At 43.2% G+C, this 72,089-nt stretch overlaps 1 protein-coding gene across 2 annotated transcripts; it reads left to right on the forward strand.

Annotated features, from left to right (window-relative positions):
* Nucleotides 1–14,223: 14,223 nt before the first annotated feature.
* Nucleotides 14,224–55,738, forward strand: dhcr24 (24-dehydrocholesterol reductase). 2 transcript variants are annotated; one of them, XM_069938917.1, is made up of 10 exons: nucleotides 14,224–14,620; nucleotides 20,731–20,886; nucleotides 28,128–28,233; nucleotides 35,970–36,088; nucleotides 37,608–37,871; nucleotides 41,625–41,768; nucleotides 47,307–47,504; nucleotides 48,318–48,496; nucleotides 49,654–49,769; nucleotides 55,123–55,212. In XM_069938917.1, the coding sequence occupies exons 1-9, from the start codon at nucleotides 14,390–14,392 to the stop codon at nucleotides 49,730–49,732; spliced, it is 1,476 nt and encodes a 491-aa protein (XP_069795018.1). In that variant the 5' UTR covers nucleotides 14,224–14,389; the 3' UTR covers nucleotides 49,733–49,769; nucleotides 55,123–55,212. The 2 variants fall into 2 exon arrangements, with proteins under 2 accessions (XP_069795018.1, XP_069795017.1); XM_069938916.1 differs by lacking the exon at nucleotides 49,654–49,769 and having other exon boundaries at nucleotides 14,225–14,620; nucleotides 55,123–55,738.
* The last annotated feature ends 16,351 nt before the right edge of the window (nucleotides 55,739–72,089 follow it).

The following is a 72,089-nucleotide window of genomic DNA, read 5'->3' on the forward strand; positions in this document are numbered from 1 at the left end:
ATAAAAGGGGAGAAAATGCTACTGTGTATATTTAAGAGGGAAATGTTTGTATGTATTTTGATTGATATGGTTCACAGTGTGAAAAATAAAAACTTTTTAAAAATTAAAAAAAAAAGATGGCTTGATTGAAGTCCCCAGCGATGACTGAGAACGTCTTGGGATACTTGTGTGTAGATCCTCTAGTACTAGTTTGACATCTGCTTGTGGAGAGATGTACTGTATATTTCAGTATATAAGTCATGAAACCCAAAAAAATCTCTCAAAAGATGAGGGTCGACTTATATGATAGAAATACTTTTGAGACCTTAAATTCAGCTCAAAATCTAATCGACACAGATCCATGTTGACCCATGAAAAACCAAAAAAACCCCACCTCCATCAGATTTTCATTGAGATTTTTATTGAAAACAACAACACAATTAGCCCCCTTCAAAATCACCCTCCCTATCATTGTCTGAAGCAAAGTTGGTACAAGCACATCCATGCTCTTACTGTTTAAACAGTCATCATATGGGTCCCTCTCTGTACCTGATGAGGCAGTTTCAGCTTTGTTGTCAGTATCCCACATAAATCATTCTCTCTGCCATCAATTGCACAAGAGATACTGCATTTTTTAAACGATTTTATCACAGCCTCTACTTTACCTTTGTCCATGCCTTGAGCATGACGTTAAACAGCATGTCCAGTGATGCTGCACACATTGCCCCACTCACCTTTTGTAAACAACTTTTCTGCACTCAACTTCCAATGTATTCCAGTCCTCGTGCACATGGTCTTTGAATGGCTTGTTCAAGCAGACATCAAGAGGTTACAATATAGACGTCAAACCACCCGGGATAATTGTCATATATTATGTACTTTTAGTGTTCTCAGTCAAATGGCTATGAAACATATCCCAGACCAGCAAACTCCATACTTTGCATAAACCCACCTGGCCACCTGTTCCACATTATCTATCCATAGTTTTACACCATTTTCATCCATCCATCCTTTTTCATGAAAATGTACAAAATTACCTGCATGGAATTTTATTTTCAGTTTAATTTTGTACTTAAAGACCATGTCCGATAACACCACTGTAAACCTAGTCCTTTCGTGGCCTGCTCTTCTGGTTTGTATAGTTTTCACACCTTTTCATTCCACTGTTCTATTGCACATCATGTCGAAATTCATAGGGCTTTCATCTACGTTTCTGATATTTACCAATGCAAACTGGTGTTTCTGCCAGTTACGTTTAATAAACTGGAGAAAACTTACAACTTTATGATCAAGATCTTTGGTAATTTCTATGCAATTTTTGTTTTTGGCTTAATACCAGATTTTTCCTGTTCATGAAACGATTGCACCAGTCCACTGTAGCCTCAAAATCATCACTGAGGTCTGGGCGTGACTTGGCCCATTGCAGTGTAAATGTTCTTATTTTACTTTGGGTGACTCTGTAGTGATTTTGCCTCTGTTCATGTACCCATTTACATTAATTATCTAGATGAGGGGATTGGATATAATATCTCCAAATTTGCGGATGACACTAAGCTAGGAGGGGTTGTGTGGACTGAAGAGGGGGTCAGGAAGCTCCAGTGTGATTTGGATAAATCGGGGGACTGGGCAGATACATGGCAAATGCACTACAATGTGGATAAATGTGAGGTTATCCACTTTGGTAATACAAACTGGAGGGCAGATTACTATTTGAATGGCAATAGATTGGGAGATGGGGAAGTGCAGAGAGACCTAGGGGTTCTTGTGCACCAGTCACTGAAGGCGAGCATGCAGGTACAGCAGGCGGTTAAAAAGGCAAATGGTATGTTGGCCTTCATATCAAGAGGGTTTGAGTATAGGAATAAGGATACCTTACTGCAGCTGTACAGGGCCTTGGTGAGACCACACCTGGAGTACTGTGTGCAGTTTTGGTCACCTTATCTAAGGAAGGATGTTCTTGCAATGGAGAGAGTGCAGAGGCGATTCACCAGGCTGATACCTGGAATGGCAGGAATGACTTATGAGGAAAGATTGCGCAATTTGGGATTGTACTCGCTGGAGTTTAGAAGATTGAGAGGGGATCTCATAGAGACATATAAAATTCTGGCAGGACTGGACAGAACGGATGCAGATGGGATGTTTCCAATGGTGGGGGAGTCCAGAACCCGGGGCCATGGTTCGAGGATAATAGGCAAACCACTTAGGACTGAGATGAGGACGAATTTCTTTACCCAGAGGGTGGTGAATCTGTGGAATTCATTGCCACAGAGAGCAGTAGAGGCAGGTTCATTGAATATATTTAAGAGCGAATTAGATATATTTCTTCAGTATAAGGGAATTAGGGGTTACGGAGAGAAGGCGGGGACGGGGTACTGAACTTTAAGATCACCCATGATCTCATTGAATGGCAGAGCAGGCTCGAAGGGCTGAATGACCTACTCCTGCTCCTATCTTCTATGTTTCTATGTTTCTATTCTGCAATGTGATTTTCCAATTCTGGCCAACGAGTGATTCCTTTTCTCAAAGAACATTGCCTTTTTGCTATGTTTCTTAAAGTCTCTTCTTTCTTCCTCCAATCTCTTACCAACTTCTCATGCACATCAAATTTCCTTGCAGCAGCTCAGTTGTCGGTTTTCTTGGGCATTTCTATCACTTTCAGCTTAAAGCTCATATTTTCGTCGTGTGCTGCATTATGTCGATGGACCATTCAGAATAGCAATCACCTCCAGCCAACGCTCAGCAGATCAATCCACGCAATCTATGGGGGTCAATGTCTACGCTGCTCAACGGCCCATCTCAGGAATCGCGAGCTTTGGGGATCAACTTATATGCCAGTCAACAGGGCACTGCAGGCAGCCATAAAATGGGGGTCAACTTATATGCCAGATATACCATAAAACCCATAAAATGAGGCTGAAAAAGAGGGTCAATTTATACACCAGTCGACTTGTATGCTGAAATATATAGACAGGCACCCAAGCCTAAAAAGGAACAGCACTAGCTGCATTTTCAAAGACTACGTATTAGCAGTTACTGGGGTAAAATGTACAAAGGTGTATCACGTGCCAGGTATACTTACCGTATATGCCAATGGGGTTATCCTATAGAAAGAGTCTAAAATTTTTACCTTGACAATGAAGTCCATCTTCCCGCCAGTTCTAATGCAATCTCCCACATGTCCCGTTAGTTTTTTGCGAGGACTTAGCAAACCTCCGCGGGATCCATCCACCTGGTCTGACTGCTGTTGACACTGTACAGGCTTTGAACAGCTCTTACAGGAGATGACTGATTAATTTTAAAATATTCAAATAAAATTGAAACATTTAAATGATAATGTTATTAAAATATTGTGATTTGCTTTCAACAGCATCCGCTGATCAGAGGCAAACACCAGATTTTGAGGTGTCACCTTATTCAAAGCGTATCAATCTAAACCAATATTTCAGGTGAAAATTCTGTGGTCATCCTGTTTTTGAGTCGACCTATACAATGGCATATATGGCAATTCCTGATAAGCACTTTTCCTGGATTCAATGGAAACAAATGCCAGGTGATGATCAGAAATTGTAATTGACATTGTTACATACTATTAGTATTTTCAAACAAAAAAAATACATTTTCTGCATACTGTGACAGATTATGTTGTATTTTATATTACATATAGATATGCTTTTGGAAGATAGATTGCGGGGTTTTCATTAGGTCACAAAAAGATACAAACAGATCTCATTTTAAAATGCAAGAGTTATGCATAAGGTGGTGCCTACAAGCCTGCAAAGACAATAGACTCCTGTGCTGGAGATTTTACAATGAGGTGCAAATGGAAGGGCCCATCTCAGGAAACTGATAAGATCATTCATGAATTGATTTTGGGAGTCAGCAAGCTGTTTTGGTGGAGTGTGCTGTTTTAGGAAGGTCATGTGGTTTTGCAAGCAGAGAGTTGTGATAGTACAGATTCTATCACCAATGTGTATAGGTACATATGTACAGATGGTAGTGTAGGATGACTGTGATTGGCTGAGAGTGTAGCCACACCTACTGGCAGCTCTTAAAGGAGGATGTTATCTGGATTATAGGGAGAGATTAAGGAGACTGGGACTTTATTCATTGGAACGTAGACTACTGAGAGGGGACTTGATAGAGGTATTTAAAATGATGAAAGGAATAGATAGACTAGACATAAACAGACTCTTTCCCCTGAGGGCAGGGGAGGTTGGACCAAGAGGCCATGAGTTAAGTGTAAGGGGGCAACACTTTAGGAGAAATATTAGAGGTGGCTTTTTCCACTCAGCGAGTGGTGGCAGAATGGAATGATCTTCCGAATGAGATAGTTGCAGCACGGTCCCTTCTGTCATTTCAGAGAAGTTTGGATGTGTACATGGAGGTGAGAGGGGGGGGGGGGGTTGGAGGATTATTAGCAGAGAGCGGGAGGTTTGAGCTAGTGGAATTGTTCTATTGAACAGGTGCGGTCTCAAAAGGCTGACATGGCCTGTTTCCGCTCCGTGAATGGTTATATGGTTATATATATGATTGTTCCAAGCAGACCAGGTCATTCTGGACTGGTCGACCTACCTGTGATATGTTCCAGTCTTTTAGTTAATAAAAGCCTTGATTTGGATCAAGAAGTTTTTGGTTCCTTCGATGCGCATTACAAGAGTCAAGCATGTTTTTCTCTAAGTGTGACAGAGTAAAGGGAGAGATTGTTGGTTTTCTGCAGTGGCTTTTGGAAGTTTGGATGAAAACTCCATTTTGAAAATGGGTTGTGAGTTCTGAGTTCCACCTGTTCAAAGCTCATACAAGAGGAGATGGCTGGCTGTATAATGTTTCGTCTGAGATAAGGGAAACTGAAAAGGAACTCTGTGGTGACCTGAGGTTATCATCTTGAAAACCCTGATGGGTCAAGTTTCTTCAGCAAGACACTGAAGTGGCTAATTGGAAGGAATCAGTTTGTGTGTGTCCAACGAGCAACAAATATCTCTCCAAAAACTTGCAGGAACCTTCCTGAGTGGTAACTATTTACCTTTCAACCACCAAAACCTGATGAAGATTCATAAATGTTAAATTCTGTGCATAGCATAAGAATTGCCTGATACTGGTGAAGTTGGAGGAGTGAGAAGTGAGATTGGACTGTGAATCATAGAACTTTTCTGAACTTACACACCCATTACATACACGTGTGCTTAGAATTAGGAGGGGTTGTGTTAGGTTAAGTTAATAATAATAAATTAAAGTTTGATCCTGTTGTTATGTTTAAAGAAAATTAAAAGTAACATTTATTTCAGTAACTATTTGTCTTGATGAATTTCTACTACTGCTGGATTTTGGGGTCCTCTGGGCCCGTCACAATACCTTATGGCTTTCATACTTTACAGCCTTGAATTTTAATGAAGGCACAATACAAGGGACTGACAAATGATGGAATAATTTAATTTAATATAATTTAATTTAGACATCCAGAAAGATAACGGAGCCATTCAGCCCATGAGCCCATGCTGCCCGATTACACCCAAATGAATGGTGGGAGTAAACTGGACCACACGGAGGAAACTCATGCAGATACAGGGAGAACGTTCAAACTCCTTACATACAGTGACAGATTCGAACCCTAGACACTGGCACTGTAACAATGTCGCACTAACTGGTCTTGATGACCAGTCTTGGCACAATCATGTCCTTAACAAAGGAAATTGGGTCAGTACAATGTTCTCGCCAATTGTTGCAGAGATAAGCCCAGAGGTACTTATGGTGAGGATTATAAACCTAAAGAGTCATGGTTAGGCTTAGTGTGAGCTGTGGTATTGGTGGGAGCTAGGGAGGTGAAAACAGCAATTAAGATCAAGATTTTTTATTGTCATGTATTAAATATGCAAGATTTGCTAACTTTTTCTTGCTGTAAAGGCACAGAAAGAGGTACTATAGCTTAGCCCAGGGTGTCAAACTCCAATTCACAGAGGGCCAAAATTAAAAACTAAGTTGTGGGCCAAACTAAATATTTATTGAAAATTTTCAACAACATCTGCATGTTTTCTCTTCTTTCAACATATGTAATGTTACACTTTTTCTTATTAAAATAAATGTTTAATAATAGTTTTGGTTAAACTCTTTCCAGAAGAAGCATTAACAAATGAGAAATAAAATATTCAATAAATAATATTTCTCTATAGCCTTTAAGCTCCTTTTAAATGTTTTTTTTTTCACAAGCCAAGAAGTCAAAAAAATAACAACTTGCTTCAATGACAAACAGGTTTGTCTTTTAAAATGATGAACATATAGTCTGCCTCCCACCTGTCTTGAAAGGTCCTATTTTCTGTCTTTCGTTTGGCCATTTTTCGTAAGGGGTTTATTACATGTGAGTTAGGTGACAGGTCGCAGATACTAATGAAAGTAAAGAGAGGAGGTGGGGGCGATTAGCGGGCTGACGGGCCGGTGGCAACGCATTTGCAAAGCATTCTGGGATTTGTAGTATTAGCTATACATGCGCTATACTGGTGCGGCGGCCAGCGGGCCAGCTCTGATACATATCTGATATGATCTTGCGGGCCAAATATAGTTATATCACGAGCCAAATTTGGCCCGCGGGCCTGAGTTTGACATGTGTGGCTTAGCCCAACACCCCCAACGATGAGAGAAAGAGAAGCAAAAGAAATTCCCTTTAGAGACACCTGGTGGATTAACCTCCTGTGCTCCCACAACCTCTGCAGCCACACTGCATCCTATCCACTTGCTCGAACCTCCGACATGATCATGAAGCTTTCAGCACCCAATTCTGGTCACAGGACCTGAGCAACGTTGATTACTGTTAGATCATCAACTTTATTACAATAAAACATAGAATGCAGGTGTTACAGAATTGGATGGCGTAAACAAATTATGTTATTATTAAAGCTGTGAATGAATCTGCCTGATTCATAAAAAAGAGACTGCTGCCAATTTCGTGGATCCAGTAGAGTGGGGAGTGGAGACACAACGGTGCTCCATAGGGTCTTACCACCCAGTCCTAATGTGAACAGTTCATACAGATGTTAAACTGCCTGTTAAGAGAGATGACGGTGCTTTTTAAAATCTTGCCACCACAGGATCCATGCCCAAAATGGCAGAGCTTGTGCAACAAGGGATTGCAGACTCCAGGGAGCAGTGTACTGACACAGGACACCAGAAATGGGGAGAACACCTCATTGATAAGAAACATAGGAGATGACCCTAAGGATGGTGACCATGGCAATAGACCTTCGAGGGTCTAAGCAGCAGAACGACTCTACACAGGCTGAAGGCTGCTGGCCAACTATAGTCGAAGGGCCCACACAGATTGGCTTATGGGAACTAGGTATTGGAACTGGGATTCCAAAGGGTGCTGAGAGCATGGGAGGCCTGTGGAGTGCCTTGGGTGCTTCCTGATGGTATCAGAAGTTTTGATCTTAAGCTTGGGTTGCTGGTGGTTTGAAATGTTCATGGCTGTTGTAGCACTGGAGGCGGATCCACAGACACTCAGAAGGGACTCTCTTTTGCTTCTCTTTCTCCTATTGTTGGGGATGCCGAGCAATATCATGGTGAATCTTTGTTTGCTTTATGGCAGACAAAAGTTGAAGTATGTCATGTACATTACATTTTTAATGTATTATTATGCAACAATAAAATAAACCTTTGACCCTTTGATTTTCAATCCACTGTAATGTTTCTAATACTAAAATCTGCATATTCTTTTATTGGTTGTTCTTCATTTAATAATCCATTTATGAGGAATTTTTTAAAAATGACATGAAGTCACAGTACCTTCTGCAGTCCAACTGAGTGCATGGCATTATTAGAAATGGCCCAGCCCACAAGACCACTCTTGTTCACTGATCCATGCTCCCAAGATCAATGTTCTGCTGGGAATATAGACATGAATGTCATAACCTCAATCAATTCTCCTTTCGACACGGGAGGAAACTCCTTGCACATTTATTATTCTGGCTGCGAAGCTGGAGGGGAGTGGGCTAGGATGGCGCTGGAGGAGAGGGGGTTGCCAGTGGTGAGGTTGCGGGGGAAGGGGATGCCGGGTGCGGAGGGGGTTGCAGTGGCAGTGCCAGAAGGGTGAGGATTGATAAGTGCGCTGGAATGGCGGGGGTTGCCATCGGGAGAGGCTTGCAATTCTAGAGTGTTTATAAATGGTTTTGAGTGTTTTTGAAAAGTTAGAAATGTGGGTGGGCATTATATATACCATATACTGCAAGCTCTCAACCGCCATGCTACAACTATGGAACAATACCCCCATTGCCTGGTGGGTCAGCATCAAGAGACGTGTCAGCTAAAGGATTAAACCCCTAAAGAAATGCCAGAGCAAAGCTCCAAAAGTGGTTAGATGTCACATAGTTGTCATCCATCCAGCAGTCTCTGCAATCAAGTCATCCCCAAATGTGGTGACCTGCATTCCTTTGGACTCTGACGATGAGGTCGAGAGGTGGGGTCATGTTGTCTGGGCAGTGTGAGGCCTCCTTACACTTTGTCCTGGCATGTGCCATGAAGTGGACACTCCAGTCTCACCACGTGGTGATGGGACAACATGGAAGACAAAAAATACAGGTTATAAATCCTGACTCAACTGGCATAGAGTTGGGCACCAAGGGTTGTCTTCATCAGTGGGAGGATCTATCGCATCCCACTGGTCAGCTACTGCCCACCTTAAGCTGACCAACCCCAACCAATAAGGTGTTTGATCTGACACAGAGGAAGCAGAGAAAATAGAGCCATTCATCCAAAGTCCATCATTCCAACTTCATCTGCAGCAAGTGTGGCAGAGATTGTTACACCAGAGAGAGCCTTATGAGCCATTCTAGATGCTGGTCTAAAACCAAATGACTATCTATGGCGCTAACATTGTCTTCCGAGTCAGAAAGATTCTTAAAACAATATTTCATACTTGACAGCAATCAGTCGTTACCCCTGCAATCCTAAATTATTCGGAGACTTGGACATATAAATCCCTTCCCCAATCTATCCACCTTCCCACCCAAGCTAGTGAGAAACACCTCCTGCCATACAATGGCAGAGTTTGCTGAGCCCACGTTGAACTTAACCAATCATCCCTGAATCTACTTGAGATGGAAGCTCCCAATAAGTAAGCCCAATAAGTATTTGATTTGAGAAAGTTCTGTGAACATCAAGTTGCTTTAAAGATGCAAACTTGATAAACAACACATCATAGACCACAAGACATAGGAGCAAAAGGCCAATTGGTCCATGAGTCAGCTCCACCATTCCATCATGGTCCAATAAAAAAAGGCGATAAAGTTCTTGGAAGGTCATTGCAACTTGAGTGCCGTTTTGCACTATCACAGATTCCAGTCCCTGTGAAATCAGTCTGCACAGCACGGTCTGCAATGGCATAGCTTGTGTGTATGTTATCCAAACCATTACAGCGTAGGCACAATTCTGGAAAGTCATTCCAAATTTCAGTTTTAGAAGTCCATAGTGAAAACACAGACCTTTAAACTGATGCCCAGAAGTAATCAGGAAGGAGGTGGGAGAAACTGTGAGTGGACTGCTGAAAACTCACAAATCCTTGTTGAGTTTCTTGCTGATAAATATCCTTCTGGATTAACGGTTGTCACAACTCCTTGTGTAGAGGAAATAAAATGAGTAACTTCAATGATGCTTCCAAAACCCAGCATGGGCCAGTCGAAATTACCATCACCTTGGTCACGATTTGATGCGGAAATTCTCCTGCTTCCCTTACCCAGCTACGGACTGCTTTGAATCAGTGGACTGGAACATATTCAAGAACACGTCCATAGACTTTAATGAATATGCAACAGGTGTTACCGACTTCATCGCGGCATGCGTGGATGACTGTGTGCCCATGCGAACATACTGGGTGCTCTCCAACCAGAAGCCCTATATGAATCAGAGAATTTGCAACCTGCTGAGGGTGAGAACAAGGACATTTTAAGGCCAGGGATCGGGATCTTTACAAGAAGTCCAGGTATGACCTACAAAAGGCCATCTCTTAAGCAAAGTGGAAATTCCTGAGGAGGCTGGAGACACACACCAGCTATGCCAGGGAGTGCAGGCCATTACAGCCTACAAAGCGAGGGCGAACACTGTAGATGGCTATGACACTTCATTATCTGATGAGCTAAACACCTTCTGTGCCTACTTTGAGAAGAACCAAACGGTGCCTACTAGAATCCCTGAAAATGCTGAGGACTCTGTGATATCTGTCTCTGAGTGTGATGTCAGTACCTGGCAGGGTACTGAAGATCTGTGTCAACCAACTAGCTAGAGTGTTCACAGACATTTTCAACTTCTCATTACTGCAGTCAGAGGTACTCACTTGCTTCAAAAGGCCATCAATCATCCCATTACCCAAGAAGAGTAGTGTGAGCTGCCTTAATGACTTCCGACCAGTTGCACTAACTTCTACTATGTTGAAATGCTTTGAGAGGTTGGTCATGGCCAGAATTAACTCTTACCTAAGCAAAGATCTGGACCCACTGCAATTTGCCTTTTGTCACAATCGCTCCACACCAGATGCAATATTGCTGGCTCTCCATTCAGCTCTGGATCACCTCAAGAACAGCAATTTATACATATGGATGCTCTTCATCGATTACAACTCGGCCTTCAATACTATTATTCCCTCAGTGCTGGTCAAGAAGCTACAAACTCTAGGCCTCTGTACCCACCTTTGCAGCTGGATCCTTGACTTTCTCATCGGAAGGCCACAGCCAGTATGAATTGGAAACAATGTCTCCTTATTCACTGATCATCAACACAGGCGCACACCAAGGGTGCTCTACTCATTATACGCCCATGACTGTGTGGCCAGGCACAATTCCAATGCCATCTACAAGTTTGCCGGTGACACCACAGTTGTCGGCAGAGTCACAAACGACAATGAGGAAGCGTATAGGAGAGAGAAAAATCAGCTCATTGAATGATGAAATGACAATAACCCTACACTTAATGTCAGCAAAACCAAGGAGATGATTGAGGACTTCAGGAGGAAGACAGGGGAACATGACCCAGTCGTCATTGAGGGTTCAGTCGTGGAGAAGGTCAAGAACTTTAAATTCCTGGGTGTCAATATCTCCAAGGATCTGTTCTGGAGCCTCCATGTTGATGCAATTACAACAAAGGCTCGCTAGTGGCTATGTTTTATGAGGATTCTGAGGAGATTCAGTATGTCACCGAAGACTCTTGTATACTACAGGTGTTCCATTGAGAGCATTCTAGCTGGTTGGATCACTAATATGGAGGCGTCAACTCTCAGGACAAGAATAACTCCAGAAGGTTGTTAACTTGGCCTGGAACATCACAGGCACCAGACTTCACTCCATCGATGAGATCTACATGAGTCGATATCTTAAAAAAGGACCCTCTATCCTCAAGACCCCCATCACCCAGGCCATGCCCTCTTCATTCTGCTACCATCAGGAAAAAGGTACTAGAGCACACATGTCAAACTCTGGCCCGTGGCCCAAATTTGGCCCGTGATATAATTATATTTGGCCCGCAAGATCATTTCAAAAATGTATTAGAGGTGGCCCGCCCTGCAGCGAGAGCCGATGCTGTTTTTTGGTAATGTCACCCCCACCATCCTCCCCCTTCATTGCACATCCTTCCCCATTGTAACACGAGAAATTGTAACACGAGGAGTCTGTCGATGTCATCAGCCGGCAAGCCAGTTGGAAGGCTCCCTGCACAACCAGTCACTTCTCCCACCTGTTGAGCGGTGCGGCAGAGTGGCGAGCGCCTGTGATTTCCTGTCGGCGCGACGGTCATGGCAGGCTGCGCACGGCCCCCAGGCAGCGCGAGCCCCGCGCGACTGGCACCGGACGGCCCTTCCACAGCGCGATCGCTCTTCTCCCGGTCGCCACGGCCTTCAGCGCTTGTACCCGCGCGGACCTCAGGGACGGCTGGTTCGGCCCTGCACGTGAAGAGAGAGATGGTAGCTATCCACAAAGGCTGATCGGCAGCGCGCTGGGCCAGAGTGGGTGGGTAAGCAGAGGGTGTAGGTGAGGAGTAATGGGCAGGGGAAGTTATGGTGGTGCGAGGGGCAGTTAGAGGGAGGGATGAGTAGAAGGAGGGGTGGATAGGGAAGAGGTAAAAGGGGAGGGGCAGGGTGAGTAGGGGAGGGGTGATTAGAGGGTGAGAGACGGGTAGAGGGAGGAACAGGTTGAGGGGAGAGGCAGTAGAGGGGCATGTATAGGATGGAGTGGGTAGAGGCAGAACGAGTGGAGTGAGGGGTGAGTAGAGGTTGGGTAAAGGACTGGTCAGGTAGAGGGATGGTGGGTCGAGGGTGAATAGAGGCCTAGAGCCTGAGGAGTGAGCAGGAAATGCTGAGTCCTGATGCAGGCCAAAATGGACACAGCCTGTGAATGCTGACTACATCTCCACAGGGACCAAATATGTTTCCCTCAGGTCAAGCAAAGGGTGAACTTGAGCTACCTACTCCTGACCTGTAACATTATCCTCCTAAAGTTATATCCTAAAGTTTAACATTACATATGTTGAAAGAAGAGAAAACATGCAGATGTTGTTGAAAGTGAATCACCTCATCTCTGGAATCAAGCTGGTAAACCTCTTCCTCAAGAAAGGAGACCAGAACTGGAAGCAGCAGGTGCAACCTCACCAGTACCTTGTACAGCAGTAGCATAACTTCCCTGCTCTTAAATTCCACCCCTCAAACACCACGATAATATGTAAAAACACTAACCCTGCGGTTCTCAACCTTTTTCTTTCCACTCACATACCACTTTAAGTATTCCCTATGCCCATTGGTGCTCTGTGATTAGTAAGGGATTGCTTAAGGTGGGATGTGAGTTGGAAGGGAAGGTTGAGAATCACTGCTCTAGACCCAATTCCTACTGAAATATTTTGCTTGAGATAAATGGTCATTGGCCCATTTCCTTTGGAGTTATGAAACCGTGCACACGAGGAGTCAATTAGGTATGATTAAACCATTGGTTTTCAAACTTTTCCTTTCCACCCACATCCCCTGACTAATCACAGAGCATCTAGAGCATAGGGATTATTATGTGAGTGGAAAGAAAAAGGTTGAGCACCATTGCTCTAGCACACACATGTCAAACTCAGGCCCACGGGCCAAATTTGGCCCGTGATATAATTATATTTGGCCCGCAAGATCATATCAAATATGTATTAGAGCTGGCCCGCTGGCCGCCGTGCCAGTATAGCGCATGCACAGCTAATACTAAAAATCCCAGAATGCTTTGCAAATGCGTTGGCGCCGGCCTGTCAGCCCGCTAATCACCCCCACCTCCTCTCTTTACTTTCATTAGCACCTGCAACCTGTCACCTAACTCACATGTAATAAACCCCTTATGAAAAATGGCCAAACAAAAGACAGAAAACAGGACCTTTCAAGACAGGTGGGAGGCAAACTCTGACCCCAGAGTTTGATGAACTTGCATCTAAGAAGAGATGCCTAAGTATCTGGTTTAGACCCAAGTGCATCAGAGTAAATCACAGTGTAGCAAGCTAAGCTTGGATTCATATTTTCTTTGGTTAACTTTGGACAGTTCATCGTTGAAAGATTGGATTTTCATTGAAGCAAGTTGTTATTTTTTTGACTTGTTGGCTTGTGAAAAAAAAATACATTTAAAAGGAGCTTAAAGACTATAGAGAAATATCATTTATTGAATATTTTATTTCTCATTTGTTAATGCTTCTTCTGGAGTTTAACCAAAACTATAATTAAATATTTATTTTAATAAGAAAAAGTTTAACATTACATATGTTGAAAGAAGAGAAAACATGCAGATGTTGAAAATTTTTAGTTTGGCCCACGACTTAGTCCAAGTTTTTAATTTTGGCCCTCTGTGAATTGGAGTTTGACACCCCTGATCTAGAGCATAGGGAGTACTATGTGAGTGGAAAGAACCCCTGCTCCAGCAGAATGCACAGACTTACAAATCTTAGCACAATCGGAATGCTTTTTTCGCAAACATTTTACACTTTTTTTTCCCCCCAAACATTCGTTAAAAATCTGCAAAGGTTTCTTAATCTTAAACTTTTTGGTGGTGATTGCCTTTTAAAAAATGATCCAATGGCACTTTAAATAACAATTCACGCCGCTTCTCCCGGGTGATCGTTGTCCCGGGCAGGACAGTGGTGCGAGGCGCGGGCGCCCTCACCAATCCGGACGGCGCACTCCCGGTGGTACGATGCCTTCCTCGCTCCCTATTGGAGAAGCGGCGAGGAAGGTGCGATTTGACATCCGAGGGAGCCAATGGGAGCCCGGGATGAGCAGGCTTGCGCGGAATCACCAGCGAACGAAGGCGGGTGGTGTTCGGCCGGGGCGGGGAGGCTGGCCCAGGGTCAAAGGGCAACGTCCGAGTGGTCCATTGCGGTGATTCTGGCGTCAGTCAGTGAGTGAGTGAGTGGCCATCCGTAGATTTGGGTCGGCATGGACCCGGTGATTTACCTGGCCGTGTTGACGGCCCTGCTGCTGTTCTGGGTCCGGAGGAAAGGCATGGAGTATGTCATTATCCACCACCGCTGGATCTTCGTCTGCCTCTTCTTGCTGCCCCTCTCCGTGGTTTTCGACGTCTATTATTCCCTCCGGGCTTGGTTGGTCTTCAAGATGTGCAGCGCGCCCAAGCAGCATGACCTGCGGGTCAGGGACATCCAGAGACAGGTGAGCCTCCGGGTTCCCGGCTCGCGGACATGCAGGCAGCGAATGCATTCTCCAAAAGATGGAGCAGAGGGGGAGAATGGATGGGTGTCAACGCTCGTCCACCCACAGGGCATGGCATAACTGGGAAAACAAAAACATCTAGATATTGACAATGCCCCCCCCACCTTAAATATTTCTTACTGACTTTAATAAGCATCGAGTGAAAGCACACCACATATCTCAAGACATCTCTTTCTTTCTTTGGCTTGGCTTCGCGGACGAAGATTTATGGAGGGGGTAAAAAGTCCACGTCAGCTGCAGGCTCGTTTGTGGCTGACCAGTCCGATGCGGGACAGGCAGACACGATTGCAGCGGTTGCAAGGGAAAATTGGTGGGTTGGGGTTGGGTGTTGGGTTTTTCCTCCTTTGCCTTTTGTCAGTGAGGTGGGCTCTGCGGTCTTCTTCAAAGGAGGCTGCTGCCCGCCAAACTGTGAGGCGCCAAGATGCACGGAGCCCACTGGCGGTGGTCAATGTGGCAGGCACCAAGAGATTTCTTTAGGCAGTCCTTGTACCTTTTCTTTGGTGCACCTCTGTCACGGTGGCCAGTGGAGAGCTCGCCATATAATACGATTTTGGGAAGGCGATGGTCCTCCATTCTGGAGACGTGACCCATCCAGCGCAGCTGGATCTTCAGCAGCGTGGACTCGATGCTGTCGACCTCTGCCATCTCGAGTACCTCGACGTTAGGGGTGTGAGCGCTCCAATGGATGTTGAGGATGGAGCGGAGACAACGCTGGTGGAAGCGTTCTAGGAGCCGTAGGTGGTGCCGGTAGAGGACCCATGATTCGGAGCCGAACAGGAGTGTGGGTATGACAACGGCTCTGTATACGCTTATCTTTGTGAGGTTTTTCAGTTGGTTGTTTTTCCAGACTCTTTTGTGTAGTCTTCCAAAGGCGCTATTTGCCTTGGCGAGTCTGTTGTCTATCTCATGTCGATCCTTGCATCTGATGAAATGGTGCAGCCGAGATAGGTAAACTGGTTGACCGTTTTGAGTTTTGTGTGCCCGATGGAGATGTGGGGGGGCTGGTAGTCATGGTGGGGAGCTGGCTGATGGAGGACCTCAGTTTTCTTCAGGCTGACTTCCAGGCCAAACATTTTGGCAGTTTCCGCAAAGCAGGACGTCAAGCGCTGAAGAGCTGGCTCTGAATGGGCAACTAAAGCGGCATCATCTGCAAAGAGTAGTTCACGGACAAGTTTCTCTTGTGTCTTGGTGTGAGCTTGCAGGCGCCTCAGATTGAAGAGACTGCCATCCGTGCGGTACCGGATGTAAACAGCGTCTTCATTGTTGGGGTCTTTCATGGCTTGGTTCAGCATCATGCTGAAGAAGATTGAAAAGAGGGTTGGTGCGACATCTAATTCTATATTAATTAGCATAATGTGTCTAATACTGAATAAAAATTAAATAGAACAAAATTGAAAACCCCTTCATATAGATAAATAAAATAACTTCATCTTATTTGTTCTGATCACCACACACAAACCTGTATTTATTCGACTTAAAAAGAAATAATCTCATTCCCCCCTCCCCCCCCACCTGCCCCTCCCCCCCACCTGCCCCCTCCCCCCACCTGCCCCTCCCCCCCACCTGCCCCTCCCCCCACCTGCCCCTCCCCCCACCTGCCCCCTCCCCCCACCTGCCCCTCCCCCCACCTGCCCCTCCCCCCCACCTGCCCCTCCCCCCACCTGCCCCTCCCCCCACCTGCCCCTCCCCCCACCTGCCCCTCCCCCCACCTGCCCCTCCCCCCACCTGCCCCTCCCCCCACCTGCCCCTCCCCCCACCTGCCCCTCCCCCCACCTGCCCCTCCCCCCACCTGCCCCTCCCCCCACCTGCCCCTCCCCCCACCTGCCCCTCCCCCCACCTGCCCCTCCCCCCACCTGCCCCTCCCCCCCACCTGCCCCTCCCCCCCACCTGCCCCTCCCCCCACCTGCCCCTCCCCCCACCTGCCCCTCCCCCCACCTGCCCCTCCCCCCACCTGCCCTCCCCCCCACCTGCCCCTCCCCCCACCTGCCCCTCCCCCCACCTGCCCCCTCCCCCCACCTGCCCCTCCCCCCCACCTGCCCCTCCCCCCACCTGCCCCTCCCCCCTGAATCTCTCAGAAACAAAGGAGATGTGTAAGAAACGGTCCCATTCCGTGTTTCATATCTTAACAATAAGGTTCCTGTCCCCAACACGAGCTCTCTGCCATCTGCGTGTCAAAGTGGGCAATGCTAGATTTTGAGATTTATTGACCCTGAGAGTTGAGGCAGAGTCGCCCCTTACTGGCACTCATTGACTCAACGTCTACATATAATTAAATAAGGACAGGTAAACCAACTGCAATACACGGAGAGAAAGGGGGGGGGGGAATCAATAAAGTGCAAAAATAAGAGACCTTCAATCAGTCCCTGATTGAGTTTGTTGTCATGGGGTCTTAATGATGGAAGGAGAGCACTTGTTCTTGAGTCTTGTGGCTTGGGTGGTGCAGGCATATGAATTTTCCACCTTTCCGCAGATATCCACGTTTTTAAAAATTGATTTTTTTTCGCATTTTGAAAACTATTTCAGCGCTTTCTTTCTCCTTTGGCTCGTCAGTCCTGTGGCCTCTTGAGTCCACCTGTACGCTCGCTGCTCCCTTCCTCGTCCTGACTTGGATTGATGACGTCATGGATGGTGCGCCGTGAGAGAGGTGGGCTGCGCATGTGCAGGCGCGGCTGCGCGTGCCCGGCCCACGGCGCTGGGGCAAGCGCGCGCGGTGAGTCGACGCCCGGCGGCCGTCCGATATCCGCCTCTGAGGTGGCAGGCGTAACAGCTCCATTCAGGTAACGACAGCGTTTCAAGGCTGCCTTCACTGAAATTCAAGCTGCAATGGTGTGTGTGCAGGAAATCCTGAGCCCACTGTATGGTGCTGTGGAGCTGGCCTTTGAATGCATGGGGCAGTGAGGACCCGTGGGCATGGGAGGTGATGGCTATCCTGTGGAAGGAGCCCCTTGCCTTCCAGAGGGTTGGGGAGGGAAGACGAGGGTTGCCGCTGGGTGCAGGCCTGGATGGCACTATTTAGAGATCTGATGCAGGAGAGGTAGTTACTACCTGGGGATTGGGAGCGGGCTGGGCAGGGGCTCCGCCCGGGGATTGGGAGCGGGCTGGGCAGGGGCTCCGCCCGGGGATTGGGAGCGGGCTGGGCAGGGGCTCCGCCCGGGGATTGGGAGTGGGCTGGGCAGGGGCTCCGCCCGGGGATTGGGAGCGGGCTGGGCAGGGGCTCCGCCCGGGGATTTGGAGCGGGCTGGGCAGGGGGCTCCGCCCGGGGATTGGGAGCGGGCTGGGCAGGGGCTCCGCCCGGGGATTGGGAGCGGGCTGGGCAGGGGCTCCGCCCGGGGATTGGGAGCGGGCTGGGCAGGGCTCCGCCCGGGGATTGGGAGCGGGCTGGGCAGGGGCTCCGCCCGGGGATTGGGAGCGGGCTGGGCAGGGGCTCTGCTCGGGGATTGGGAGCGGGCTGGGCAGGGGCTCCGCCCGGGGATTGGGAGCGGGGTTTGGGAGCGGGCTGGGCAGCAGTTACTACTTGGGGATTGGATGAAAGTTGGGCAAGGGCACTGTTTGGCGTGCTGGTTGTGGGCAAGTATTGCTTGGGGTCAAGCGAACCAGACACTCTGGTTTGAGCATGAGTCAAGCAGGTACTGCCTGATGATCTAGAAGGGGTTTGGAATCTGGGTACAGATGGTAGTGTCTGATATATTGTGCTCACTGAGGGTGGGGTGGGGGGGAGAGATACAATTGATTTTTGATTTAAAATGACTAGTTTTTTTTTAAATGGCTTGAAACTGGTAATTTTGTGTACATTTTCAAAAATTTTCCGTTGGGCTGCTGCCCACCTAAACATCCTGCAAGGGGGGCTGCACCCCCTTGACCCCCCCCACCCCCACTATATGCCTTGTACGAACGAGCACAGTACTTTTGCTTTTTTTTTTACCTCACTCACGTGCCTAGTGGTGTAGATCCTCCTGATCTCCGACGGCAGCGTTCCCTGTAGATACACATATTAGTGGGGAGGGTTTTGCCTATGATGTCCTGGGCTGTGTCCATTACCTTTTGCAGGGCTTTATGCTTGGGGGTATTGGTGTTTCCATACCAGACCATGATATAGCCGGTCAGCACACCTTCCATCACACCTCTGTAGAAATTTGCCAGGGTTTCTGATGTCATTACCAAACCTCCGCAAGCTCCTGAGGAAGTAGAGGTGCTGACGTGGTTTCTTAATGATGTCATGGTGTGTTGGGTCCAGGAAAGATCCAAGAACTTAAATTTTCTTACTCTCTCCACCTCTGAATCACTGGATTGTACACCTCTGGTTTTCCCTTCCTGAAGTCAACAATCAGCTGCTTTTTTTGGTGACATTGAGTGCAAGGTTGTAGGTGCATTATTCAGTCAAGTTTTAAATCTCCCTCATCTGCCCTTTATACAACCCACTACTGTCGTCATCATATTTGTAGATGGTGTTGTTGTCTTAGCTATTAACATTGAACATCAAATTGCTTTCTCTTGTGTTTTGAAGCAGAATATTGTTTAGCTGCATCAAAGTTTGGTCTGAAAACATTAATTCCCCCGAGCATAAAGTCCTCCAAAAGGTAGTGGTCACAGCCAAGGACATCACAGGCAAAACCCTCCCCACTATTGAGTACACCTACAGGGAATCCTGCCATTGGAAGGCAGCCATCAGGAAAGAGGTGTAGATGCTACAAGACTCTGATCACCAGATTCAAGAACAGCTGCTACCCCTCCACCATCAGACTCCTCAATGACAAACTCAATCAGAGACTCATTTAAGGACTCTTCTGCACTTTATTGATTTTCTTTCGGTATTGCAGTCACTTTGTTTACATTTGTTATATTTGCAGTGCTTTTAATTGTTTACATGTTTATGATGTGTACAGTTTATTTTTTGCACTTAATGGTAATTCTGCTGAGCCTGCAGGAAAAAGGAATCTCGGGGTTGCATGTGATGTCCTATATGCACTCTGTCAATAAATCTGAAACAGAAGGTTGTGATAGAAGGAGATTTTAACTTTTCACATATTGACTAGGACTCCCAAATGGTAAAAAGGCTAAATGGCTTGGAGTTTGTCAAATGTGTTCAGGAAAGTGTTCTAATTCAATATATAGAGGTACAAGCTAGAGAGAGTGCAATACTGGATCTCCTAATAAGGAACGAGTCAGGACTGGAGAAGTTTTTTTTGCATGTTCATTGTGTTGTTTTTCAGCATGTTTAGGGCAATTTTTTTGTTTTGTGAGGACAATTATCACTATTGAGAAAACGCCAATCCTACATTTTGATGGTTTCCTGATCTTGATGTTGGTGATCATGCATTTCTTTAGTCAAGGAGGATTGTGAACAGATTTGGCAATGTTGAGTTGCCTGTGAAATGTTCCATTCGTGATCTTCAGCAACTGAAGCTGGTGGGGATTATAATTCTACAAGGAACGTTTATCATGATTTTATGGGCTATGGCTATTAAATGCTAATTTCTAAATATTGTTTTCCTTGAAATTAGCTTTGCCAGAAGAACTTTCTGTCCATTTGTATTTTTCCCCTTCTGTATAGTAACCTGCTTTACAGCAGGTAATTTATTAAAGTTATCTTTTTACAAGTTATTTCTTTATTCAACAGATGTTCAGTATCAGCATGAACTTTGTAACAAAAATGCTATTGTTTACTTTGTGCTCTGGGGGTTTAAAATAATCAAAATTGTTTCAGAATTACTGTCTTCTGACTCTTGCCCTTGCTATTTATCACCAATTGAGGTGTTACAATTGTTTTAGTAATTTTGATCTTGGCTCCTGTTGGAGTTATTGAAAGTACTGCAGTTAAGCATGAAATTTGGGATAATTAAATTACCTTTAAAAAAAAATTGGTTAATGAATACAGTTTTTTTTGGGGTAAAGATTATTGAACTTGTGCTGAGCAGCAAATATTTCCTGCTCAATTATTCAAATTGGTCACTATGATCAATGCAAATTTAGGCCTGATTCAAGTTTAAAGTAAAAGCTTGCATTTTGCTCAAATGTTAACTATGCATTCAGCTAATCCTTTGTTTTGAAAGGTGCGAGAATGGAAGAATCAAGGAAGTAAAACCTACATGTGCACTGGCCGACCAGGGTGGCTGACTGTATCTCTTCGGGTTGGCAAATATAAGAAGACGCATAAAAATATCATGATCAATTTAATGGATATTTTGGAGGTGGACACCAAAAAGCAGGTGACTAATCTCTAATAATTAAATAGCCACACTTTTTATATTGTCTTTCTGATTTTAAGTATATTTTATGAATTTGTTTTTGTAGTATGATCATACCAAGTATGTGATCATACTTGGTCAATAACTAATCTCTTCTTGCTTGTTTTTTTTTTATCTTCATATAATTTGAATGCTCTATAATTGAGAAGCTTAGCTTTTTATTTGGTAAATTTTCCTGAAGTATCCCTGTCAGTAATGTATGAACAGGCAGTTCCCGGCTTGAGGACAACAGATTTATGAACAACCTGTAGTTACGAACAAGCAAGCCAACTGAAGTAGAATGGTGTCAACTTCTGGTTCGCGTGTGGTTGAGTATAACATAAAATATTATGGTCAGGAGCGGCCACCCCCACCTCGTGCGGACCCCCCTCCCCCTCCGCTCGCTGCGCCCCGGGCGGCCCCCCTCCGCTCGCTGCGCCCCGGGCGGCCCCCCCTCCGCTCGCTGCGCCCCGGGCGGCCCCCCTCCGCTCGCTGCGCCCCGGGCGGCCCCCCTCCGCTCGCTGCGCCCCGGGCGGCCCCCCCTCCGCTCGCTGCGCCCCGGGCGGCCCCCCTCCGCTCGCTGCGCCCCGGGCGGCCCCCCTCCGCTCGCTGCGCCCCGGGCGGCCCCCCTCCGCTCGCTGCGCCCCGGGCGGCCCCCCTCCGCTCGCTGCGCCCCGGGCGGCCCCCCTCCGCTCGCTGCGCCCCGGGCGGCCCCCCTCCGCTCGCTGCGCCCCGGGCGGCCCCCCTCCGCTCGCTGCGCCCCGGGCGGCCCCCCTCCGCTCGCTGCGCCCCGGGCGGCCCCCCTCCGCTCGCTGCGCCCCGGGCGGCCCCCCTCCGCTCGCTGCGCCCCGGGCGGCCCCCCTCCGCTCGCTGCGCCCCCCCTCCGCTCGCTGCGCCCCCCCCTCCGCTCGCTGCGCCCCCCCCTCCGCTCGCTGCGCCCCCCCTCCGCTCGCTGCGCCCCCCCTCCGCTCGCTGCGCCCCCCCCTCCGCTCGCTGCGCCCCCCCTCCGCTCGCTGCGCCCCCCCCTCCGCTCGCTGCGCCCCCCCTCCGCTCGCTGCGCCCCCCCTCCGCTCGCTGCGCCCCCCCCTCCGCTCGCTGCGCCCCCCCTCCGCTCGCTGCGCCCCCCCTCCGCTCGCTGCGCCCCCCCTCCGCTCGCTGCGCCCCCCCTCCGCTCGCTGCGCCCCCCCCTCCGCTCGCTGCGCCCCCCCTCCGCTCGCTGCGCCCCCCCTCCGCTCGCTGCGCCCCCCCTCCGCTCGCTGCGCCCCCCCTCCGCTCGCTGCGCCCCCCCTCCGCTCGCTGCGCCCCCCCTCCGCTCGCTGCGCCCCCCCCTCCGCTCGCTGCGCCCCCCCTCCGCTCGCTGCGCCCCCCCTCCGCTCGCTGCGCCCCCCCCTCCGCTCGCTGCGCCCCCCCTCCGCTCGCTGCGCCCCCCCTCCGCTCGCTGCGCCCCCCCTCCGCTCGCTGCGCCCCCCCCTCCGCTCGCTGCGCCCCCCCTCCGCTCGCTGCGCCCCCCCTCCGCTCGCTGCGCCCCCCCTCCGCTCGCTGCGCCCCCCCTCCGCTCGCTGCGCCCCCCCTCCGCTCGCTGCGCCCCCCCCTCCGCTCGCTGCGCCCCCCCTCCGCTCGCTGCGCCCCCCCTCCGCTCGCTGCCCCCCCCCTCCGCTCGCTGCGCCCCCCCCTCCGCTCGCTGCGCCCCCCCCTCCGCTCGCTGCGCCCCCCCTCCGCTCGCTGCGCCCCCCCCTCCGCTCGCTGCGCCCCCCCTCCGCTCGCTGCGCCCCCCCCTCCGCTCGCTGCGCCCCCCCCTCCGCTCGCTGCGCCCCCCCTCCGCTCGCTGCGCCCCCCCTCCGCTCGCTGCGCCCCCCCTCCGCTCGCTGCGCCCCCCCTCCGCTCGCTGCGCCCCCCCTCCGCTCGCTGCGCCCCCCCCTCTCCGCTCGCTGCGCCCCCCCCCTTCCGCTCGCTGCGCCCCCCCCCCTCCGCTATGATCCCCGTGGATTTTCCTAGGCTGGTGGAACACTCGCTGGTGAGTTGGAGGGCTCTTGCCTCCCCAGTCACTAGAGCTCCTCAATCCCGAGTCCCAACTTCGAATCTTCCCATAAGCCTACCACATGCGCACAGCAAGGAATCCAGTGTTCAGTAGTAGGCTGAGTGGGGGGTTCGGCGTTGTGAGCTCCGTTGTGCCGAGGAGAGGGGGAAGGAAGGGAAGGAACGCCACTGAGCCCAATGTCCCTCTCCTGCCTGTGAGCCCACTCTCCTTGATGATGCCGGGACAAGGGATTCTTCCAATTGCTTGTGGCTGGGAGACAGTAGCACTCAGTTTGAGAGGGAGAGTTGGAGAGAAGTCAATGGGGGAAGGTAAAGAAGAAATGGAAAGAGAGAGGGGAGGGAGTTACCAAAAACTAAGTTAATCTTCTAATTTCCTGTCGAGTTAATTTTTTTTCAACCTGTGAGGTCAGTTGGGCTCTTGACAAAAAACATTTGGATAAATGAGGATTTCTGATTTATTGAAATTTAAAAAAAAATTTTTTGGATAAATGAGGATTTCGGAGAATCTGAGTAGTTCTGTAATTTTGAGATGTTTTAGTGATGGGAAGCGTTTTATATGCATTGAAAGGTAAAATATATACGAAATATGCTATATATTAAGATAAACATTTGTCGAACTGATCCTTTTTAAAAAAACTACTCATTCTGACTTAAATACAAATTAGAGTTAAGGACAGTCCTTGGTAACGGAACAGGGACTGCCTGTATAGGATGCCATTGTTACTGGAAAAAAAAGTGGATAATTATTAGGTATGAAAGTTTGTGCTATGCTGAGGATTATTCGCAAATTTTCACCTTCCCCCTAGTCTCCTCCCATGCAAGGTTTACTGATCTGAGCTTAGTTGATGCAGGAAAGTGTGGGGTACAAGCCAAGTATTTCCAGAAGGGCAAATGGAGAAAAGGGCACTAATTTAGAGGGCCTGCACTTGGTCAACCATATCCACCCTGAGCTTCTGGTTACATGCCATTTAAACTCCTTCCCAATCCCATACCAACCTTTGTGTCCTTGGCCTTCATACCAGGATGGGGACCAATGCAAGCTCGAGGAACAAGATCTCGTGCCTGAATTTTATAGCCCAGTAAAATGAACGTTGATTCAGGTAACCTTTGCCTCATGTTTATTCCCCTCTTTCCTGTCTACATGCCTACCAGCCAGGTATTTCATAAGACTGGAACTGTTTCCTTTCGGCGCTTCACCTCTATCCTTATAATTCCCATCATCACCTTCCTTTTCAGATACCAGCATTTTTCCACTTATCACTCCAGTGGCTGTTTTTACCCTGCACTTGTCTCCACATATAATTATTGTTCCTTTGTCTGCTTCCAACCTATCACTCGCATGCCTCTGTTGTCCAGCTCCGCCACCCCGCTCCCACTTGACTCAATTTACCTATCATCCTTTTCCTCTTACTGACCCCTGTTTCAATCCTTCACCTTTTTTTGTTTTACTGGCTAAATTCCCTCTTCACTCTCAGTCCTGATGGCAAGGTCTCAACCGAAACCACAGCAATTTCTTCTTTTCCCATCACCCACCACCACCCCCCCCCCCCCACCCCCCCAACTTCCCAGCCCACAGAAGCTACTTAATGTGTTGAGTTCCTCCAGCAGTGTATAGTTTGCACTAGCTTTAAACCCGCTCTCTTCATTGCAACATCATTCATTTAAAGAGCAACAATCCTCTGAATTTGAACTGTGCTTGTCTGGTGGTATGAACTGGAAATTTTAAAAAAATCTGCAGATGATGGAAATCTGAAACAAAACTTGCGGAAAACACTGAGCAATTCTGATAGCATCTATGGAAGTAGAAACAGTAAATGTTTCAAGTCAAAGATCCTTTGTCAGAACAAGGGAAGAAAATGTTAGAGGGGAGGAAGAGCAGGAAAATAACTTGTTTTTATTTCTCTTGCCTGGTTCTGAGTCTTTGAACTAAAATGCAGTCTTCATCTTAGATGATGACTGTCCTATTGAAAGTTTCCTGAATATTCTGTTTCCTGGGTTTTTTTTTTAAAGAATTGTCCATAAAGCTGCTACTACTGGAAATGATTTGAATGTAGACGTGCAGCACGGTAACAGGCTCTTTCGCCCCCACAAGCCTGTACTACCCAATTAAACCCAATTAACCACTAGCCCAGTACCTTTTGAACAATGGGAGGAAACTGTAGTACCCAGAGGAAACCTACGCAGACACGGGGAGAACGTACAGTCAGTGCCGGATTTGAACCCTGGTTGCTGGCGCTGTAACAGCATTATGCTAACCAAGCTGCTCTATGAGAACTTGCAGAGTACTTGAGCTCTGGTAAGTTCAGCATTGCATTTCACAGAAGGCTCTTTCAGGTGACTAGAATACCCCGAAGTAAAGCCGCAAATTCAACCCCTATGCGGCTGTCGGGTACCCACCTAAAAGAGCCTGATGCACCTCTGAGGCGCACTCACCAACCCTCCTCCGGGAGGGATAATCTGTGGATCAGGATGCACCTGAATGCAGCCGCCTGAAAGTGGCTGCTAAAGGGCGGGCTGATGACACTATCAGCCGGCGACCTAACTCCCCACTGCCCAACAGCCTCCCTCCCTGCTGCCCCTGCCCCGACGTACCACCGACTTCCCCTCCCTAGCAGAGAAGGGGTCTGTCGGGCAGCGGGGAAGGGGTCTGTCGGGCAGCGGGGAAGGGGTCTGTCGGGCAGCGGGGAAGGGGTCTGTCGGGCAGCGGGGAAGGGGTCTGTCGGGCAGCGGGGAAGGGGTCTGTCGGGCAGCGGGGAAGGGGTCTGTCGGGCAGCGGGGAAGGGGTCTGTCGGGCAGCGGGGAAGGGGTCTGTCGGGCAGCGGGGAAGGGGTCTGTCGGGCAGCGGGGAAGGGGTCTGTCGGGCAGCGGGGAAGGGGTCTGTCGGGCAGCGGGGAAGGGGTCTGTCGGGCAGCGGGGAAGGGGTCTGTCGGGCAGCGGGGAAGGGGTCTGTCGGGCAGCGGGGAAGGGGTCTGTCGGGCAGCGGGGAAGGGGTCTGTCGGGCAGCGGGGAAGGGGTCTGTCGGGCAGCGGGGAAGGGGTCTGTCGGGCAGCGGGGAAGGGGTCTGTCGGGCAGCGGGGAAGGGGTCTGTCGGGCAGCGGGGAAGGGGTCTGTCGGGCAGCGGGGAAGGGGTCTGTCGGGCAGCGGGGAAGGGGTCTGTCGGGCAGCGGGGAAGGGGTCTGTCGGGCAGCGGGGAAGGGGTCTGTCGGGCAGCGGGGAAGGGGTCTGTCGGGCAGCGGGGAAGGGGTCTGTCGGGCAGCGGGGAAGGGGTCTGTCGGGCAGCGGGGAAGGGGTCTGTCGGGCAGCGGGGAAGGGGTCTGTCGGGCAGCGGGGAAGGGGTCTGTCGGGCAGCGGGGAAGGGGTCTGTCGGGCAGCGGGGAAGGGGTCTGTCGGGCAGCGGGGAAGGGGTCTGTCGGGCAGCGGGGAAGGGGTCTGTCGGGCAGCGGGGAAGGGGTCTGTCGGGCAGCGGGGAAGGGGTCTGTCGGGCAGCGGGGAAGGGGTCTGTCGGGCAGCGGGGAAGGGGTCTGTCGGGCAGCGGGGAAGGGGTCTGTCGGGCAGCGGGGAAGGGGTCTGTCGGGCAGCGGGGAAGGGGTCTGTCGGGCAGCGGGGAAGGGGTCTGTCGGGCAGCGGGGAAGGGGTCTGTCGGGCAGCGGGGAAGGGGTCTGTCGGGCAGCGGGGAAGGGGTCTGTCGGGCAGCGGGGAAGGGGTCTGTCGGGCAGCGGGGAAGGGGTCTGTCGGGCAGCGGGGAAGGGGTCTGTCGGGCAGCGGGGAAGGGGTCTGTCGGGCAGCGGGGAAGGGGTCTGTCGGGCAGCGGGGAAGGGGTCTGTCGGGCAGCGGGGAAGGGGTCTGTCGGGCAGCGGGGAAGGGGTCTGTCGGGCAGCGGGGAAGGGGTCTGTCGGGCAGCGGGGAAGGGGTCTGTCGGGCAGCGGGGAAGGGGTCTGTCGGGCAGCGGGGAAGGGGTCTGTCGGGCAGCGGGGAAGGGGTCTGTCGGGCAGCGGGGACGTCAGAGCAGGTGCGACTGGCGGGGGCTCTCACAGCCCGGCTGGCCGCTCCTGCACCAGGTCCGCTCTCTGCTGCTCAAAATGCGGCATAGTAATAAATGGCGGTCTTATCTACCCATAAACCCCGACGCAGCTGGAACTGTATGGGGAAACAAAGAGCGTTCCAGCTGCGAGGGGGATTATGGGTAGGGAACATGGCCATTGCTATGCCGCATATTTATGACAGGTGGTGCTGCGGCATCAATCACCCCACTTCCATTAGATATGGAGGCGCTATGAGGTGCCTCTGCTTATCAATCCCCCTTTCAGGTGGGATGTAGCAGCCTTTTAGGGCTACCACCTGAAAGGTGAATCTTCAGGCTGGGATCAGCTCCTGCAGCTGACCTCAAGATGCAGAACACACCTGAAAGCGGCTAAAGAAAGCCAACAATGCTATTCTGTGAACTTTGCTATTGAATATTCAACATTCAGGATGTTGTTCTTTGTGACTTCTTCAAGCTGGAGTGTCCGTCCATGTATTTTTAATGGCAAAAAATATACTGTGGATTAATTTCTGGGTCCCCAGAATCTGAATTGACACAGTAAATTATTTGTGAAACTGAATTATGGTTGTAAATTAAGATATCTCTCTGTGTAAAGAACATGTGTGATAGCTAGAGATGGGTAAAATAGGCTTTTCTTAGATTGGATGCAAAATCAGTTGGAGTGTTTCATTTGCCTAAGTTTGCAAAGAATGGAAGACTATAATTGAAAAAACTTAGCGTAATTGGCATTACTTGAAAGTTGGGTAGCTTGGGAAATGAAGAGAATTCACTTCATGCTAATCCTAATTTTGGATCCTAAAGATTGTTATGATTTATTTAAATTTTGTCTTGATGAGGCTAGTTGAATTCTTTTAAGACTGAATTGCTGACAACTAAATTTCTCCTACAAATTGTCAATACAAACAAGCAATGTTAGATGGCACCAGGAGATACTACTTCTAGGTTTGATATTGCACTGCCCTTTGGAGAAGGGATAAAGTGTTAGACCAGATATGCCAATCAACACTAAGGAGAGAAAAATGGCAAGATATTGGCATCAACTGTGCAAGTACCAGTATGTGATTGAATTTTTCATTTTCCTCCATCACATCAATTTGTTTTTAATGAAATTTAGACTGTTGTTTCAGCTCTGTTACTGTTACAGGTTGTCCGTGTAGAACCATTGGTAAACATGGGTCAGGTGACTGCACTTTTGAATTCAATTGGGTGGACTCTTCCAGTGGTACCAGAGTTGGATGATCTCACTGTGGGTGAGTAGTTCATATGGAAGGCTATCTTCTGATTGGTGATAAATGCAGTTGCTAAAAGTGGGAGCAAAACATGGTTCTGGCAGAACTTGTCAGAGCTTTTTTGCCTTCGTTGCATTTTCATTATAAATTCTTCACTTTGTATGGAATGCTCTTGAAGGTAACATTTCAGTTATCACTAAATATTCAGTGCACATCACAGATGTACACTGGAGTAAAACATGAAAGTCTGCAGACACCCTGGTTAAAGTAAGAACACAATGGAAAGATTCAGCAGGTAAAACGGTGTACTTTATATAGCAAAGATACATAATCAACATTTTGGGCTTGATTTACCACAGCTTACAAACAAATAAAGAATATGCTCACTTGTTTCTTTCCACATACCATGAAGTCAACTTTCTTTTATTTTAGTGCCTAGACACAACGTTGCATTCTTCAACTTCCCAAACAACACCCAGCTAAACTACTCTGACCTTTTCAATTGATCACTGCCACATGGGTAATCCTGACAATCTTACTCTCCTCTTCCACATCCGAGATTCATCACCCATAATCTGATGCGACTATGACTGCCTGCCCCCCCCGCCCCCCCCAGCCCCCACCACTCAGAGCCTCCAAGCCATGCAAGGAGGTGACTGATTGGAACTGTCCTGCTACAGGGGGCTGACAATTTGGCCTGACCTTGTATGATAGTGCAAGACAGGCGATTCATGGTCTGAATGGCAAGCATGCAACTGGTCCTCTGGTTCTGACGCAGAATGTGAATCGTCGGTATATGCTGACCTACACCTGTTGATGGAAACCGTATCATCAGTTGATTTCAGTAGTCTTTGGTTGACGTTTTAAGACCAGAAAAGGACCATCGTAAACAGGCTGAAGTGGTTTGCAAATAGGATCATGCCAGAGGAACATGAGTACAGTGTTGTAAATCATTCAGCACACACTGCAGGTGAAGTCTGCCACAGAGGAGTATGGGTAGGTTGGAGTAATCTTGTGCTTTTCCGAAGATGATCAACATAACTAGCCAGATCATAGAGCGTTGTGCTTGGACTCCGATTCACATACTCGCCTGGCAAGTTAAACATAGCGCTGTATACTAGTTCCAAGGTCTGCCTTAACAGCAGTGCACACTCCAAGGAGAACCATCGGCAAACGCTCACTCCACATAGATGCATCGCCACGTGCTGTTAATGCTGCCTGCAATTGTCGATGGAAACGTTCAATGAGGCTGTTGGCCTGTGGAGGGTAAACCATAGTACAAATACAGGTAATGCCCAAAAGATCAGTGAGACCTCAGAACAACGGTGACTCAAACTGAGACCCTCAATCCCATGTAATAATGACCAGAACATTAAAAGGTGGAATCCAGCGATCTATCTCCTTAGAGATGTCAGTGATAGGAATGGCCTCCTGCTGCCTGGTAGTCTGGTCTTTAGTGAGCAGATAGGTATATCCACGAGATGGCTGAAGTGAGCCTACCAAGTCTATATGTGCGTGCTGGAAATGGGAATCCTGAACAACAAAATCCCCCAGTTTGGATTTTGTGTGTCTAGAGTGTTGACACAGCAAGCAGGTCCTTGCTCATCATCCAACATCCCATTTAACATGAGGCCAAGTAAAATGTTTTGTAATTAGTTTGATTGATGCTCTTTATCGATGCAGTAGATTGTGATGAGACTCAAAAATCTCCTGCTTCATAGCCACCAGCACGAAAGGCCTAGGCCTTCCTGTGGAAGAATTGCAGACTAACCTTTCACCTGATTTATCCAGGGTCACACCTTGAAGGTGGAGACCAGAGTTGATCCGGTGATGCCGGATAAAATCAGGATGGGTGTGCTGTGTCATGTCGGTGAAATTGATGGCAGTGGTTTTATGTAAGGCATCAATGTTGCACCTGAACAGGGCATCGGACACAGAGGTGCTGTGTGTCCGATGAAAATTATAGGATGAAGTCCCAGTGCTGAATCTCTCTGGGCAAGTAGAGATGTGTCTTGTACTCGCAGTATGCACAAGAGGCTGCTGGTCTGTATAAATGATGAAAGAACGACTTTCCAATAAAAAGCTGAAATGTTTCTCTGAGATAGATGGTCAAAAGTTTTTCACCAAATGTACTATACGTTGCCTGAGCTAGTGTCGGCTTGGCTGAAAAAAATGCCAGAGGTTCCAATTGCCCACAGAGTAGTTGTTCTAACATTGCTCCCACAGCACTGATAGATGCATCTATGGTAAGAGAGAGCAAGAGATTGGGTTTTTGATGTACAAGCATCGTGGCATTCGAAAGCACAGTCTTCAAGTCATTGAAAGCAGGTACAGAATAGTCTCCCAAAGTTAATGGTCTTTTGTACATTGACTTATTGGATCCTTTTAGTAGTTCAGTAAGGGGCATTTGCAAAGAATCATCGATTTAAAAATTAATCATGCTTCAAAAACATCGCAACTGGCCAAACCTAATGGGTGTAGGAAATTCTCAAATCTCTCACACTTTTGATTCATCAGGCCAAATAACTCTGTCCCAAAAATAAAAGATCAGCAGCGTCAAAAACACATTTACTGGGATTGATCACAATGCCAAACGCATCAAACCTCTGAAACAATGAGATAAGGTGGCATTTGTGCTCCTCTTCATCCACTTACAACCAGAATATTATTGACGTAAGCAAACACAAAATTGAGGCCGGCAAGTACGTGGTCGATAAACCACTGGAATCTCTGAGCTGCGTTCTGTAGACATGCCAAAAAGGGTAATTTTGCCATCTTCATGATATCAGAAGGCTTAACTGGAATCTGATAGTAAGCATGTACTAGATCTATTTTCACAAATACATGTTTGCCATGGAGGTTTCCTGGAAAGTCTTATAAATTGGTCAGGCATGATAATTAGCACAAGGCTGGCAATCCCCAGGAGATTTTTTTTTTAAACCATATACAATGGTGAAGCCTAGCAGCCGTCAGATCTGCAGACTATGCCCAATTCTTGCACGTAGTTGAATTCTGACTTCATGATTTTTAAGATGGTCCAGAGGTAATCTATGAGCCTGCGCTACCATCGGAGGACCCAAGTCTCTATTTGGTGGGTTACTGCATGTTTAAGATCTGTGACAATACGATGAAGTCACTCGGTGAGGAAAACACTTGAGCAAACCTCAGAAAGGCCAGGAGCCAGGTTGAAGGCTCCTCAGGCGGCTGACGACATTGGAGGGATGACAGATGCTGCTCACTTCCATACAAGAGCTGCAGTCCACGACACAGCAATTTTTCAAATCTGCCAACAAAGAAAAATGTGACAAGAAATTCACTCCCAAAATGGAATTTGCTATATTTGCAACTGTGAAAACCAACCAAAAGGTATCTTGAGACCTAGATCCAATGCGAGTGACCTCTGGCCATATGTTTGAATATGCAAATCATCTGCGGCTGAAAGAACACATGACATAGTGAGGTGTCTGCATTCCTCTGTGGTTGGAGGGACCACTGAAATCTCCACAGGTATTGACAAGAAATTGATCACCCAAGAGACTATCTTTGAGGAAATGACAGCGGCTGACATGCCCATGGGCAACAGTTGTCTCCACTGCTGAACCTAACCACTTCCTTGCTGCCATTTGTAGAAGTTGCATGATGGCTGATGGGACCAGGCAGCAGTACCAAACCTCTGATGCTTCCAACAAATATGCTGTCCATCGCCTCTACCACATCCTTGACCACCACAGATCCAACTAAGTCGACTGAAAGAATTCCATTGCATGCCTTAAGCCTGGATTTGTGTATTCAGTGCTACCATTTGCTGCTCCATCTGTTATCAATTGATATGGGGCTGGTACCACCTTCAATTGATCAGGTGCTGGCACTTCACAAGGTGCAGTAAGTAGCTGTTCCAGTTCCATTTGTTCCTGTTGTTACAAGCCCAGAGGACTCTAAAACCCAGCAGCAATAGAAATTCACTAAGATGATGGTTACTTAAATAAAAGTTGCTTTTAATTATCTTTAAACATTAAAACAGTATTAAAAATGTAACATTACTATTAACTTATACTTAACTCCTTTCTATTTCTAAGCATACGTGTAAGTAATGTGTATATATTCAGGAAAGTTCTTTGTTTCACAGTCAATCATTCATTTTTCACTCCACCAAGTTTACCAGTCTCAGGCAATTCTTATACTGTGCACAGAATTTAACTTTTATGTATCTTCACCAGGCTTTGGCGCTTAAAGTTAAGTGGTTACTGGTCAGGAAGGTTCTTGTTGGTTTCAGAGAGATATTTGTTGCTCTTTGGATACATACAAACTGATTTCCTCCATTCAGTCACTTCAGTGTCTTGCTGAAGAAACTTGCCCTATCATTGGTTTTTCAAATGATAACCTTTTCTTCCATGTCATCACAGAGTTCCTCTTGTTTCCTTTATTTTGGGGGAAACACTCTAGCCAGCCACTTCCTTTTCTAAGGACTACAAGGGATTTGAACAGGCTGAACTCACAACTCACAACCAGTCTTCATAATGGGTTTTTTCAACAAGCTTGCCATTTTGCAGCCTCAACTGCTGCTATAGAACTGACTTCTCTCTCTCTGAGAAGAATTCTGTTTTTTTTCCTCTCTGCTTATAATAACCAAATAACCTCTCCCAAAGCTCCAAACCCAATATTTGAAAGATCTTATCAATATTTGAACCTGGACTCTGTTCCATTTACACCTCCTTTTGAAGTTCTTTCCAAAGCAGTTCCATTGTCTCTGCAAAATCAACCAGACCCTCAATGTCTAGTTTCAGCAAAGCTCTTGCATTTTAAATGAGGTGTCTTTTGTGAAGTGCTACTCTGTGAAGTGACCTACACTAAATCCTCACAATCTCTTTTAAAGACCTATTTATTCATAACCATAATAAAATAACCTGTAACACTGTTGACTGGGTAAGAAGTCAATCCTTCTATCTTCAGTGCAGAGGTCATGGACATAACAAAGTCTGCATGATCCGCCAACCGATCGAGGGTGGACATTTGAAAGACATTCACCAAATGCACTTGAACATGATGGGTAAACATCAATGGAACCTCTTTCCAAACATTGCCTTTGACAGTCTGTTCCAGCTAGCCTGCACCATCACTTCAACATCTGTGACGGTTGCCCGTCGTCTTGGATATTATCAGCTTGTAATTTGGTGACATGAGTCTCCCAAATTGGCTGTGTATGCCGCATAATGGCCTCTTTATGCATGTTGTATAGGAGATTACCATACGGATCTACTAAGACATCTTATGCTAGCATTCATTTCAAGAACAATAGTGTATAAGAGTAGAGAGGTGTTGATGAGACTCTATGGGGCACTGGTGAGACCCCATTTGGAGTACTGTGCACAGTTTTGGGCCCCCTGTCGTAGAATAGTTGTGATGTTGATGGAGAGGGTGCAGAGGAGATTTACTAGGATGATTCCTGGAATGCAAGGGCTAGTGTATGAGGAGCATTTGACAGCTCTTGGGTTGTATTTGTTGGAATATAGGAGAATGAGGGGGGAATCTCATGGACATTTAGAATATTGAAAGGTTTTGACAGAATGAATACGGATAAGAAGTTTCCTTTAATGAATGAATCGAGGACAAGGGGTCATAGTCTTAAAATGAAAAGTTGTCCAATTAAAACAGAGGAGGAAGAACTTCTTTAGTCAGAGGGTTGTAGATCTGTGGAACTCAATTACCACACAAAGCAGTGGAGGCCAGATCACTGGGAGTATTTAAACAGGAAATTGATAAGTATCTCATTAGTAAAGGTATCAAGGGATATGGGGGAAAAGGCTGGAAATTGGAACTAGGTGTGAGCATAATTTAGCTTTGATGGGCCTAGTGGCCTGCTTATGTTCCTTTATCTTGTGATCCTCCATTTCAAGTCAAGTCACTTTGCAGGGTAAAGACGAGATGGCCTTTCTCCAGAACCACAGAGCATATTTACATAAATATAAGTTAGAATAGAAGGTAAACACATTTAAAATATTAAAATGTATGCAGTAACAGTCCACGATACTCTATCCACATATGTTCTGGAAATTCAGGAGTCTGATTGGGAAAAAGCTGTTGCCCAATCTGGATCTAAGGACCCGAGTGCTTCAGTACTTCCTACCAGATGGCAGAAGGGAGAACAGTTTACATGAGGGGTGTGTGGAGTACTTCACAATGTTTATTGCCTTTCATCTGCATCTAGTGTTCTAGATGTCCTTCATAGTAGGAAGAGACCCCCCCCCCCCCCAAATCTTTTCCACTTACTTCACAATCCTCTGCAGAGTTTTGTGGTCTGAGGCAGAGTTTTGTGGTCTGAGGAGGTACAGCTTCCAAACCAGACAGTGATGCAGTTGCAAAGAATGCTCATGTCTTCATAGGCAATTTACTTTGGAAGACACTCCACAAGAAGGCTGTACTTCGACTTCTAACTCATCACACAAGGGCAAAGAAATGCTCTTCAAAAATCATGAACTATGCTGATGCATTGTTAATTATTTTTTAAAAAAGGAGTAACTTTAGTTTGACCTCCCCAACTGGTCCTGTAAGGGTTTTATCTTCATCACATCCATTTTAAACTAGACGGTACTCTGAATTCTCATCGGAGTCACCACTTGTAACGACACCGATTTTCAATAGCTTACAAACAAATAAAGAATGCACTCACTCGTTTATTTCTGCCACCTTGAAGCCAACTTTCTTTTTATTATTGCATCTTTCAACTTCTTCCCAAGCACAGCCCAACTAAACTTCTCTGACCTTCTCACTTTCCTCCTCCTCCTCCTCCATCTGAGATTCATCAGCCGTATACTGGTGTGATTACCCTTCAAGGAATCAATCTTCAATCGTGCCTTGATGGCTCAAGCCTGAAACATTGGTTATGTATCTTTGCTACATAAAGTACACCTGCTGAGTTTGTCCTGCAATGTGTTTTACTGATATATATACTGTCAGTGTAACTTCATTTAAGATTTTTATCTATCTAGTGCATGTGCATCTTGATGCATTCATGAAAATTTACAAGTATGGTATAGGAGTTCATGAAAAATGAAAATAGTAATAAGACAAAAGATGCTGGAAATTAGAAATAAATTAAATGCTGGAAACTTGGCAGGTCAGGCAGCATCAATGGACAGAAAGAGTTAGTGTTTCGAGTAGATGCTTCTGTTTTTCTAGAAGTTCGAGCCCCTTTTCTGTCCACAAACAAAATCAATAAGGCTAAAGTTGGGACTAATAAAATTGGAACCTGGATTGGGACTATAAATCATGATCAGATCTGTGAAAACACCACAAATGATGGGAATGGCTTCTTGTATTTTTGGTGCTTGCGTGGGTTTCAAAGAGAAAAGGAATGCTAAACTAAGATGGGGAGAAGCCAGGAATTTAAAAAAAATTGTACTTTCCTGTTCTTCCTGACTCAAAAGAATTCCACAAAACTATTCACTTTGCCCCTCAAACCAGTGAGCTGTTCCTGATGAGGTAATTGTTTTTGTGGGCAGGAATTTGCCTAATAATTTTAGTTACCATTTTAGATGTAACTTGATAATTTGGCATCAATAAAAGTAAATACTAATAGTATTTGATCATCAAAGATTTGCATGATGTTAACTATGGAATTGTCTCTTCAGCCACTATTTTCCAGTACTTGTAGTTCTGCATCTTTAGATATTTGATTGGATTTCTGAATTGTTCAGATAGTCTTCTTGCTAATTAAAAATATCACTAGCTTGAGAATTTGAACAAATGTCTGTTTATAGGTGGCCTCATCATGGGAACTGGTATTGAATCTTCATCTCACATCTATGGACTCTTCCAAAACATCTGTACAGCCTATGAGCTGGTCCTGGCTGATGGCAGTCTTGTTAGATGCACGGAGGTAAAACTAATGGAATGTTACCTTGCTTGGATGTGTTTCTGGGTTAAGTGATTGCAAATTGTCTAAACCCACTGGTTTCTTCCACTGCTTCACTTTTTTTTGTAAATACAAAAGGTACTGAAGGTGAGAGATGTGAAGAAAAATTCCCCAGCTCTTGCCCTCAATGTCAGTATCACATATTCTGAAGTCTTCAGGAAGCACACTACCCTGAATGATATTTGCTGCAGTATCATTTGAAAGTGACACTGAACCAAATTATTCTGCTTTCTGGAGGCCATGTTTTCAATGACCCAGCAGTCTTGCCATAGGATTATTTACTCAACCAAAGACAAATTGTTAACAAGCAAATCATTCAAAGGTTTGTCAACATCAAAGGAAGGCAGTATGTGGGCTTGCCTAATTAATCCCACAATTATGCTTTTTCTCTCCATTGTTTTAGTGGGTTTTTTAAAGGTTGTCACTGATTTGCCTTTAGATCTTTTGGGCTTATCATTCCATATTATTGCAAACTTTCTAAATTCCAAATTACATTTTTAAATCAATGTCTCCTTCTATCACTGGAAACAGACTGTCTTGTTCTTGGCAAAAATCCTTCAAGATTTTGAGCTCCTACCAAATATTCCACTTAATCTTTTATGTTCTTAAGGGAACACTTAGTTTCTCCAGTCTCCTCCTAATTGGAGGATCCATCATCCTTGCCATTCTTGTAAACCTCCACACTGACTGAAGATCTTGAATTTCACCTTTAAACTATGGCATTAGAAGTTTGCCATGATGATTGTTTGTCTTGTCTTTTGTCTTCATAAACTCACAATATACTATTCTGGGAGTTGTGGATACTATTTTTCAAAGCATTATAATTTCCTCAAACTCTAATTGTACCTGTTTGAAATTTGGTCCAGTAGTCCCCGACTTACGACTGTAATGGGAACCAAAGGATTGGTTGTAACTCTGGTTTGGTCATAAGTTGGGGAACGGGGACCTTGGGCTGCCGTCAGGAGCAGGGACCACTGTATACAGAACTTTTAATACAAAATATGTACTTGTACAGTGGTTTCAATCAAGATTTAAAAAAAAAAAATTTTGGTTGCATTTGCGGGTGGATGTAACTCGCGTAGGTCGGAAGTACCTATACTGTTTGTGTGATATTTGCATATTCTCCTTGTCGTTCTTTCTTCCTGCAGTCTAGAGATGCTAAGTGGTTCTACAAATGTATCCTTTAGAATAAATAAGTGGTAAAAAGAATGAAAGGGGAACTAATGGACATATAAGAAAGAAAAATATTGCAGGGCCATGGGGAAATAGGAACACAATGCAACTAGTGGGATTGTCTGACTGGGAGATGGGATGACTGGGCTGACTGGGAGATGGGATGACTGGGCTGACTGGGAGATGGGATGACTGGGCTGACTGGTCAACTGTCTTATACAAAATGGGGATGAATTTTATTTCAGCAAATGTGCTTGGAAATCACCTTCCCATTGCTTTGTTAAAACAATACTTTCTCTCTTGTCCTCAGAATGAGAATCCAGACTTGTTTTATGCTGTTCCTTGGTCATGTGGTACTCTCGGATTTCTTGTTGCTGCAGAGATCAAGATCATTCCTGTGAAGAAGTATGTGCGTCTGCAGTACCAGCCAGTCCATAGTCTGAAGATGATATGTGAAACATTCAGTAGAGAATCCCAAAACAAAGAGAATCATTTTGTGGAGGGTCTAGTGTATTCACAGCATGAGGCTGTGATAATGACAGGAGTCCTTACTGATGTGGCTGAACCAGAAAAGGTAAACTTTACTGCAGAGGAGATCATTGAAAATGAATGTGCAAGCAAATTTGCTCATGTTGTTGTTTAATATTTGGAGCATACTGTGATGTCTTTACCCCTTTTTATCTCTGTGGCTGTTGCATCTTTTGAAGAAGGAACAGTTTCTATCTGATAATAACTTGTAAATATGTAGAAATGTGTTTTGGCTTGGGTTTTTCCTTATCATTGTTTAATTTCAGCATTGACTTTCATCTTTATATTTTAAGACCTCTTTAGTTTCATTGAGTCTACTGCTGCTTGATTTTCTCCCCCCACCCCATCACTTCTCCCCTGTCTCCTTCCCCTAACTCTCTCTCTCTCTCCCTTCCCTGTCTCCTTTCACACAGACATGATAAATTCTCACTGCTCCCCTTATCATATCCAAATAATACCTTTTGTCTGTCTGGATTCCTCCCCCAGCCAACATTGTCTAAATTCTGAGGTTTCCTGCCTTTGGCTTATTCTTTGTAGAAGGGCCCAGGCCTGAAACATCGGCAATGTATCTTTGTCTTTTATGGGCGCCGAATAACTGGCTGAGTTACCCCAACATTTTGGTGTGATTTTATTACAATCACATCATTTGTAGTCTTTCATGTTTCATTCCAGCTTTACCTCCTCAAACATCTTCAGAAACATTTGCTTTTACTTGCTGCATTCCTTCATTAATTTATTATTGCATCTTGTTTTCATCTTGTATACTATCTGAATATTTCTCTCCTCTATATGTTTGCTGTCTTTTGCATATCCCCTCTTCAAAACATTTGTGGAATAATCAGTCTTGGTGACTTATTTCCTTCAGTTAAATGCTGGATGGTCTCAAATTATTAATACAAATACTTGGCTCTCTATTTGTCTCACTACTTTGGCTTGAATTGGACTCTTTCTCTCTGGCATCCTGCTGAGTTTGTTGTGCAGTTCTGCAAGCTGCTCCTGTTTATTTTGGAATTCTTGTGTCCATAAAAGTAAAGTGCATAAATCCTGCAACAAGCCTATGTAAATCTTAGCCAGTCTCTTTCAATGCTTTCCTGCCTAGCTTCATTACTGGTGATGCTTTGTAAGCTTCAGTACATTTAAAGAATAGCTATCTGTTCTATCTGCATCAACTAACACTTGTCTAGTCTACTTGTGATCTTTTTTTCCCATCATTTCCCTAATGATACCAATTTAAAATTTTTCCATGCATCACAATAACCTCCTCCTCTTTGGTTCTTTGTCAGAATTCTCCTTTTCTTTCGCCCCCCCCCCACCCTTTTCATTTTGCCATTCCCAACCATGCACTGTTGCATCTCCATGTTCTGAAATACTTTTAGTAAATATTCTGCTTTCCTATCTTGCACATCTCTGGCCAAACTCTTGGTCACCTTGCTAATTTCCCAACTTTAACTTTAAATAACTTTTAGTCTGATCATGAATGCATGAAGAAATGTAGCAATTGGGAGGATGAAGCTATTTGGCCTCTCTCGCCTATCTGCCATTCTGTAAATGAATTGGGGACATTTTAACCTCAATGCCACCTTCCTGCACTTGCCATCTAACTCTTAGTTCCCTTAATATTTAAAGCAAAGGATAAGTGTTGAAACAGGATGCAGTTGGTAATTTAACAAAAATTAGTTTGTGTATTGAGTCTTGCTGTTGAAGTTGCAATGAGGTAAGTGTTGCACACCTTTTTAGAAATTGGAAGCATTGAAGCGGAAGTGGGCTAATTAGCTCTGTTTGCTTTGCTACAAACTGAGGTTGGCTGATCTCTTGTCTCCAGTGCCATATTCCTGCACAAACCCCACATGCCTTGACACGTGAAAATTGTTCTATCTGTGTTGAATGTACTCAGCAATTGAACCTCCACAGCCCTCTTGTGTAGAGAACTCCATAAAATTCTTTGTTTCAGTCCTGAATGTTCAAGTGTTTTTAAATCATGGCTTCTGATTCTGTACACCCATTCCAAGGAAAATGCTGTTCTCAAACCCCAATATTTTAATGTTTCCAAGACTTCAAGTAGTTATAAATTCAATGGAACAATTGCCTAACCTGCTTAATCTCTCTCCACGGATAATATTCCCATCTCAAGATTCACTTGAGTAAATCTTCAATCCTTAAATGACAAGGGTGATCCTGTACACTGAATTCTGGGTGTGGTCTCTACAGAGCATATATACTCATTACATAGTGTTCATTCTGTACTCGAAAAAGGTAATTCACTTGTCAGATCTGCATTTTAATTTTGATTTCTGCATAAGCATAACCTGCATCTTGCCTAGCCTTATGAACCTTCTTTTCAGTCTCTCACCATTTAAAACAACAAAATTTCTGTTTTTCTATTTTACCAGGTTGTGTTTGTCTGCCATGTCCTTGCCATTCAAGTGGATATAAAGATGCATTATGAGAACTCTCTAGAAACTCCATGCATCTTTTTGCCATTATCTAGATTTGAATGTATTACTCTTGGTTCCCTAAATCTTTGATTAGTTGGGGAATCTTTGATTAGTTGGTTCCTGTAGAACTTGGTTTGTTAAGAGCTCCAAATCCATTTATTCATTCTGTTTGTTTTCTTATCTGTTAACCAATCTACACTTCAAAGCAGTATATTTATTCATGGTCCCTCATGCCTTCCTCACCCCATCTTAGGTGCTCCAATGTGCTTTATGATCTCTAGCTGGTACACTACTGAAGGGTTTTCTAAAAGTTATTGGTTTGCCTTTGTATCTCTTCTGATAGTTCCTTATTATTTATTTGATTTTTAATTCCCTTTTCCCTTTTCATGAATCTAATTGATGCAAGCAAATTTATTACATCTTAACCTGCCCTGGTACCACTTTAATAATGGATTCAAACATTTTTTCTACTTCCCCGATCAGCTATCAGGATAACTTGTTTCCAGCCAAACTGATTCTTTTCCATTTTATGAACGAAGATCCCTTCTCAATGTACCCTTTAACCCAGGGTTGGTCTTTTTTACATTTTTACTTGTTTCTTCTAAAAGTTGAGTGTTTGTGAATATTTAATTCTCAATCTTTCCAACTGCTTCTCCATAAATTGCTGTTCATTTTTTCTCCATTTATTTGTATTTGTGCTATCAATTTGTCTGACAGTGCTCATTGCAAGATAATGTGAGGTTATCTGCACAGGTAAGAAGCTATGGGGTTGGGAGCAGTGTTGACATTCATTCATAATCAGCTAATTAACTGAAAATATAATCTGAATAATTATTTGGGATTGGCAATCAATAACTAGAAGGGTGCCTCATAGCTCTGCTTGGATGAAGGGATGGTATGTATATTCTGTAGTCATATTTGCTGATAATACAAAATTAAGCGAGTTAGCAAGTTGCAAAAGGGACAAATCCTACAATTAGATAGAGATGGGTGGGCAAGAAGTTAGCAGATGAGTTGCATGCAAAATTTTCAACTTTGAAAGCAAGAATGAAAATGCAAAATATCTAAATGAGAATGAGATGACAAAATTTCAATGCAGACGCGTTTGGGAGTTCTATAAATTTCTGTGAGGGCTGTGTATCTTTGGAATCCTATACTTCAGCTATGGAGGTAGGGTCAATGTCAGTCTCAGCCTTGAATATAATCAGACACAAATTACAAGGGAGAGTTTAGATGGGGAGATTGTGGAGAAAATGCTCATTTAACTAAAACTAGGAGCATAAATGTAACTGAGAAGATCAGTCTTTGCCATTTAAAGTGAAAAAAGTTTTTTTTGACTGAACTGCAAATTATTTTCTTAATAGATCAATAGAATTGGCTATTACTACAAACCATGGTTCTTTAAACATGTGGAGAAGTACTTGCAAAAGAGCCACAGTGCGGTGGAATACATCCCTCTGAGGCACTACTATCACCGCCACACTCGCAGCATTTTCTGGGAGCTTCAGGTAATTGGTATAGGAAATACTACTGGGCTTGCACATTCTTATTTTTCTAACCTCAATGATGGATGCTTCACAAAAAAAAGTTATGTTGATAACCAGCTTGAGTGTTTCCTGTATTAAATTTTAATTTTGTGAATTTATTTGTTCAAGGTGAGTAGAAAATTATTGTTTTCATTTATTTCTATGCCGATTCTAACTGGAGTGTAATGTGATTGCATCAGAATGGGATAGGTTTTTTTTCCCCCCTTCTCATCCCTTCAGAAAAATAGATTAATTGTAGATGTGCAAGAAGTTTGCATTAAACATGGGGCAAAAAGATTTTTTGGGGTGGAGTGGAATTTGACACTTTTTTAGGAGCCAACAATTCATGCTACAAAATTTCAAATGCTAACCATAATTATGTTCAATATGCCTGGTTATAGTCTAATCATGGAATTGTTTCCTTTTTAAAAGGAAAGTCTTGGAATCTATGATTTTTAACCATTACAGCATTCAAACATAATTTACTATATATAATCTAAACAATTAGAATTTGTTTAACAGATTTGTATGATTGAATGACATTCCAATTGGTATCAAAAACTGACCATTAGAAATTAATCATAGTGTATTTTAAATGTAGAGTTACAGTGAGCTACATTATGCATTTAATGATTTGGTATGTTGTCAACCACAACTGGGAAAGGATAAATTGAGCGGCACACTGGGGTTGCAGGCAGTGAAGCTGCCACACAGCTCTAGCAGACACACTTCTAGCCTGACCTCAGGAGCTGCTTGTGTGCAGTTTGCACCTTTTTGCCTGTGATAATATGGGTTTTCCTTGGGTGCTTCACTTTTATCCCACTTCCCAGAGGTTTGGGATGACCAGTTAACTGCCAAAGTCAAATTGCTCTGTGTAATTAAGTTCAAAGAAAATTGGCAATGTGAGAGTAATTAACGGGAATAAATGGGGAATGAGAATGCCCTGGGATCTGGCATAGACTCTATGAGAAGAGTTAAAAGCAGGATGGCGTTAACCAAATTGAGCACATGAATTGCATAGTTTAAGATGGAAAAAAAAATCTGATTCTGTATCACTATTCATTAAAATTAAATTCTAGGCTTGATTGGTGTTATTCTCCAACTGAAATTATAGTAACTTGAATGCATAAGTTATTAGTCATGTTTCATTTTAACAAGATCAGTATGCTAACTTCATGTAGGTATTTTCACCCATCTTGGTCTTAATAAAGAGTTTCAACACATTGACCATTTCTGCCCTTAGATTCTTTCTGACCTGAACCTCCAGCAATTCTTTGTCACAACTTAGTTCTTGGATTTAAAATAAAGGATTTAATCCTAGTTAATGCTTTAGGTTTAAAACATTTTGAATTGCCTTTGTAATATTCGAGGAAGCTGTGAGTGCATGTTATTTATTCAGGTTACAATGCTTAACAAAATCAAAATGAAAAAGAGCACTGTGTGACGGCGTGCACTTACTCGTTGCAACTACAGGGTTGGGGGACCTCTTTGCCTCATTGTTTAAACTAAGCACATGCCCCAGGCAGCATGATGATGTCACTCCCCACACGGTGGTGGAGCTCATGCTGCCCTTAAAGGGGCACGCACAGGTTTTGAATAAAACTGCCGTTCAAACTCCTAACGTGGTGGTGGAGAGTCTCTTTCCTCGTAGCTGCTGCTACATTGGTGACCCGACGGTCCAGACATTTTTCTGGCCTCTCACTATGGATCCCTCTGAGATCAACGCAGTCGTGGTGAAACTGCTCCCCTTCTGGACACATCGCCCGTGTACGTGGTTTGGGCAGGCAGATGCGCAGTTTTGCCTCAGACACCACGATGTTTTATCACGTCGTGAGTGTACTCAATGAAGAGACCTAGGCCAAGGTGGACGACCTCATCCACAACCCGCCGGAGGTCAGTAAATATCCCGCCCTCAAGAACCTCCTCCTTGGGACCTTCAGCCTTTCCCAGCAACAACGTGCATCCAGGCTCCTTCACCTGGATGGGTTGGGAGACAGAACCCCGTCTGCCCGGACAGACGAGATGTTGGCATTAGCAGAGGACCCCAAACAGTGTTTTCTGTTCCAACAAATCTTCCTCAAGCAGATGCCCGAGGACATACAGCTTCTGCTGGCGAACTAAGACTTCTCCGACCCACGACGAGTTATGGCCCACATGGACATCCTCTGATGAACCAAGCAGGAGAACGAGTCTGCCCTCAGCCAGGTTGCCCAGCCGGCTGGAGGAACACCACCACACCTGGTGTTTCTATCATCAACGTAGGGGGACTCAAGCCCACAAATGCAGGAAGCCCTGTACCTTTCAGGGAAACCACTCAGCCGCCGCAGCCATTAACAGCGGAGCGGAGTTGAGCGTGCTCCTCCCCCACACCCCCAACAGCCCTCAAGACCTGCACCTGATCTCGGGCCCTACCCTGCGAGCAGCCAATGGATCCGCCAAAAGGACCTTCAGAACTCGCAGAGTGCAGATCCAGATCGGAAAGGACAGGTTCTGCTGGAAGTTCATGCTGGCCTCAGTGGGCATGACGCTGTTCAAGGCCGACTTCCTCCAGGTGCACAACCTGTTAGTGGACGTCAAGGGCAAGCGGTTAGTTAACGCCAGCACCTTTCAATCTGTTCGTCTGGATGCCACAGACGCATGCAACCCGGGAATAGCTACCATCAGTGCCCCCAGGACAAATACACGAGTATCCTTGAGTTCCCCTCCATCCTGCAGCTACAGTTCACCACCGCCATGCCTCAACATGGAGTCTAACATCACATCGCAACCCAGGGCCCCCCACTTCACGCCAAGGCCAGGCGATTACACCCCAGAAAAGCTGCAACTGGCCAAAGAAGAATTTTCCCAACTGCAGGAACTGGGAATCGTCCGTAGATCCGACAGCCCCTGGGCCTCCCCCCTCCACATGGTCCCCATGTTGGCGCCCTTGTGGGGACTACCGTCGCCTTAACAACGCAACCACGCCAGAGCGATATCCCATCCGGCATATTCAGGACTTCTTGGCAAACTTGCACGGCACCCAAGTGTTCTTAAAGGCCGACCTGGTAAGGGGCTACCATCAAATCCCGATCCACCCTGATGACATCGGCAAGACCACAATCATCACCCCATTTGGCCTTTTTGAATTCTTGCGGATGCCCTTCGGGTTAAAGAATGCGGCCCAAACTTTCCAGCACCTGATGGACGCGGTGGGAAGAGACTTGGACTTTGTGTTCATCTATCTCGACGACATCCTCATCGCCAGTCGAGATCACGACAAGCACAAGGTCCATCTACACGCACTCTTCGCCCGTCTGGCAGAGTTGGCCTCACGGTCAACGTAGCCAAGTGCCAGTTTGGCAGGCAGTTCCTGGGTCATATCATCTCGGCGGCCGGAGCCACCCCGGCATCGGAGAAGGTTACAGCCGTCGCCAGTTCCCGAAGCCCAGCACCCACAAGGACCCTCTGGTCTGACCCTCGCCCCTGGCCTGAACAATGCCTAGTTTGCGCAGGCCCAGAGGGAGGATGCAGAAACACAGGCCCTCCACACCGCCATTACCACTTCTACAGGCCCTCCACTCCAACTTCGGGACCTCTAGGCAGCCCAGACACGCTGCTCTGCGATGTTTCCACTGCCTCGCTGTGCCTTGTAGTCCCGCCGCAGTGGAGGTCGTGGGCTTTCAGCATGGTCCACGATTTGGTCCACCCCTTGGTAAAGACATAAGTTTGGATGGTGGCAGAGTGTTTTGTGTGGCATGGGCTCAAAAAGCAAGTAGCCCAGATGGCGAGGAGCTGCACTCAGCACCAGTCCTCCAAAGTCCACCATCATAAAAAAGCCCCATTACAATCGTTCGACTCTGTGGCCAAGAGATTCCAACATATACATGTGGACATCGTGGGCCCCATGCCGGTGTCTAGGGATCCCCGCTACTTGTTGACGGTAGTTGACCGAGCTACAAGGTGGCCGGAAGCCATTCCGCTGAAAGACATTTCTGCTGAGACATGTGCCAGGAACTTACTCACTCACTGGATTCCCAGGTTCGGAGTCCTGGCGCACATTACCAGCGACAGAGGTGCCCGATTCATGTCTGCCCTCTGGGCGCAAGTAGCGAGCCTTTTGGGGGTGAAGCTCCACCCACACCAAGGCATATCACCCTTAAGCCAACGGCCTAGTGGAGCGATTCCACTGACACCTTAAGTCGGCCCTCATGGCTCGCCTCACTGGCCCCGGCTGGGCGGATGAGTTGCCCTGGGTTCTACTTGGCATCGGGTCGGCCCCGAAGGAGGATCTGCAGGTATCATCCACAGAGTTAGTTTACAGTGTGCCATTGTCACTACCCGTAAAGTTTTATGGCACAGACGTGGACTCGACAGCCGACAATCCGACCTTATTAGCAGACCTTTGGAGTAAGCTCCCCTCACTAGCCCCCCCCCCCCCACCTCTCCCACCATGGTGGCTGACCGTCCCGCCTGCGCAAGGAACTGGACGCAGCCGAGTATGTATTCGTCCAACAAGGTTTGCACGCTGCGCCCCTGCAGCGCCCTTTTAAAGGCCCCTACAGAGTCCTGCAGCAGTCGGGCAAGACTTTCACTTTAGACATTGGGGGGAAAGGAGAACTATTCACGATCGACCACCTCAAGGCGGCGCACCTGGACCCCAGTCAACCAGTTCAAAAGGCCCAACCTAAGCGCCGAAGCCGACCACCCAAGCGGCGAGATGCGTGAGCCGGTTCTGTGGGGGGGGGGGGGGGGGTTGTGTGGCGTCACACTTACTTGTAACAAACTGGTCCCGTTTGTACTGCTGTGCTGGCAGGGCAGTTGCGATTATAGGGCACTGTCGGGAGACCTCCTTGCCTCATTGTTTAAACTGAGCGCACACCCCAGGCAGAGTGATGACGTCACTACCTGCGCGGGGGCGGAGCTCATGCTGCCCTTAAAGGGGCATGTGCAGGTTTTGAATAAAACTGTTGATACTCCTAATGTGGTGGTGGAGAGTCTCTTTCCTCGTAGCTGCTGCTACAACAGAAGTAGTTTTGATCTATTTTTATTTTGGGAGCATGAAAATGACATTCCCAAAATCTGTACTATCCTAACTTCTATTTTAAAAGTAATGTCAGTAAATTTGAAAAGGATTAGAAAAATAGCATTAGTGATGAATTTAGCTTGTACATATTTAATGAAGGGCGATCCAAAGTGTTGCTATCTGCACTTGTCAGGTGCTAATTAGGTTGTATTTGTATTTCCAGCACCAATAATTTGCTTTTCATGTGGTTTAAAGTGTAAATTATAAAGACAACTGTTGAAATAAAAGGCCAGGAACAAATTGTTTTGAACAGCAAAGTCAGTCTATCAACATTAAATTCTATGTATTACACACACTTTTAACATTGGGCACAAGGGTTTTTTGTGGTTTTACTTATTGGAAGCCTACTGAAGATCTTCAAGAAAGATTAATTATTCATCAGATTTTTAATGTCAAATAGAAAATAAAAACTGTTTAACATGTTTGTGTAAACATTTTTTCATTTACCTCTATTTAAGGATATAATTCCGTTCGGCAATAATCCGCTCTTCCGTTATGCTTTTGGCTGGATGGTCCCTCCCAAGATTTCATTACTAAAACTGACCCAAGGAGAAACTATACGTAAACTGTATGAACAACACCATGTGGTTCAAGACATGCTGGTGCCGATGAAGAGTTTGGAGAAGTTGATTCTTTTCTTCCACAGTGAGATCAATGTAAGCACATTATTGGGAAGGATTGTTTGTGGAATCTCGTGTAGCTAAGAAGGATTAGCATATGGCATTTACCCACGGTTGGCGCAGTGGTTAGCACAATGCCTTTACAGCGCCCGCGATCAGGACCGAGGTTTGAATTCTGCGCTGACTGCAAGGAATGTGTATGTTCTCCCTGTATCTGCATGTGTTTTCCCCAGGGGCTCTGGTTTCCTCTTACTGTTCGAAACATACTGGGGTGTTGGTTATTTGGGTATAAATTAGGTGGCTGAAATGGCCTGTTACCATGCTGTATGTCTAAATTTTTCAAAAATTAAATTTGTGTCAATATTTGTATGTTTTTCTCCCTCAAGAGAAATGTGGAATTGAATGACTTGGTCTCCACTACTGTTTGATTTGTCTTTGCGGTCCACAGCACTTAACAAAATATTTAGTACCTTGATGGTTGCCTTGACATTCGCGTGAAAATTCTTAGTTTTGTACTCAGTCTCCAGTTGCTATTTTAAAAAAAAATCTAGAAGCACAAAATTCTTCTGAGTTCCGATTTATGTTACCAATGAATATTTTCTCAAACATTCTTTGCCTCTTTATTTAAATTTATGCTTCACTTCAGATTTCTTTGTAAATAATATGATTCATGCTTATAATGTAAAATAGCAAGTTTATTCAGTCTACCAAACCTTTTGAAAATTTGTTTTTGCACCCAATTTTTGGTAGAGCTGAGATCAACCCTGGGTGACTGTTGGGGAAAACTTAATAGCCTTAGTAACTTGTCCAAGCTCAATTTCTATTTAAAAATGTTTTTGTTTCCTGCAGGTTTACCCTCTTTGGTTGTGTCCTTTCAACCTACCCAGTCTACCTGGAATGGTTCATCCAAAGGGAAATGAGGCTGAACTCTATGCAGATGTTGGAGCTTATGGAGAACCCAAGGCCAAACAGTTCGAAGCCAAGTTGTCAACTCGACAGCTGGAGCAATTTTTACGTGATTCACACAGGTGAGTCATGCACCAGCAGGAGAAACTACAGAGGAAATTTAATTCAAGCAGTATGTATGGTTATGCCTACATCTGACTGCTTGTACCCAAATTTTATGAAAGAATATCTTTTACTGATGAATTTGTACTTCTGGTGCTTAATTTGTCTTTGTTGTTTGATAAACTATTTGCACAGGAACTATAGCCCTAGAAATATGATGCACTGGTCTTAGCCCCTGGTCCTAAATAGCTGCCTATTGTTCTGGATGAAATGCTTCCATTTGTTTTGGATGGCCCATCTGCTCTATTCCAGACACTCTTTTAAAATGGTTGTGATTTTTTTATTGGTAGGATGACATTTTGTGAAATTAGGCCTCTCTGTTATTTCAGTAACTGATTCATCTGCCCAGCAATATGTAGGACCACAGACATTTCAAAAGCTTATTCCCTTCCTAAAGATGATGCATTGGTTTATCCTTTTGGAGCTGCTTTCTGAGGTTTTTGTTCCTTTTGACAGGTGTTCAATGTTCCACAGATCAATTTTATGGCTTTAAAAAAAAATGTAGTAATGTTGAATGGAGAGGTGATGATAGCAGGAAAGATGATAGAAGTTGGAAGGTGTAAGATGCCATATAGGAGATTGTACCCAGGTCTGAGCCACTTGTGCAGTTCTTCACAATAGGTTCATGAAAGCTGCACCTGACAAGAGCACCTTCAAAATGCTGTCCTTCTTTATCATTTGCACTTGAAATGAGAATGGAATATAGATTAACTTCTACTACGGAGCATCAATAGAGATGGGAGTAATTGCCAAAAAAAGCAGAGGTTGTGTAGAGTGAGATTGGCAAGAAGTCTGGGGAAGGAAATGCCACATGACTCCTCCATTATTGCCCATCAACTCAATGCTGGATACTGCCTCCCTGAGTGAGAATTGATGTGCAAGCGATCTGTCTGTTTATTTTGTGTGTGATGCAACTTTACTCTCGTGAGCGGGGCTGCGGGGAAGGGGCGGAGCGGATGAGAGAAAGAATGTGTCCGAGAGGTTTCCTTCCAGTCCATTGCTTGGATAAAGACCTGCAGAGAAATATTAAACATTGATGTACACACTAGTTTTTATAACTGGGCAGAATGCTTTTCTCCCCTTAATGTCTGGATTGTCATCATGTCTGTTTCCTTAGATTTGGCAGTACCAGTACTAGCCAAACCTCTGCAATACACAAGTGCACAAGCTCAGCAGAAAACTCCACAGGAAATTAGGGAAACCGCAAGTTCTACTGGCCAAATGTTTGACACGGTAATGACTTAACATTTTCACTCTCTTGTGATTGCTGAGCTTGGACACACTTGCTAAAACCCACTTTCAAAAACACTTCTTCTGACTTCTGAAAATGTTTTCACTTTTTAGTCCTATTCTGCCCCACATCCCTTTCAATGGATCGATTTGATCTGAACCTTGGCAGAGAGTATTGTTAAACAAGTTAACTGTGGTGCAGTATCTCATCAAATATGTTAATATACAACATGTACAGTTGCACAGTAATTTTGATAATGGCAGGAAGTTGCACTGGTGAAATTTATTTTAGGATGCTGGATGTGATATTGTGGAATAGGAGCTGCACCAATCGACCACTTTCTAAGGATCCGATTATTCTTATTCCAGAAGTGCTAGTGAAATAGTTGTAATTTTCCCACATTTTAAGTGTTTTGGAAATGGTTTCATTAGATTGGGGGGAAAAAAGCAACTGCAACCCTTTTTATTAGAAGACGTGCAGATAGAGCAAGAAATAGGCCTGTTCGCTCTACATCTTTTGGGGACAAACTTGCTACCAATAACAATATGGACAGTTGGAAATATTTAAGACGTGCAGATATAGCAAAAAATAGGCCTGTTAGCTCTACATCTTTTGGGGACAAACTTGCTACCAATAACAATATGGACAGTTGGAAATATTTAAGACGTGCAGATATAGCAAGAAATAGGCCTGTTAGCTCTACATCTTTTGGGGACAAACTTGCTACCAATAACAATATGGACAGTTGGAAATATTTAAGACGTGCAGATATAGCAAGAAATAGGCCTGTTAGCTCTACATCTTTTGGGGACAAACTTGCTACCAATAACAATATGGACAGTTGGAAATATTTAAGACGTGCAGATATAGCAAAAAATGGGCCTGTTAGCTCTACATCTTTTGGGGACAAACTTGCTACCAATAACAATATGGACAGTTGGAAATATTTAAGACGTGCAGATATAGCAAGAAATAGGCCTGTTCGCTCTACATCTTTTGGGGACAAACTTGCTACCAATAACAATATGGACAGTTGGAAATATTTAAGACGTGCAGATATAGCAAGAAATAGGCCTGTTAGCTCTACATCTTTTGGGGACAAACTTGCTACCAATAACAATATGGACAGTTGGAAATATTTAAGACGTGCAGATATAGCAAGAAATAGGACTGTTCGCTCTACATCTTTTGGGGACAAACTTGCTACCAATAACAATATGGACAGTTGGAAATATTTAAGACGTGCAGATATAGCAAAAAATAGGCCTGTTAGCTCTACATCTTTTGGGGACAAACTTGCTACCAATAACAATATGGACAGTTGGAAATATTTAAGACGTGCAGATATAGCAAAAAATAGGCCTGTTCGCTCTACATCTTTTGGGGACAAACTTGCTACCAATAACAATATGGACAGTTGGAAATATTTAAGACGTGCAGATATAGCAAAAAATAGGCCTGTTAGCTCTACATCTTTTGGGGACATACTTGCTACCAATAACAATATGGACAGTTGGAAATATTTAAGATACTTTATAAGAATTACTGACTTTGTAAAGTGCCATGACTAATGTTATTGTGGTAATTAAGTTTGGTGTAGGAGATAACTAACTTCTTGTCATGGGATATTGACATATTACTAGAATTTGTTGGCTGGCTAACAGGAAATGGAATTAGTATAAATGGGTCTTGCAACTGGGGTCTTGCTTTGGGGATCACTCTTGGGATCTTAGCTTTTTATATTCTTTAAAGATTTGTATGTAGGCACCAAAAGGCGTGATTTGAAAATTGCTGCTAACATGAAAAGGGTAGAAAATAAGATGTAAAGGTGACACGCGGAAGCTGCAAAGAGATGTGGGTTAGGTTGGTGGACATCTGGGTAATAAAGTAAATTGTTTGGCAATTATATGGTTATATGGTTAATGTGAAATCATTAATTTTGGCATGAAATTAAAAAAATACTACCTAAATGGTAAGAAATTGCAGAGATTTTACATGTAGAGGGATCAGGATTCCTGATATACAGAATGTAGAACTGTATAGTGCAGGCCCTTTGACCCTCAATGTTGTGCCAAACCATGTGTTCCTTTTTTAAAAAAAAAAGTACTAACCCTCCTATCCATGTGTCTGTCTAAGGGTCTCTTAAATGCCCCAAAATGTTTCAGCCTCCACCACCATCCCCGGCAGGGCATTCCAGGCACCCATAACTCTGCGTTTATAGTTTTAAAAAAAAACTTACCCCTGATGTCTTCCCCAAAACCTTTCTCCCTTAACTTTGTACACATGTCCTCTAGTGTTTGCTGAAGCTGTCCTTGGAAACAGGTGCTGGTTGTCCACCCTTGCCTCATAAGATTTGTTTCCCAATTCAGGCAACATTCTGCTAAATCTCCTCTGCACCCTCTCCATAGCTTCCAAATTCTTCCTATAATAAGGTGACCAGAACTGAACACAATACTCCAGGTGTGGTCTTACCAGAGATTTGTAGAGTTCCAACGTGACTTCTCCACTGAATTCAATCCCCCTGTTAATGAATCCCAGCATCCCTTAGCCCTTCTTAACTATCCTATCAATCTGTGTGGCAACCTTGAGGGATGTATGGATTTGAACCCCAAGGACCCTCTGTTCATCCACACTCTTAAGTAACCGACCATTAACCCTGTATTCAGCCTTCTGGTTTGTCCTTCCAAAATGCATCACCTCATACTTATCCTGATTGAAATCCATCTGCAACTTTTCTGTCCAACTCTGAATCCTTTCTATATCCTCTTGTAACCTTTGACAACCTTCAGCTCCAGCCACATCTTCTCTAACCTTTGTGTCATCTGCAAACTTACTGACATCCAGGCCATTTAAATAAAATCACAAAGAGCAGGAGTCCCAGAACAGATACTTGCAGCACTCTACTAGTTACCAACCACCAGGCAAAATACTTTCCTTCCACTACTACTCTCTGCTTTCTTCCAACAAGCCAATTTTTTTATCCACACAGCCAAGGTTTCACTAATCCTGTCCCTCATGACTTTTTGGATAAATCTCTCATGGTGGATTTTCTTATATGCCGCAAAAATCCTCGTAGATCACATTTATCACCTTACACCTCATCAATTTCTTTCTTTACCTCCTCAAAAAACTCAATTAGATTCATGAGGCGTGACCTTTCCCTCACAAAGCCATGCTGATTATCCTTGAATAGACTGTACTTTTCCAAATGCTTATAGATCCTATCCTTAAGAATCCTCTCCAATAGCTTGTACACCACTGACATAAAACTCACCTGTCTATAATTCCCAGAATTCTCCCTATTACCTTTTTTTAAACAAGGGGTCTTCATTTGCCATTCTTCAATCCTCTGGCACCTCCCCCGAGGCCAAACAGGATTCAAAGATCATAATTACTGCCACAGCTTTCTCTTCTCTCACTTCCCACAGCAACCTGGGGTTTATTGCATCCAGCCTTGGGAACTTTTCAATCTTGATGTTTTTAACAAGATCCAACACTTTCACTTCCTTAATCTCCATATTGACCAGCTCACAGGCCTATTCAATTTCAACCTCACAGTGATCAGGTCCTTTTCTTTTGTGAATACTGACGCAACATATTCATTTCGGACCTCCCCAACCTCCTCTGCCTCCTTTATCCTTTAGTGGCCCCCACCTTCTGTTCTTTACATATGCATAGAACGCTTTGGGGTTCTCCTTAATATTATATGCCAAGGCCTTCTCGTACCCCTTTAAAGCTCTCCTAAGTCCTTTCTTAGCTCCTTCCTGGCTATCATATACTTCTCATGAGCCCTTCCTGTTTACTGCTTTCTATATCTAATATATGTTTCCTCCTTCCTCTTGACTAGCTGTCTGACCTGTTTCATCAGCCATGGTTCCCCTTTTCCTACCCTCTTTTCCTTGTCCCAGTGGGACAAACCTATCTTGAACCCTGCACAAATGGTCCCTAAACTTTTTCCACATTATTTCTTTGCTTTCACTCTTAAACATCTGTTTCCAGTTTATTCTCATTAGTTCCTGCCTCATCCCTTCATCATTAGTCCTTCTCTAGTTAAGCACTTGCCCAGTTTGACTGTTTTTATCTTTTTCCTTAGCTATGTTGAAGCTAAGGGAGTTGTGTTCACTCTCACCAAAATCCACCCCCATTGAGAGGTCTATCACCTGACCAGGTTCATTACCCAGAACCAGATCCAGTCTGGGCCACTCCTCTCATCGGCTGGTACGCATTACTGTGTCATGAATCCTTGTACACACCTGACAAATTCAGCCCCAACTATCCCTCTTGCAGTCAGCAGGAACCAGTTAATATTGGGGATGTTGAAATCATCCATAACGACAACCCATTCCAAAATTTGCCTGCTTATCTGCTCCTCGGAGTCCCGAGGGCTATTTGGAGGCCAATAGACTACTCCCAGTACAGTTTATTTCCTATTTCTGACTTCCACCCACACTGACTCAGTGGACACTCCCTCTGGAGCATCTTCCCTTTCTATAGCTGTGATACTATCTACTATCCCTGAACAGTAATGCTACTCTCTCTCCCCCCCCCCCCCCCCACTTTCTACCTCCCATCCTCTTTTTAAAACATCTGGACCCCAGTACCTGTATCAGCCAATTTTGCCCTTCCTCCAGCCAAGTTTCAGTAACAGCCACAGCATCGTAATTCCACATACTGATGTAGGCTTGTGCAGCATATAATTAGGAAAGGTTGTGGAATATTATTTATTGCTGGATAAATGGAAAAAAAGTAGAGGCTGTACTTATTTACAAGGGAATTTGTTGATGTTGTATTTGGAGTATTGTGTATAGTGTTGGTCCCTTTATTAAGGAAAGATTTAATTTGTGAAAAGCAATTTCAAAAAGGTTCACTAGTCAAGTACCTGGGTTGCTTTCTGAGGAAAGGTTGCACAAGGTATAGTTTAGAAGATTGAAAGGTGATTTTAATTGAAATTAGAGATCCAGAGAGATGGGTGTGGAGAGGATGGAAATGTGATGTTGAGGATGCTATGATTTTATTAAATGGTAGAGCAGTCTCAAGGAATTGATGGGCTTAAACTTCCTAAATGGCACATTGAGTATACATCTGGTTAATTAGCAGGAAAATGAAATGTATTTAGGTGCCATTGACTCCATATTATTGTAGAAAACTGTCTGTACGAAGATTTCCTGTAACTCAACTGTCCTCTGTGCGAGTCAATGAATTAATTTGGGTTAGGTGGATGTGGAAGGGTTTGATTTACCTGAGAGCAATTTTTCTTCAGTCTCTAAAACATGGGGTGGGGGGGGAGAAACATTGGCTGCAATTGTTTTAAAAAAAAACTCGAGAGAAAGTTAATTGCCTTAATTTTTCTTTCAGCTTCCAGATGTTGTATGCTGATTGCTATCTAACACGAAAAGAATTTTGGGAGATGTTCGATGGGTCTCTGTATCACAAGTTAAGAGAACAACTGAACGCTAAAGATGCATTCCCTGAGGTTTATGATAAGATCTGCAAGGCAGCAAGACATTGAACGTCAAAAGAAAGGAGCAAGTATAACTCGCTAAATTGATTTTCATCTCAAAGGTGTGTGCAGGATTTTTTTTTTAATCCAAAGATTTCTCCAAATTTACTTTTGTGTAAGCCTTGTAATTGTTCTTTATCTTATTTTTCTTCATCACATGAAAATGATGAATCATGTTACTATTCTGGAGGCATCAGTCACGCTATTGTATAAAATAATATTAAATGTGAACAACAGTCTTTTCTTCCTTGTTGATAAGGCCACATGCAAATTCTTGATGCATCACGGGCTGCTTGTAACCTGACTGTGGACACAGGGTGCCTAATGCGATGTAATAATCCACTGAACCAATGCAGGAGAGCAAAATGTTTTGTAATGATGTACTTTATTCACCTGCAAAGTTTCTTGTCAAATGAATAATGTTTCTAGTCACATTTGTGTTTATATTAAAAAAAATCAACTATCATGATGTTGGAATATTCACAGTTGCAGTTTTTGTTTTGAAAATGGTTGAATGTGTGTGTTCATGACGTGTAACAGCCACTGCTCTGCTCAATGTTGCTGTAGAGTTCGTATTCTATTTAGTTGTTGTGTGACAGTCTTCATCTTCTTGCACATTAATTGTCAAGTATTTAATAGTTTTCTGTCTTAATTCAAGGAACTCTCAATGATTTGGAATTGGATTATTAAACCTGAGAAGTGAAGGTTAACCTTTCTTGGATAGGTCTAATTTTAACTTGCGGTCTAGGTAGCAACCCAGTTTGATAGCTGAGACAGCATAACATTAAACTTGCCTAGTTATGATGAGTGGAGGGTGCTCCAGCACATTGACCATCTTAACCTTCCTTAGTTCAGGCACAGAAGTGGCTTGAGGAAGACCACTAATCTAATATTAGTGAAGAAGTCATATCTTCAAATGATATCGTTTTAATTAAGGATTTGGATTAAAACAGCAGTTGGGAGCAAACAAGGCAGCATTCAGGTCAAAGGTGGGTCAACTAACATTTGAAAATCTATAAATTGTTAATATTTGTAGTCTAGGAGGAGTATTTCTTCTGGGCTTGGAATAAATGATGGAGCCTTTTGCTGTGGATTTTTCTCCAGTGAAAGCTAAACCACTTCATGCAGGCGATTGTAAAAATTTTGATTGGCCCCAGTTAATACCATTATCCTTGCCATTTTTGTGGGGAGTCAGCTCCAGGATGTTAGATGATGCCTGTAAGCTTAAACATTCCAACCTCCCACTCACATCCACATAAAGTCTAAGCCAGCAAATGTACTACACAAGCAATAACTGCTTATTTTTAAATAGGAGCGTTTTAAAATTTAAATTTAGACATACAGCATGGTAACAGGCCATTTTGGTGCCACCCCCGGTACATTTCGAACAGCGGGAGGAAACTGGAGCCCTGAGGGGAAAACCCACGCAGACACAGAGAGAATGTTGAAACTTCTTATTTCATGTGGTATAACCATGACAAGTCTTTATTATCATATCGTGACCCCTGAGGTCAAATACTGGAATGATGCATCTCATTACAGTGTATGTATGGCAAGCCACTGGTGCAAAAAGCCTAATCCCAAACATTCCCTTCATTTTTTTTCCAAAACCAAAAGCGATTTGCTAATTGGCTTGCATCTTTTCCAGTTATACATTGAGATATAAACATGTATTATCATTATTTTTTTCAAGTCTTGAAAAAAAGTCTTCAATCTCCGGAGTCCATAAAAAAACTAATAATTTCACTGTTTAGTTGTTATTGTTCTTTTGAGTTCAATGTCTTACAGTGAATTCCTGTTGAAAAAATGTCAACTCTCAGTATTTTATAACATCCTTGTATCGCGCTGGTGGTTTGATGATTCTCGTGCGGTTTGTTAGTGGTTGTGGTGGTGTTGATGTTTGTTACAAGCACACCACCACATGACTCATGTTGGGCCAGAATATGACATTTCTAGCATTCCTCAGACTTGACTCGATTCCTGATGGTTTGCATTGTACTATCTCATCTGTTTAGGGACTATGACTCTCATACCCTTGTCGAGTATGCCATCATGGGTTGTAATCTCATCCCTGTATGCCCAATACTCGCGTATGGTGACTGGTGTGTTGTTAACTGTATCTGACCAACCTGTCATCACCACATCTTTGAGTACTTGGGAGTATTTCATCTCTTTCAGTCCTTTCTTTCATTTGCTGAAGTCTCTTGTCAGTCGGCTTGAGCATTGAAGCTGGATTTATTTCCTCAGTTTCTCTCATTGTTTTGCATTGGCAAAGATTTCTTAATCCGTGCCATCTTCTGCTTTCTTCTGTGGTTGAGCTGACCTCTAACATGTCTGCTATGTACACGAGGTTTCCATTTTTTTGAATATTTCAAATTTAACAAACCATAAAAGAATTGACATACAAATGAATATTGTATAATCATTATAAAGATACAAAATAAATCCTCTCCCTTCCTCCCACCCCCTCTCCCTCTCCCCACCCAATAACCCCAAGAAAGGAGATTTAAACAGTTACAAATACAATCAACTGCCATGGATCAGGGCGACACCATCACAACGAGCTACAAGAATTCAAACTTTAAACCCATTTGGTCTAAGTAAGGGCTCCATACTTTTTGAAAACAAAAGAGAATTGTCACGTAAGTTATGTATAATTTTTTTTCCAATGAATACAAGATTTCATTTTCATATGCCATCTCTGCAATCCCAAATCAATCTCATTTCTATTTAATTATTTATTTTATTTTTTTTTTAAATTATTTTTCACACTGAACCATATTAACCAAAATACACACAAACATTTCCCTCTTGAATATACACAGTGTCATTTTCTCCCCTTTTACCCCTCCTTTCCCTCCCTCCTTCCCACCCCTCTCCCATATACAATACGTTAAACAATGTCATCACACAATGAAAATAAACAAGAAAATTGTGTCATCTACTTTTACAAACTGGGTCAGTTCATTTCGTCTTCTTCTCATTCTGTCATTTTAGGGGGTGGAGGCCCACGGTAGGACCTTTCTGTTGTGTTCCATGTACGGTTCCCAAATTTGTTCGAATCCTGTGATGTTATTTCTTAAATTATATGTTATTTTTTCCAATGGAATACATTTATTCATTTCTATGTACCATTGCTGTATTTTCAGGCTATCTTCTGATTTCCAGGTTGACATTATATTTTTTTGTTACAGTTAAGGGTATGATAATAAATCTTTTTGGTGCTTCATCCAAATCGAGGCCAAGTTCTTTACTTCTTATAATACTTAGAAGAAAAATCTCTGGATTTTTTGGTATGTTATTTTTTGTGATTTTATTTAATAGCTGATTTAGATCTTCCCAAAACTTTTCCACTTTCTCACATGCCCAAATGTACTGTTGTTTCAGTTTCCTTCTTACAGTGAAAACATCTGTCTGATACTGTTGGGTCCCATTTATTTAACTTTTGGGGTGTGGTGTATAGCCTGTGTAACCAATTATATTGCATCATGCGTAACCTCATGTTTATTGTATTTCTCATAGTTCCGGATCTTTGTTTAGATCTTGTTCCCACTTTTGTTTGAGTTTACAGCTTATTTCATCGTTCTCTTTCTCTTGCAGTTTGATGTACATGTTTGTTATAAATCTTTTAATTAGCATTGTGTCTGCAATCACATATTCAAAACTGCTTCCTTCTGGTAACCTCAGCCTGCTTCCCAATTTGTCCTTCATGTAGGTTTTCAGTTGGTGGTATGCAAACATTGTACTGTAAGTTATACCATATTTGTACTTCATTTGTTCAAAAGATAATAATTTATTTCCCAAAAAAACAATTTTCTATTCTTTTGATCCCTTTTCTCTTCCATTCTCTAAAGGAAAGGGTATCTATTATGAAAGGGATTAGTTGATTTTGCATTAATATTAATTTTGGTAGTTGATAATTTATTTTTTTCCTTTCTACGTGAATCTTCTTCCAAATGTTGAGCAGATGATACAGTACTGGTGAATTCCTTTGTTGCACCAGCTTTTCATCCCACTTATATAGTATATGTTCAGGTACCTTCTCCTCTATTTTATCTAGCTCTAATGTGGTCCAATCTTGTTTTTCCCTTGTTTGATAAAAATCTGATAGGTATCTTAATTGTGCCGTTCTATAATAATTCTTAAAGTTTGGTAGCTGTAAGCCCCCTTGTTTGTACCATTCTGTTAATTTATCCAGCACTATCCTCGGTTTCCCCCCCTTTCCATAAGAATTTTTAAATTATTTTCTTTAGCTACTTGAAGAATTTCTCTGTTAGGTGAATTGGTAACAATTGAAATAGGTATTGTATCCTTGGGAAGATATTAATTTTAATGCAATTTACCCTTCCTATCAGTGTCAGTGGTAAATCTTTCCAATGTTCCAAGTCATCTTGTAATTTCTTCATTAATAGCTGATAATTTAATTTGTATAGATGGCCTAGATTATTATCTAATCTAATACCTAGGTATCGGATTGCTTGTGTTTGCCATTTAAATGGTGATTCTTTCTTAAACTTTGTGTAATCCACATTATTCATTGGCATCGCTTTACTTTTATTTGCATTGATCTTGTACCCCGATACTTATCCATATTCCTTCAATTTCTTATGTAATTCTTTTATTGATAATTCTGTTAAGTATACTATGACATCATCTGCAAATAGACTGATTTTATATTCCTTCTCTTTTATCCCTCTTATTTTATTTTCTGTTCTTATCAGTTCTGCCAAGGGTTCTATAGCTAACGCGAACAGTGAGGGAGATAGTGGACATCCCTGCCTAGTTGACCTGCTTAATTTAAATTGGTTTGATATATATCCATTTACTGTAACCTTCGCCAATGGTCCCTTGTATAATGCTTTAATTCTCTGGTAGGTTGAACCTCTGTAGTACTTTGAATAAAAAATTCCATTGTACTCTGTCAAAGGCTTTCTCTGCATCTAAGACAACCGCCACTGTTGGCGTCTTGTTTCCTTGTACTGCATGGATTAACTTAATGAACTTACAGATATTGTCCGTTGTTCATCTTTTCTTAATAAATCCAGTTTGATCTAGTTTTACTATTTTTAGTACACAGTCGGCCAATGTGTTTGCTAATTGTTTAGCTATTATAATCTGAGTTGAGTAAAGATATTGGTCTATATGATGCTGGTGTTAGTGAATCTTTCCCCGTCTTTGGTATTACTGTAATTATTGCTGTTTTGCTTGAATCTGGCATGGTTTGTGTTTCTTCAATCTGGTTCGTTACTTCCAGGAGAGGAGGAATTAATAAGTCTTTAAATGTTTTGTAGAATTCTATTGGGAGTTGTATTGTTCGGTAGTTTTTTTTATATATCCTGTATTTCCTCTATTTCAAATGATTTTATTAATTTGTTTTGCTCCTCTTCTTGCAATTTCGGTAGTTCAATTTTAGCTAGAAACTCATCTATTTTGTCTTTCTCTTCGTTTTCAGTTCGATATAATTGCTCATAGAATTCCTTGAAGTTTTCATTGATCTCCGTTAGGTTATATGTAATTTGTTTGTCCTTTTTCTTTGATGCCACTACCGTTCTTTTAGTTTGTTCTGTTTTAAGCTGCCAAGCTAGTATTTTGTGCATTTTTCTCCAAGCTCATAATACTTCTGTTTTGTCTTCATTATGTTCTTCTCCACCTTATATGTAGTGTTTCATATTTTTTTTATCTGCCAATTCTCTTCTTTTAGTTGTGTCTTCCTTCATTGTTAATTCTTTTTCTATATTTATTATTTCCCTTTCCAACTGCTCTGTTTCCTGATTGTAGTCCTTCTTCATCTTAGTTACATAACTTATTATTTGCCCTCTGATGAACGCTTTCATTGCATCCCATAGTATAAATTTATCTTTTACTGATTCCGTATTTATTTCAAAGTACATTTTAATTTGTCGCTCAATGAATTCTCTAAAATCCTGTCTTTTAAGTAGCATGGAATTTAATCTCCATCTATACGTTCTCGGTGGGATGTCCTCCAGCTCTATTGCTAATAACAGGAGTGAGTGATCCGATAACAATTTAGCTTTATATTCCGTTTTTCTAACTCTCCCTTGGATGTGGGCTGACAACAGGAACAGGTCTATCCTTGAGTATGTTTTATGTCTACTCGAATAATGTGAGTATTCCTTCTCCTTTGTGTGTTGTCTCCTCCATATATCCAAAAGTTGCATTTCCTGCATCTATTTAACCATAAATTTGGTTACTTTGTTATTTCTGCTAGTCTTTTTTCCAGTTTTATCCATCTTTGAGTCCAAATTAAGGTTAAAGTCCCCTCCTATCAGTATATTCCCCTGCATATCTGCAATCTTCAAAAAGATACCTTGCATAAATTTTTCATCCTCTTCATTAGGTGCATATACATTGAGCAAATTCCAAAATTCTGAATATATCTAACACTTTATCATTATTTCCTCCTCTATTTTGATTGGTACATTTTTATTGATTAATATAGCTACTCCTCTGGGTTTTGTATTATATGATGCTGCTGTTACGTGCCCTATCCAGTCTCTCAATTTCTTTTGTTCCACTTCAGTTAGATGTGTTTCCTGCACGAATGCTATATCAATTTTTTCTTTCTTCAATAAATTTAACAGCCTCTTCCTTTTGATTTTGTTATGTATTCCGTTAATATTTATAGTCATAGTTCAACATGGCCATTTCATACTTTGTTTACCTCTCATTTCCGCTTCCTCATCACCACCTTTCCCCTATATCCATTTCTGTTTTTTTTTAACGCACTGTAAGACAACACTTTGAAATCATAAAATATTTCCACTATTCCCACATTTAAAATTCCCTTAACCCCAAATCCCCCCCCTTTGAGTTGCTCCTTGTCCCTTGCCGGCAACCACAATTCTCCTCTTCATTTGGATTGCGAACCCGCTCGCAAGTGTCAACTGATTTCACAGTGAGTGTTATTCTCTCTCACCCAACCCCCTCCAGAAAAGACTTTTATCTTCATATATAACAAAGCTCAACCTCTTTCATTCCCCCCCTTACTTCCTTCCCTTTCCTTCCCCTCCTTAGTTCTTACTTATACATTATTTTTCTTCTTTATATGAAGTTTGTCGTCGTTCTTTGTTCTTGTTACATCTCTTCATCTCTCTTTCTGTTTTGCAGGCGTTCTGCAAATTCTCGTGTTTTCTCCGGATCTGAGAACAGTCTGCTTTGCAGCCCCGGAATAACTATTTTAAGCACTGCTGGATATCTTAACATAACTTTATAGCCTTTCTTCCATAAGATCGATTTTGCTGCGTTAAACTCCTTCCTCTTCTTTCAGTAGCTCAAAACTTATGTCTGGGTAGAAAAAATTTTTTTGACCTTTGTATTCCAGTGGTTTTTTGTCTTCTCTCATTGCCTTCTCCAATATATTTTCTCTTGCCGTATATCTCAGGAATTTTACTAAAATTGATCTTGGTTTTTGTTTTGGCACTAGTTTTGGAGCTAATGTTTCGTGTGCCCTTTCTATTTCCATTCCTTCCTGCATTTCTGATATTCCCAGGATCTTGGGGATCAATTCTTTTATAAATTCTTTCACATCTTTGCCGCCTTCATCTTCATTAAGGCCCACTATCTTTATATTGTTTCTCCTATTACAGTTTTCCATTATATCCATCTTCTGAGCTAATAACTCCTGAGTTTCTTTAACTTTTTTATCAGTTTCTTCCAATTTTCTTTTTAAGTCGTTCACTTCCATTTCTACGACTGTTTCACGTTCTTCCACCTTGTCTAATCTATTTCTGTTATGACCAGCTCTATTCTACTCACTTTTTCTTTTTATTTCACTAAATTCTCGTGTCAGCCATTCTTTTAATGCTTCCATATATTCTTGAAAAATTTTTTTATCTATGTACTATCCATTCACTTTATCTTCTATTTCTCTGTGCAGAGCTTGATGTTCACCTTCTTCTTCTTCTGTGTCTGCTCTAGGTTTGTGTCTTCTACTTCTCTTCCTTGCATCTGTGTCTCTTCTGACCTTCTTGTTGGGCTGCTTCTCTCAATTTGTTGTGTTTTTTATGGTGTCTTGATGTTGGTCCTCTTCTTCTGGGCTGGTAATCTGTTGTGTCTCTGGTTTCCTTTTTTCATTTTCTCCCCTCCCATTCCTGTTATTTTCTGTATCTTCCCACTGGGAGCCCTGCTGTCAGGTCATTCTCAGCTGTTCGTGCTGTAGCGTTCCACTCCACAGCAGGTCCCCCCTCCAAATCCCAATCCCAATCAAATCGTATTTGTTTGTCTCAATTTATAACCATATAACCATATAATCACTTAGAGCACAGAACAGGCCAGTTCGGCCCTACTAGTCCATGCCATAACAAATCCCCACCCTCCTAGTCCCACTGACCAGCAGCCGGTCCATACCCCTCCAGTCCTCTCCTATCCATGTAACTATCCAGTCTTAAATGTAACCAATGATCCTACCTCGACCACGTCTGTCGGAAGCTCATTCCACATCCCCACCACCCTTTGCGTAAAGAAATTTCCCCTCATGTTCCCCTTGTAATTTTCCCCCTTCAATCTTAAACCATGCCCTCTAGTTTGAATCTCCCCCACTCTTAATTGAAAAAGCCTATCCACGTTTACTCTGTCTGTCCCTTTTAAAATCTTAAATACCTCTATCAAGTCCCCTCTCAATCTTCTACGCTCCAGAGAGAAAAGCCCCAGTCTGCACAACCTTTCCCTGTAACTCAAACCTTGATATCCTATCAACGTTCTCGTGAACCTTCTCTGCACTCTCTATATTTTGTTTATATCTTTCCTATAATTTGGTGACCAAATTTGGCCTCACCAATGCCTTGTACAATTTCATCATAACCTCCCTACTCTTGAATTCAATACTCCGATTTATGAAGGCCAACATTCCAAATGCCTTCTTCACCACACCATCTACCTGAGTATCAGCCTTGAGGGTACTATTTACCACAACTCCTAAATCCCTTTGTTGCTCTGCACATCTCAATAGCCTACCATTTAATGCATATGACGTATTTAGATTTGCTTTTCCAAAATGTAACACCTCACACTTATCTGTATTAAATTCCATCAGCCATTTCTCAGCCCACACCTCCAGCCTTCCTAAATCACCTTTTAATCTACGGTAATCTTCCTCACTGTCCACAACACCACCAATATTTGTATCATCCACAAATTTGCTTATCCAATTCTCCACCCCTACTTCCAGATCGATAATATATATATATATATATATAACAAACAATAGTGGACCGATCCCTGAGGAACTCCACTAGTCACCGGCCTCCAATTGGACAAACAATTTTCTACCACTACTCTCTGACATCTCCCATCCAACCATTGCTGAATCCATTTCACTACCTCCTCATTTATACCTAATGCCTCCACCTTTTTTCCTAACCTCCTGTGGGGAACTTTGTCAAAAGCTTTACTAAAGTCTAAATAGACAACATCCACAGCTTTCCCTTCATCAACCTTTTTTGTAACCCCCTCGAAAAACTCAATCAGGTTTGTCAAGCATGATCTACCCCTGACAAAACCTTGCTGATTACTCCCTAGCAATCCCTGTACCTCCAAATATTTGCAAATACCATCCCTGAGAACACTTTCCATCAACTTGCCCACCACAGACGTCAGACTCGCGGGCCTATAATTTCCAGGTTTACATTTAGACTCTTTCTTAAACAGCGGAACCACATGCGCCACCCTCCAATCCTTTGGCACTACCCCTGTGGCCAGTGACATCCTAAATATCTCTGTTAATGGCCCCACTATCTGTCCACTAGCCTCCCTGAGTGTCCTTGGGAATATTTTGTTCGGTCCCGGAGATTTATCCACCTTTATCTTTTTCAACACAGCCATCACTACCTCCTCGGTTATCCGTATATGCTTCATTACCTCCCCACTATTTTTCTTTACCTCAACTGGTTCAATATTTTTTTCCCTAGTGAATACCGAGGCAAAGAAATCATTCAAAATTTCCCCCATTTCCTCTGAGTTCTCACTCAGCCTACCCTCACTATCTACAAGGGGTCCAATTTTATCCCTCACTAAACTTTTACTTTTAATGTACTTCTAGAAACCCTTTGGATTTATTTTTACTCTGTCTGCCAAAGCCTCTTCGTGCCTTTTTTTGGGCTTTCTAATTTCTTTCTTAAGATTCCTTCTACACTCCTTGTAGTCCTCCTTCAAATTGTCAGCTCTCTGTTCTTTATACCTCTTGTACACCTCCCTTTTTCTCCTAACCAAATTTCCAATATTCCTCGAAAACCAAGCCTCCCTATGACTTCCAGCCTTTCCTTTGATCCTCACTGGGACATATCTACTCTGTACCCGCAAAATTTCTCTTTTGAATATCCTCCATTTTTCATTTACATCCTTACCTGAAAATATCTTGTCCCACTCGATACTCCCCAAATCCCTTCTTATTCCTTCGAAATTTGCTCTTCTCCAATCCAGAACCTCAACTTTAGGCCCCTCCTTGCTCTTCCCTAAAACTACCCGAAAACTAACAGAATTATGATCACTAGACCCAATTGGATCTCCAACATTAATGTCTGATACCTGACCTAGCTCGTTCCCTAACAGGAGATCCAGTATTACACTGTCCTGAGTTGGTTCTTCTACTAATTGATTCAGAAAACAATCTTGAACACATTTAACGAACTCTAGCCCATCCATCCCTCTAACTGTATGGGTATCCCAATCAATGTGAGGGAAGTTAAAAATCTCCCATGATCACTACCTTATGATTCTCACACATATATGTTATCTCTCTACACATTTGTTTCTCTAGTTTTCTTGACCCATATGGTGGTCTGTAATACACCCCTATTAGCACCCTCATGTCTCCTTCACCCCTCAATTCCACCCAAACAGACTCACTGGACGATCCCTCCAGACCATCTTGCCACCTCATGGCAGTAATGTCCTCCTTAACAAGCAGAGCAACTCCTCCCCCTTTTTTACCCCCTGATCTATCACATCTAAAACAAATGTATCCTGGAAAGTTAAGTTGCCAGTCCTGCCCCTCTTGTAGCCAGGTCTCACCAATTGCCACAATATCATGACCCCAAGTATCTGTCCATGCTCTAAGCTCGTCTACCTTGTTCACTATGCTTTTTGCATTAAAATATATGCATTTCAGAGAATGACCCTCACATACATTCTCTTTTCTACCTTCTACCCTAATCTCCATCCTACCTTTGTTATCATTTTTATTCTTAGCTAGGTGGTCATGCTCCCTTGACTCTGCTCTCACACTCTGTTCCCCACCCCCCTGCCAAACTAGTTTAAACCTTCCCCCACAGCTCTATCAAATCTGTTTGCCAGCACATTGGTCCCCCTCCAGTTCAAGTGGAGTCCGTCCTTTTTGTACAGGTCCGACCTTCCCCAGAAGAGATCACAATGATCCAGAAATCTTATCCCTTGCCCCCTGCACCATTTCTTTAGCCACGCATTCATCTTCCACATCCTCCTATTTCTGCCCTCACTAGCGCGTGGCACCGGCAGCAATCCAGAGATTACTACCTTGGAGGTCCTGTTTTTTAACTTCCTACCTAATTCCACATAATCCTGTTTCAGGACCTCATCCCCACTTCTAGCTAAGTCTTTTTTTTAAATTTTTTATTTTTCACACTATAGATCACATTATTCAAGATATACACATTTCTCCTTTCAAATATATACAGTGTCGTTTTCTCCTCCCCTCCCTCCCCCTCCATCCATTCAAAACTCTGAGTCCAAGATACATCAAACCCATCAAACAATGTTGTCACTCAACATTAACGAACAAAAACTTCCACTGAGTCAATTCTTTCCATTCTCTTTTCCTTTTGTCATTTTAGGTGATAGATGTCCCGGTAGGTTTTCTCTATTATATTCCATGTACGGCTCCCATATTTGTTCAAATAATGTTATATTATTTCTTAAACTACATGTTATTTTTTCTAATGGAATACATTTATTCATTTCTATATACCATTGCTGTATTTTCAAATTATCTTCTAATTTCCAGTTTGACATAATACATTTTTTTGCTACAGCTAGGGCTATCTTAACAAATCTTTTTTGTACACCCTCCAAATCAAGTCCAAATTCTTTATTTTTTATGTTACTTAGGAGGAAGATCTCTGGGTTTTTTGGTATATTGCTTTTGTAATTTTATTTAATATCTGGTTTAGATCTTCCCAAAATTTTTTCACCTTTTCACAAGTCCAGATTGCATGAATTGTTGTTCCTATTTCTTTTTTACAACAAAAACATCTGTCAGATACTGTTGGATCCCATTTATTTAACTTTTGAGGAGTGATATATAACCTATGTATCCAATTATATACGTAATCTCGTATTTATTGTATTTCTCATAGTTCCTAAACATAACCTCTCCCATGTTTCCTTTTTTATCTTTATGTTTAGATCTTGTTCCCACTTTTGTTTAGTTTTATCATTTATTTCCTCATTCTCCTTTTCTTGTAATTTGATATACATGTTTGTTATAAATTTTTTAATTATCATTGTGTCTGTAATCAGATATTCAAAATTGCTTCCTTCTGGTAACTTCAGACTACTTCCCAGTTTATCCTTTAAATAGGATTTCAATTGGTAATATGCCAGCACTGTATCTTGAGTTATATTATATTTATCCTTCATTTGTTCAAAGGATAATAATTTATTCCCCGAAAAACAATTTTCTATTCTTTTAATCCCTTTTTTCTCCCATTCTCTAAAAGACAGGTTATCTACCGTAAAAGGGATTATCTGATTTTGCGTCAGTATTAGTTTTGATAATTGGTAGTTTGTTTTATTTCTTTCTACATGAATCTTCTTCCAAATATTAAGCAAATGGTGCAATACTGGAGAATTCCTATGTTTTACCAATTTTTCATGCCATTTATATATTATATGTTCAGGTATCTTCTCCCCTGTTTTGTCTAGCTCTAATCTAGTCCAATCTGGCTTTTCTTTTGTTTGGTAAAAATCTGATAGATATCTTAATTGTGCGGCTCTATAATAATTTTTAAAATTTGGCAGTTGTAAGCCTCCTTGTCTATACCATTCTGTTAATTTATCTAATGCTATCCTCGGTTTCCCCCCTTTCCATAAAAATTTCCTTATTATTTTCTTTAACTCCTTAAAGAATTTTTCTGTCAAGTGTATTGGCAGTGCCTGAAATAGGTATTGTATCCTTGGAAAAATGTTCATTTTAATACAGTTTATCCTTCCTATTAGTGTTAATGGTAAGTCTTTCCAATGCTCTAAATCTTCCTGTATTTTTTTCATTAGTGGATAATAATTAAGTTTATATAGATGGCTGAGGTTTTTATTTATTTGTATACCTAGGTATCATATTGTTTGCATTTGCCATCTAAACGGTGATTCTTTCTTGAATTTTGAGAAATCCGCATTATTCATTGGCATTGCTTCACTTTTATTTGCATTAATCTTGTATCCCGACACTTCTCCATACTCCTTCAATTTAACATCATCTGCAAATAAACTGATTTTGTATTCCTTGCCTTTTATTTTTATCCCTTTTATTTTATTTTCTGTTCTTATCAGTTCTGCAAGTGGTTCTATGGCTAACGCGAACAATAGGGGCGATAGTGGGCATCCCTGTCTTGTTGATCTGCTTAAGTTAAAATGTTTTGATACATATCCATTTACTGTCACTCTTGCCAATGGCCTCTTATATAATGCTTTAATCCAATTAATATATTTCTCTGGTAAACTAAATTTTTGTAGTACCTTGAATAAATAATTCCATTCTACTCTGTCGAAGGCCTTCTCTGCGTCTAAAGCAACCGCTACTGTTGGAGTTTTATTTCCTTCTACTGCATGAATTAAGTTAAATAACTTACAAATATTATCTGTACTTCGTCTTTTTTTTATGAATCCAGTTTGGTCTAGACTTACTATTTTTGGTACATAATCAGCTAATCTGTTTGCTAATAATTTAGCTATTATCTTGTAATCTGTGTTAAGTAGAGATATTGGTCGATATGATGCTGGTGCAAGTGGATCATTCCCTGCCTTTGGTATTACTGTAATTATTGCTGTTTTGCACGAATCTGGTAAGCTTTGTGTTTTAACAATCTGGTTGATTACTTCCAGGAGGGGAGGAATTAATAAATCTTTAAATGTTTTATAGAATTCTATTGGGAGACCATCCTCTCCTGGTGTTTTATTATTCGACAGATTTTATATTGTATCTTGTATTTCTACTATTTCAAGTGGTTCTATTAATTTATTTTGTTCCTCTGTTTGTAATTTCGGTAGTTCAATTTTAGTTAAGAATTCATCTATTTTGCCTTCTTTACCTTCGTTTTCAGTTTGGTATAATTGTTCGTAGAATTCTCTGAAATTTTCATTAATTTCCGTTGGATTATATGTGATCTGTTTGTCTTTTTTCCTTGATGCCAATACCATTCTTTTAGTTTGTTCTGTCTTACGCTGCCACGCTAGAATTTTGTGCGTTTTTTCTCCTAGTTCTTAATATTTCTGCTTTGTCTTCATTATATTTTTCTCCACCTTATATGTTTGAAATGTTTCATATTTTATTTTTTTATCTACCAATTCCCTTCTTTTAGTAGTGTCTTCCTTCCTTGCTAATTCTTTCTCTATATCTGCTATTTCCTTTTCCAACTGTTCTGTTTCCTGATTGTAATCCTTCTTCATCTTAGTTACGTAACTTATTATTTGCCCTCTGATGAACGCTTTCATTGCGTCCCATAATATAAACTTATCCTTCACTGATTCTGTATTTATTTCAAAATACATTTTAATTTGTCTTTCTATGAATTCTCTAAAATCCTGTCTTTTAAGTAGCATGGGGTTTAATCTCCATCTATACATTTTTGGAGGGATATTCTCTAACTCTATTGTCAATATCAAGGGTGAATGGTCCGATAATATTGTAGCTTTATATCCTGTTTTCCTAACTCTATCTTGTATACAAGCTGATAACAGAAATAAATCTATTCTTGAATATTTTTTATGTCTATCCGAATAATATGAATATTCCTTTTCCTTTGAGTGTTGTTTCCTCCATATATCCAAAAGTTGCATTTCTTGCATCGATTTAATTATAAATTTGGTTACTTTATTCTTTCTGTTAATTTTTTTCCCGGTTTTATCTATGTTTGAATCCAAATTGAGATTGAAATCCCCTCCTATTAATATATTCCCTTGCGTATCTGCTATCTTCAGAAAAATATCCTGCATAAATTTTTGATCTTCATTAGGCGAATATATATTAAGTAAATTCCAAAACTCCAAATATATCTGACATTTTATCATTACATATCTCCCTGCTGGATCTATTATTTCCTCTTCTATTTTAATTGGTACATTTTTACTGATTAATATAGCCACTCCTCTAGCTTTTGAGTTATATGACGCTGCCATTACATGTCCTATCCAATCTCTCTTTAATTTGTTGTGCTCCACTTCAGTTAAGTGTGTTTCTTGCACAAATGCAATATCAATTTTTTCTTTTTTCAGTAAATTTAGCAGTTTCTTCCTTTTGATTTGGTTATGTATTCCATTAATATTTAAAGTCATATAGTTTAATGTAGCCATTTTATACTTTGTTTATCTTTCCCTTCCGTTTCCTCATCATCACCTTTCCTTCTCATCCATTTCTGCTTTCTTTCTTTGAACAGTTTATAAGACAACATTTTTAACACATCAAACATTCCCCTTATTCTCCTACCTAATATTTCTTTAACCCCATTATCCCCTCCCCTTCCTGAGTTGCCCATTATCCCTTGTCAGGCAACCACATCTCTCCTCTCTATTTGGATTTGTGAATTCACTCGCAAGCGTCAATTGATTTTGCAGTGACCGTAATTTCTCCCTACCCAGCCCCCCCAGAAAAGATTTCAATTTTTATATACAACAAAGGTCACTCTCTAAATTCCCTCTTTACTCCTCTCTTCCCCTTTTTTTCCCTCATTAATTCTTCTCTATACACTATATATTTTCTTTTAAATGCACATACACTTATGTAATATATGTACTATATATGTATATAGTCCTATACACACGTCTTTTTAGTTCGCAGTCTTTTGTACTCTCGTTACACGTCTTCATCTCTCAGTCTATTTTGTAATTGTTCTGCAAATTTTCGTGCTTCCTCTGGATCCGAGAATAGTCTGTTTTGCTGTCCTGGAGTAAATATTTTCAATACCGCTGGATGCTTTAGTATAAATTTATACCCTTTCTTCCATAAAATCGCCTTTGCTGTATTGAACTCCTTTCTCTTCTTCAGGAGTTCAAAACTTATATCTGGATAAATAAAATTTTTTTGCCCTTTGTACTCCAGTGGCTTGTTGTCCTCTCTTACTTCATTGTTTTCTCCAGTACCTTTTCTCTTGTAGTATATCTTAAGAATTTTACTAAAATGGTTCTTGGCTTTTGTTGTGGTTGTGGTTTAAAGGCTAATGCTCTATGTGCCCTTTCTATTTCCATTTCTTGCTGTAGTTCTGGACATCCTAAGATCCTGGGGATCCAATCTTTTATAAACTCTCTCATATTCTTGCCTTCTTCATCTTCCTTAAGGCCCACTATCTTTATATTATTTCTTCTGTTATAATTTTCCATTATATCTTTTTTCTGAGCTAACAGCTCTTGTGTCTCTTTAACTTTTTTATTAGATTCCTCTAATTTATTTTTTAAGTCCTTTACCTCCATTTCTACTGCTGCTTCTCGTTCTTCCACCTTGTCCATTCTTTTTCCCATTTCTGATAAGGTCATATCTATTTTATTCACTTTCTCTTCTGTACTGTTTATTCTTCTTCTTAAATCATTAAATTCTTGTGCTTGCCATTCTTTAAATGAATCC

Source organism: Narcine bancroftii, chromosome 5, assembly GCF_036971445.1.
Source record: "Narcine bancroftii isolate sNarBan1 chromosome 5, sNarBan1.hap1, whole genome shotgun sequence".
NCBI classification, from domain to species: Eukaryota; Metazoa; Chordata; class Chondrichthyes; order Torpediniformes; family Narcinidae; genus Narcine; species Narcine bancroftii.

What these genes read in the sequence shown, in the direction of transcription:
- dhcr24 (XM_069938916.1), top strand. Translation starts at nt 14,390, where the DNA reads ATGGACCCGGTGATTTACCTGGCCGTGTTGACGGCCCTGCTGCTGTTC. An exon ending in AGGTGGACACCAAAAAGCAG is followed by an intron (nt 20,887 to 28,127) that starts GTGACTAATCTC and finishes TTACTGTTACAG; the next exon opens with GTTGTCCGTGTAGAACCATT. An exon ending in GCATTTTCTGGGAGCTTCAG is followed by an intron (nt 41,769 to 47,306) that starts GTAATTGGTATA and finishes CCTCTATTTAAG; the next exon opens with GATATAATTCCGTTCGGCAA.